Source organism: Pan paniscus, chromosome 9, assembly GCF_029289425.2.
Source record: "Pan paniscus chromosome 9, NHGRI_mPanPan1-v2.0_pri, whole genome shotgun sequence".
NCBI lineage: Eukaryota > Metazoa > Chordata > Mammalia > Primates > Hominidae > Pan > Pan paniscus.
The window spans coordinates 103,363,955-103,436,043 of record NC_073258.2 but is presented as its reverse complement, the minus strand read 5'-3'; the positions used below and the strand labels follow the sequence as shown (position 1 = coordinate 103,436,043).

The window sequence follows — 72,089 nt, the reverse complement described above, 5'->3', positions numbered from 1 at the left end:
ATCGTGCCATTGCACTCTAACCTAGGCAATAAGAGTGAAACTCCATCTCAAAAAATAAATAAATAAATAATAATAAAAAGAAATTTTAAAAAACTGTGAAAAAAAGTTACAGACAAAGACTGTAATATATAGATATGTGACAATCAGATCTGAGGGAAAACAAAGCCAACAGCAATGACAAAATGAAAAATGAAAGCATTAGCTAGGATTAAATTTCCCTTAAATTCAATCTCCAAGAAGAAAGAAAGAAAAAAGAATTCATTGAGTAAATGAACATAACTTTAGCTATAGTCCAAGTTGTCATTGTTATTGCAGTAGCTCTTGAAGAGGCCACTTTTATAATAAATATAATTGTCTATTACAATAAATAAGTGCCTTTGAATAATTGTTTTTCTCACTTTATTTATTTATTTATTTTTGAGACAGAGTTTCACTCTTGTTGCCCAGGCTTGAGTGCAATGGCGCGATCTTGGCTCACTGCAACCTCCGCCTCCAGGTTCAAGCAATTCTTCTGCCTGGGCCTCCCAAGTAGCTGGGATTACAGGCATGCGCCACCATGCCCGGCTAATTTTTTTATTTAGTAGAGATGGGGGTTTCATCATGTTGGTCAGGCTGGTCTCGAACTCCTGACCTCAGGTGATCCACTACCTCAGCCTCCCAAAGCACTGGGATTACAGGTGTGAGCCACCACACCCGGCCTTCTCACTTTACTAATAGAATAATCATATTTAAGAGTCAGAAACTTTCTTTTAAAACAGAAATAAGGAATATGAAACATGAGAATAAAATCTAGAAACTTTCCACTTGAGTAGAGAAAAAGTTGACGATAGATCATTTAAAAAGTGAAAATAAGCTCTGAACCGAAAAGAAACACACATGTCCCCAGGGAAAGCCCAGTATCAAATACACCGATAGCTTCTTTCTGTTCCCTGTGGACTCCAATTTCTCAGGAATACACATTTTCAGGGAGAGCCAAGATTCTATTCTTGACACTGGAGGCAATAGAGGGAAGTCAATACCAACAGGAAAAAGTCAAGAAGTTAAAGTGAAAAATGCAAGAAAGGTCAAAACCGCTCAACGCTTATCTCTCACCTCCACAAGCTCAAGTCCGGACTCTCAGTGTGGCACAGGAGACTCCGTGACCTGGCCCCGCCAGCCTCCTCTGCCTTGTCTCACCTTCCCTTTAGGCTTCAGGAACACTGGTTTGTCATGTTCTCGCACAAACCAGGCCCCCTCATCTGACCCGCTTCCTGCCGTGCCACTTTTCCTTTGCCTGCTTCAGGGCTGCCCATCCTCTCATGCTCAGGAAGTCTTCTCTCACGTCCCAGTAATCCCATAACAATGACCCTTGACCCCTGTTTTGTAATTGCACTTTTGTACGACTCTCTCTCGGATCAGCTAGTGACCTGGACAGGGCTGGGTCAATGTTTACTACAACAGCATTGGATCCAGGCATGTGGCCCTTCGTTAAGTGAATAAATAACTGGGATATTTGTAAACTTTCATTCAGACATTTATTCAACTTCTGCTGGCAAAAACCTCCTAAGCAATGTTCCAGGGACTGTGAGGGTAACGGGGAAAAGAGAAAGGAAAGGAGGAAGGGAGGGAGGGGAGGGGAAGGGAGGGAATCCACAGTGAGCCCTGTGTCCTTAAAGACAATTCCTTTTAATTGTGGGGTGGGTGGTTGGGCAGGGGTAAAGGAGATAAATTTAGGATATGTTTAAAAGTTTGGGAAGGAGAAAAGTATGAAAGAGAAGAAAAACAGAGTACTCTTATAACCACTCATTAAGCTGTAGCCATTTGCTTCACAGTTCTAAGCACGTTTGAAGGAGTTCAAGTCAAAAGGGAATGATGTTGAGAAGTGCTTTGCAGATAAATTATATCTTACTATTATAATAATGACTACATAAGAAATTAAAATATAATTGTTATATATGTATACATAATATATAATGCTGTATAATAATAACAATCATTTATTCAGTACTTTTCACTTTCCAGGCATTGTGCCAAGCATTTACACACACTTTCTCATTTAATTCACACAACTTGATATAGTAGGTATTAATATCCTCACTTCATAAATGAAGAAACTAAAGTTTAGAAAAGTTAAATAACTTACCCGAGATCACACAGCTATAGTGCCTACCTACCTTGCATATATCTAAATAATCAAAAAGATAAATAAATTAGTTATCTAAAATGTCCCATCACCATACATAAACTGACTTATCCAAACAGTAGATGTTCTTGGAAAGAGTTTGCTGATACTATTGTCTTTTACAGAAACATCACCTGTGTCTCCAACACACCAATAATTCTTCCTCAAAATGGAATGCTACCTTTATTTAGATTCTGGTTAATTATAAATGAATCACAACTAGTGAATTGTTTCCTTGAAATTTGTCCCAAAATTTTTAGGGAAAGGTTTATAAAACAAATTGAGGTTTCAACCTCATAATTTAACCATCATGTGGGTCTTGAGACATTTATTGACATAAGTACTTCAGAATTACAAAATAGAGAGATCTAGGGCTCTGACTGTTAAAGATTAAAATAAAATTACTTAAGAAGTTTAATGAATGCAAAATCCCTTTTTATTTGCTGGGAACACTGAGCAGGAAGTTCTGTGGTTGTTTCATTGTGTGTTCATGAATTACTATGATTATGTGGTTTAAGACTATTTTTATTTATATATGCTTCTTTGAAATCACTGCAACTCACATTGCCCTTTATTCATCATTTTTCTTATCTAAAAATATAAATCTTTATGTTTAGTGACTTCTTAATTCAATTAAAATCCTTTGTCTCAAAATTTTGAAATGACTGCTTTTGCAGAATTCAAGATTGAGCAGAAACATTAAATGTAATAATGGGCACTAATGAGCAATAAAACTAAAAGGCTAGAATTAAATTGTTTCAAGTCATTATCAAAATTTATTTTCAATTCAGTTCTCAATGGAAGATTCGTTGAGTTCTCTGTCCTCCCTCACAGAAACTGCGGCTGATGGTTCTGGCATTGTATGACCCAGCTCTCTTCTGTCTTCCTTGCATTGTTCTTTCCCAGATAGAAAATGTTTGAGTTCACCAATAGCTTCCAGTATGCCTCCTTCATAGCGATCTCAATGAAAGAAACACTCTGCCCACCTGACTCCAAATTGAAGGATTTTGTTGTTGTTTTACTGCCCTCGAGCTCAATGGAAAGGTTGGATTTGTGCCCCTGGCTGAAGTCTAGAGCGTTCTTAAGAAACGATGTACTCTCCCTAGTGACTACACTGAGTAATAATGGAGTCCAATCCACCTAGCCCATAGTGTTTGTGGATGCAGTGGATGCTATGGTACAATGTCTAGATGTTCCCCACGCTGGACTAAAGAATTTATTTTGAATTGCCTCAACTGAAGAGAATTTACCTCTCCCCAGGCCGTATCACCTACCCAGAGCAGACCACATCCGACAGTTGGTCCATGTAGGGGTAACAAGGCCCTTCAACCATGCTCCAACCCAGGAAAACTCTGAAGGGCTGATATGGTTTGGCTCTCTGTCCCCACCCAAATTTCATCTTGAATTGTAATCCCCACGTATTGAGGGACGAAGGTGATTGGAACATGGAGGCAGCTTCCTCCATGCTGTTCTCATGATGTTGAGTGAGTTCTCATGAGATCTGATGGTTTTATTTGGTGGTTTCCTGGCTCTTTACCCTCCTGCTGCCTCATGAAGAAGGTGCCTCCTTCCTTTTCTGCCATGATTGTGAGTTTCCTGAGGCCTTCCTAGCCATGCTGAACTGTGAGTCAATTAAACCTCTTTCCTTTATAAATTATCGAGTCTCAGGGAAGTTCTTTACAGCAGTGTGAAAACAGACTAATACAAGGGCTATGTTAGCTCCCAATCCCTGGGACGCTGAGACAATCCTCAGACTCCATTACAGCCCATCTTCTCCCTCTCCGTATCCTGCTTCCCTTCCCTTCCCATCTACATGTGATGCTCCAAGAGCACTGCCCAATAACTTCCTACACTCTCGTGTCCCTCTCAGAGTTGGCTTCCAGGGGAACTCAATCTATGACAACAGACAAATCCTCACTTTGACAAAGGTACCACAAAACTTAATTTGTTAAATATTTCAATTCCAAACAACATTACATTTAACCTTTTTCTGGAATCTAAAGAAACTACTATATGGTGTTATTGTTACATACTGAATCTTCATTCTATTTCCATTTTTTAATCAAGTCATTTCATTAATTCCTTCAACAAATACATTTTGTTCACTTTTTAAATTGTTTATAATTTATTCAACAAACATATTTACTTGATGCCAAATTTCCTTTCTTAAGGCACTCAAAGCATAATAGAAAGAGAGACAATTTTCCCAATAGCATGAAAAGTATTAGGTGACAGATAAAGAAATGATATCTAAGCTGAGTCTCAAGGGACAGGTAGGCTGGCAGGATGTGGAGGAGGGTGTCCCTGGTAGAGAGGGCAACATTGAAAAGGCAGGGCGGGATTAGAGTTCATTGCACAATACAGGGGTGACGAGGAGTTCATTACAGCCGTAGCAGAGGCTGCAAGCAGGGTAAGTGGGAAAAGAGGCTGGAGCCTGCAAGATGAGAACAATGTCACGCCAAGGATGATGGGCATGTTCTTAAAGGCCAAGTACAGAGTGACATGATTATATTTTATTTTTTTAAATGTTACTTTGGTAACAGGATAAAGTTTGGATCAGAACAGTACAAGACTGATGCTGGGAGACTGCAAGGAGGCTATTTTAAGAATCCAAGTAAAAAATAATGAGGGCTTGAACAAAGGCAGTGAAGGAGGAAAGAAGGAAACAGACTCCAAAGACTACAAAACTAGACTCCGCAGGACTTAGTAAACCACTTAGAAATTGAGTTGTTACTCCTTGTCATATATATAAAATATCATATATATTTAAAATCATATTAAAAATATTTTTAAATAACAGTTATTTTTAAATAACGCAGTTATTATTAGGTGGTAATGTGATAGGTGATTTTTAATTTCCTTACTTTTTAAAATCTGTTTTCTTATGAATTATTAACAGAGGCCTTATACAAATTTTGTAATAACAAAAAACAATTATTAAAATAAGTAAAGACAGCACAGTACCATTTGGCACAGCCAGACAGATTTTTATTTCTAGATAGTGTTCTCTAATAAGAGGAAACAGAGCTTCTTGGAGAAATGGCTGATTCCAGGGCTGGGCCAGGGTGAGTACAAGATGAGCCCTAAATATCTCGTGATGCCAGGACACAAGAAAGTGCCTGACAAAATGTTGGAGGCATGTTAAATGGAAACAGGGGCCTCCATCAGCCAAGTTTGAACAATTCATCAGCCAAGTTTGTCTGGCTAGAGTTATCACATTAAGCATATTATAAATTAAAATTGAAAAATAATATTTAATAGTCCATTTTAAAATAGTAATATGTTATTTGTTAATGTAACATATTTTTGTAAAAAATAACTATATTTTCAAAAAAATTGGTTGTGAAGAATTGTTTTACACTTCATAAACAAAATAATCATACCAACAGATTATAATCTAGAGAATAAAATAAGAATCCTTGATTCTATAACTCTTATAATGGAATGGATAAGTAAACAGGTGAGGGAGAAGAAAAAGCACTTCCTTACCACTGAATTCCAACGAAACAATGCAGAAAGAACAAAGATAATAGAAAATCACCTCTGTAAAAATTGTTTCAGGCAAGAATCAACAGCAGTTGCTAAAATCAGTGGACAGGAGTATCATGAATGACGTACAGAATAGCTCTATAAGTCTCATAGTGTCTTCTCACAAGGGTAAAACAGCCGGTGAAAAAATCTGACAGACTTCACGGGGACCAAGTTATAATTTAACATCACCAGTAATGAAAGAAATTGACATCATTTGTCTCCTGATGTGAGGTACCAAGGGGACACAGCACAGGTTCTGTGGTATTCTTACAAAAAATGTATGATCTGAATTTAACCACGAGGAGGCATAAAAAAATTCCAGATCAAGGGCCCTCTTTTAAAATAACTGGCCAATATCTTTTTTTTTTTTTTTTTGAGATGTTGTCTTGCTCTGTCGCCCAGGCTGGAGTGCAATGGTGCGATCTTGGCTCACTGCAAACTCCGCCTCCTGGGTTCAAGAGATTCTCCTGCCTCAGCCTCCCGAGTAGCTGGGATTACAGACACATGCCACCACACCCGGCTAATTTTTGTGTTTTTAGTAGAGACGGGGATTCGCCATGTTGGCCAGGCTGGTCCGACCTCAGGTGATCCACGCGCCTCAGCTTCCCAAAGTGCTGGGATTACAGACGTGAGCCACCACACCTGGCCTGGCCAATACTTTTTAAAAGTATCAAGATATCAAGAGTAGATATCAAGTATCAAGATAGATAAATAAAGAATGATAAAGAAAGAGGAAATGTTTCAAACTAAAGGAAAATAAAGGGGCATGATGACTAAATCCAATGTAAAATCCTGGATTGGATCCCAGATAAGAAAAAAAAAAATTAGAAAGACAATTGGGTCCATGAATTAGATCAGCAGTTCTCAACATTTTGGTCCTATGATCCCTTTACCTGTCTAAAATATATTAAGAACCCCAAAAGCTCTTGTTTATGGCTGGCTATAGTGATCACATTAAGCATATTATAAATTAAAATTGACAATTAATATTTAATATTATTATTTAAAAATATTACTTCTTAATGTAACATATTTTTGTAAAAAATAACTATATTTTCCAAAAAGAACAATTATTGTGAAGAGTGGCATTGTTTTACACTTCTGAAAACCCATTTAATGTCTGGCTTTCTGGAAGGAAATTTGTTTCTCTGCCTGTGCACACAGTCCGTTCACATGTCATAAAGCCTCAGGAAAACGCATGAGAAAATGAAAGCGAAGAAGGAAAATCATATGTAGCATTATTATGAGCAAAGTTTGGACCTGATAGTTTCCCTGAAAGTTTTTTGAGAACCCCTAGGGGTTCCTGGACCACATTTTGTGAACCATTGCTTTAGATAATAGCATTGTTGTCAAAGCTAGTTTCCTGATTTTGACAGTGAGACTGAGATTATGTAAAATGTTAACATTTGAAGAATCTGGATGAAGAGTATAGGTGAATTCTTTGTATTATTTTTGTAACTTTTTTTTTTTTTTGAGACATAGCCTCGCTCTGTCACCAGGCTGGAGTGCAGTGGCGTGATCTTGACTCACTGCAACCTCCGCCTTTCAGGTTCAAGCAATTCTCCTGCCACAGCCTCCTGAGTAGTGGGACTACAGGCGTGCCACAATGCCCAGCTAATTTTTTTATTTTTAGTAGAGATGGGGTTTCACTATGTTGGCCAGGATGGTCTCAATCTCTTGACCTCGTGATCTGCCCACCTCGGCCTCCCAAAGTGCTGGGATTACAGGCGTGAGCCACCATGCCCGGCCAATTTTTGCAACTTTTTTGTAAGCCCGAAAACATTTCAAAATGCAAAATTTAAAAATACAGTAGTAAACATTAAATAAGTAAAGCATTTCAAATTTCAAAAGCTGAGGAAAAATACATAGAGATAGAGGGAAGCTGGAATCAAGAATAAATTCCTGGTTTCTGGATAGACGTTGGCAGGGGTAATATTCAAAGTATTTTTCAACCAGCATGGCGTTGGTACTGACACAGCAAAAGCCCACGAGCAACCATGACAGTTCTACCAGTACACATCAGCTAAGGCTAGTGCTATTGCTAAACTGGAGAATATAAGAGGAGAAATAAGTGGGGGAGGTGGTGGGGGAACGGGCAGAAAAGGCATGTTGCGAAAGATGGTAAGTTTTATTCTGAATTGACCTCAATTTGAAGGTGAAATGCAAGTGACAGGAATCCCACTAGAATTAGTTAAGATCAAGGGGAAATTTACTGGGAGGCTCACATAACTACAGAAAATGAATGCTTACTGAGCCTTGCTGAGGATGAAACACTTTCAGTCTCCCTTTCTCTTTCTTTCTCTCATCTCTGCTTCATTCTCTTCTACTGCCACCTGGCATTTCCACTGAGAAGGGAAAATGACCACAAATGATTCATGAACCTTACTTCTCCATCCCCAGAAAGAGCCCAATCTCTAATCCCAAATTCAGTAATACTGGGAAACCAGTCTAATTAATCCAGTTGGGTCACTGATTGGCCCATTCTTGGACCAATAGAAGGTGGCCAGGAAAATGAGGAACTATGATTGGCCCAGCACAGGTCAGGGGCCTTTCTTACCTGGAGCATTTCCCTCTCTTCCAGAGAGACAGAGCCAATAAGAAATTTCATTCAAATTACATGTTTGAAAGGATAGCTTCCCATTGGACCAGTGTGGCTACTCTAAGCAGACAGTATAGTAGGTGGCCACTTCATAGTCCCTGTGGGGAGAGATTCAAGCGGAGATTGCAGGAAACCCTTGAATATATCTTAAAACAAAATCTGAGCTGGTGATAAAAATTAAGGTTTCATCAGCACATATGTGATCTTTATATTCCCATTAAATGGCAACTCTCTATTCTCCCCCACCCCAACCCAACCCTTGGCAACCACCATTCTGCTCTGTTTCTATGAGTTTAACTATTTTATTTATTTTTTAGTTTTCTTTTCTTTTTTTTTTTTTTTTTTTGAGATGGAGTCTCGCTCTGTCGCTCAGGCTGGAGTGCAGTGGCGCGATCTCGGCTCACTGCAACCTCTGCCTCTCAGCTTCCAGCAATTCTCCTGCCTCAGCCCCCCAAGTAGCTGGAACTATAGGCGCACGCCACCATGCCCTGCTAATTTTTTTGCATTTTATTAGAGACAGGGTTTCATCATGTTGGCCAGGCCAGTCTCAAACTCCTGACCTCAAGTGATCCTCCCGCCTCGGCCTCCCACAGTGCTGGGATTACAGGCTTGAGCCATCATGCCTGGCTGAGTTTAACTATTTTAAGTATTCCATGTATTAATAAGTGGAATCATGCAGTATTTGTTCTGTGACTGCCTTATTTCACTTAGCATAATGTCCTCCAGAGCATATATCTCTGCCTCTGTGAGATTAACTTTTTTTAGCTCCGACTTATGGAGTGAGAACAGGTCATATTTGTCTTTCTGTGCCTGGTTCATTTCACTTAACGTAACGACCTCCATCCAGTTCCATCCACGTTGTGGCAAATGACAGGATTTCATTCTTTTTTACACTTGAATAGTATTCCATTGTGTATATATGCCGCATTTCTTTATCCATTCATCCATTGATGGACACGTTGGTTGATTCCGTATCTTGGCTGTTGTGAATAGTCACAATACACATGGACATGAAGACACCCCTTTAACATATGAATTTCCTTTCTTTTGGATATTTACCCAGCAGTGGGATTGCTGGATCACATGGCAGATCTATTTTTAGTTTTTTGAGAAACATTCATACTGTTTTCCATAGTGGCCATACCAAATTACATTTCCACCAACAGTGTATTAGCGTATCTCTTTCTCTGCATCCTCACAAGCATCTGCTATTTTTTGTCTTTCTGATAACAGCCACTTTTACTGGGGTAAGATGATATCTCGTTGTGGTTTTGGTTTGCACTTCCCTGCTGACCAAATGCATATTTTCTAAAGCCATCATTCTTTCTACATGTATTTATGTTACCTTTTTACCATAAGGAAGCGCTTTCTCTTCTCCCCATTATTGCTTGTTTATATCAGTACAGACTCATGAGTTTTTATTTCATTCAATGGACCACAATCCATTACTATCATTACGGATTTTGATGCTCAAAGTGTCTTAGATTACCCCAGAGGGGGCTCCAACAAGCTGGATCGTGTCCTTTAAACATTCCTTCATCATTCTACCATCTGGCACCACAATATGCTCCAGGTTTGTCTTAGTTTATTTGGGTCGCTATAACAAAATACCATAAACTAGGTGGCCTATAAACAACAAAAATTTATTTCTCACAGTTATGGAGCCTGGAACACTGAAGATCAAGGAAGCTTTCCCTGATACATAGACGGTGCCTTTCTGCTGTGTCCTTACTTGCTGGAGGGGGCAAGGCAGCTCCCCGGAGCATCTTTAATAAGGACACTTACTCCAATCACAAGGGCTGCAACCTCATAGCCTAATCACACCCCAAAGGCCCCACCTACTAGTGCTATCACCTTGGGAGCGAGAATTTCAACATATGAATTTGGGTGGGGGGGGGGCAACACAAACATTCAGACGATAGCACTGGGGATACGGTAGATCTTTCAAAATAGTTAAATTGATTTTACCTGTAGACAACACTCTAGGAAAAAATGGAGATGTTCAAAAGAAGCTGCCAGGCAAACTATCAGCTTCCAGAATTGCTGATTTGTATGCTGAAATAAGTCTATAATTTAGCAAATTGACTCACTAAAATGACTGGGCAAGTGGAATGTGCTCTAATGGGACTTTTGACATCCCGCCCTCTACACAGGCAGCTGTAAACACATTTGCTATCCAATCTCAAAAGCTCACATTGGTGATCATTGCAATACATGCCAGAGATTTTACAAGAATAAACAAAATGCTCTTTATACTGACAGCTCGTCTCTCACAGTTCATGACCTAAGATAAACATAACAGTAAGCCTTCTGACTGGACCTCCTATAACCCTCCCCTTGGTGCCCCCGCCAGCCTCCATCCTCACTCCCCTCCGATCCATCCCGCATGCTCCTTTCAGAGCAATCTTCCTGTAAATGCAAACCTCATCATGTCATTGCTGGGGAAGAAACTCTCCAGTGGTTTCCCATCACAAACCATTAATGTCTAGATGCCTTAGCCTGGCACACAAGATGCCTGTGACGTTGCCCAGCACACTCCTCTCCAGGCCCTTTAAATAAAACCCCACAAGCCCTCCAAGTCTTTGCTGCACTGTGGCTGCTCTGGATTTGTTCCATGCCATTCTGCCCATCTTCTGCCTTCTCTGTTTTGCCAACCATATTCCAGCTCTGCACCCTGGAGCCTCATGTCAGTCCTGCCCTTTGGATCTGCAGCTTGTGCTGGAAATTGCTCTCTGGCTTTCCCTTTGACCAAGGTTCACCCGGCAGATGACTCCTGGCCTCTGCTTTTCTGTGTCAGTACCTGGAACTGTGGGTGAGAGGCATCCTCCAACAGACCGGTCTCTGCCTTTCTTTTCTGCCCACCTCCTGTTGGCTGCCCCCAAACTGCCTTGTACATAGAAATATCTTCAGTTTCTTAGAAGAGATGCTCTTCTTTAACATCTCCTTGCCTCATCGCCTCGTCTGCTTGGAATTTCCCCCTTCCCACTACCTGTCACTCTCCTTCCTTCTCACTGCACCCTTCTTGCAGGTGAGTTCTAATTCCATTAGCAATCAGCCCTCAACTAAAGCCCCATCCCCATGGAAAGTCCGCCCTGGCCCCTACTTTCCTCCATTTTACTCTCTTTCTCAGCTGCCCAGGCAGAGATGGGCTTTCCCTCTTCTGCCCTCATTTGGACCTTTAAATACCTTTCTTTTTTTCTACTAATTACACTGTAAGGTATTTTGAGTGTATATCTGAGTCTCTCCCTGGAGATTCTAAGACTCTGGTTAAGGACAGGTTTTATTTGCCTTTTGTACCTCCAGGACTAAGTCTAGTGCCAGCATGTAGAATAAATACAAGAGTTCTAGACTGAGTAAATAGAAAGAAGAATCACAACTGAACAAAAGAATGAGTTAAATATGCCACCGAGTTTATCATGTATGTCTTCCGTTTACTCAAGTACAAATATAAAGGGTACGTTGATATAGTCTTTCACACTTTCACTTACTGTTTTGAAATGTAATGTATGGTAGCATTAAAGGAAATTTTATAAGAATTGGTAGGTGTAAGGCCCTACCCCCTCACACTACTGTTTTCTTTACCCCAGGTTTCCTTTTTTTTCTTTCTTTTTTTTTTTTTTTTGCCTATATACTTCTCCTTGGCAGATACAGAATCAAATGTTGTGTAATTTTTATTTGCCTTTTTGGTTAAAATTGTCCTTTTAATATTTTACACATTGCTAAATCATTTATACATTTTTAGAAGGATTCTACCAATTTGCAATGTAAAGACACATTTTTTATCACTAAGATTAAGTCGATCTTTATCTGATTTTACTCCAAGTTCAATTTTATAGCAGCAGTAAATTTTGAGCTCCTAGAGTGTTAAAACAGTGTCTCCTATCTCTGTATTCCTGGTGCCTAACAAACAACTGACAATAAATATTTGTTGAAAATATGAAGGTATTTTACTTATTGTATATGTAAAAATTATATCAATAAGTATTTATAAATTATATATATTTGTGTGTGTGTATATATATATATGAGAATAAAATTTGGCAGAGCAATCTAATCTAAGTTCTTTTCACATACCCCAAGCCTGAGCAGATAGGCAAAACCCCACTGAACCAAATCTTTTCTAAAAGCATGATGTTCTATCTTATACTCAAAGACTGCTGAAGGCAACCTCACAACCTTCTTTCATAGCTCATTTTAATGCTAATAATTGCCAAATCAGAAGGCTGTTTGCTTCTTCCTCTCTAACCAAAGTTACCTACAGTACAAACTAAGTGTATTTTTTTTTCTTCCCTTCCCTTCCCTTTTCTCTTTCTTTTTCTGTTCTTGGTGAAAACAAACCAGCTGGCTTCTGGATATAAGCTTGCCAGGTCCTCTCTGAGCTTCTCATTCTCACAAATGAGGTAAGATCATTCACTCATTTTCTATATGAGATTCTGGGGGTAGTCTTTGGTTTTAAATACACTTTTTTCTTTCCTCTATTTTTATTCCATCTGATTCTAGAATATGTGTGCTCTAGAAATTCAGAATATGGTTCATGTTATTCTGTATTCTAATCATAAATTTCTAAACTTAAAAAAACCATTACAAAATAGAATACGATATGATTTACAAGTTATATAAATAAACTTTTTTTAGAGTCGGCCATTCAAAGTGGTATATATTTACTGGAGTCATTTGAAAGAAGGGCCATGGTAAGTCTGGGTATAGAATAAAACGTAGCTGGTGACTGATCACTCAGAATCCTGCCTCAATGGGAAACATCCCTTACTCTGAAAAATTTACCAGGTTGTAACTGAACTCTTTGGAAATCTAGAAATTTAATCATTTATGAAAGTTAAATTCACTGAAGATTGAAAAACAGAAACCAGAGTAACAAAGGAGTCATTTGCAATAAGAAACATCATCACCAGCCAGGGAGCTTGCGCAGTCTGGTCGGCCCAACTTCTGCTCAGGCCAGACACACGGGAGTGCCAGGGAGCTGCAGGGCAGCTGGAATAAGCCTAGGGATCTCCCTGCCAGCCACCTTGAAATACCATGTTCCCAAGTCACTGCTCCACGAAGGCACCAACGTATGCTTCCTGTAACTGTTAAGAACACAGGCTTCAATGTCTAACAGAGCTGTGTGAAAATCCTGGAGCCGTAGCCTTAATATCTATATGAAATTAACAAATCATTTATCCTCCATGAGCCCATTTCTTCACTTGAAAAACAGCGTGTCATAAAGTTGTGTGAAAAATGTACATAAGGTACTTGGCTACATGTCTGGCATATAATGTGGGTTTAATAAAGGTTCTGGTTTCTTAGGGTGATGCTACACACCTTCATTTGATCCATTATATGGGTTGACTTAAAATTTATCCCTCTAAGGACAATCTTGTTTTTCTTCTATCTTTAATCATTAATTAATCACTTATTCATACATTCACTTATTCAACAACTGTTTATTTTGTGCTAGGGACTGTTCCATGCACTAGAGATGCTGCTGTGAAAAGAATATATATAGTCCTTACACTTATGGGACTTACATTCTACTGGTGAAAGACAATAAGCACATAACAACATACAGTATGTCGACGTATACATTTAATGGTGTAATGATTTATTTTTCCCATAACTTATTTAATCAGTGGTATTTTCCCTTTCATATTTCTCTGATAGGATCTCTCATTTCATTTTCTTTTAGTCATTGACTTGCTTTCACGTGATTTTTTAGATTTCAGTGATTTGGGTTTCAATTTAGAGTTGATACAAGAATGATAGAAAGAAAGCAGACCTTTGCTCCCCTGTGAAGAAAGAAAAATCAGGAAAAGGAAATTATAGTGAGGAATTACCAGGCATTTACTCTATTATTTTCTCTCTAGAAAGGTCAAAGGTGTTGCCTAGTGCTGACTCTGAGGTGAAATTTAGTCACACTAATATATAAATGACTTATAAGAACATAAATTGCTATTCCTCTTCAAAATTTTTGCACTTGATAATTAAAATGTTGCACTTAGGAACATTGGGATTGATTGCATTTACGTGTTAGAAAAGTGGATACTGGAACCTTCTAGAAGTATCTGGATCACACCCTATAGGCAATTATTAACTTCCATGTGCTTCCAAAAACGGAACTTAGAATACTCTTTAGAGTCCTAGAGGTGAGAATATTTTCTCTCTATTGGTCCCAGAATTTCTTACCGTCATTCCTTCCACTTCAATGTTCACTTCCATGTCTGTCTTTGCTTTGGGGCCATCATAATGAATTGGAACAGTGTTTAAAGGAGAAAAAAAGGGAAGAGGATGACCAGTTGAAGGGAAGTTTCAAAGATTCTGTTTCTTCTTCAGTTTTGGCAGCTGTTGAAGATAGGGCTCTAGAAGACAGGAGACCATATAAATGCAAATTTTGAAAAATTATTGCAATATCCTATTCCTTTCCTGAAACCAAAAAGCGATGATTAGTATATGTTTGTACATTCATTCATTCTTTTTTTTTAACAAACTTGATTAAGTAACATTTTTTAGAATACAGTCTTCAAAGAGCTTACAATTTAGTTGAATGAATCTAATCTGTGGTTTTCTTTTTTCTTCTTCTGAGACACATGTTTCGTGTATCTCACAGTACATGCCAGAAATTCTGTTTGCATGTGTGTATTAGTCCATTCTCACACTGCTATAAAGGAATACCCAAGACTGGGTAATTTATAAAGGAAAGAGGCTTAGTTGACTCACAGTTTTACATGGCTGGGGAGGCCTCAGGAAACTTAGAATCATGGTGGAAGGCAAAGGGGAAGCAGGCACCTTCTTGATAAGGCAGCAGGAGAGAGAAGATCAACGGAGGAACTTTCAAACACCTATAAAACTATCATATCTTGTGAGAACTCACTCATTGTCATGAGAACAGCATGAGGGAACCACCCACATGATCCAATCACCTCCCTCCCTCCACACATGGGGATTACAATTCGAGATGAGATTTGGTTAGGGACACAGAGCTAAACCATATCAATGTGTGACAAACTCTTGTTCAGTGCCTGGGGTTGTACACTAGATACCACACATTGGCTGTAACTCCACCACCTTCTCTTCCATGCAAGGAAAGCATATCAAAATGCAACAGAGTGAGAAAGACTATAGGAATTCACTGTATTCACTATAGGAATAACCTTGAATCTAGTCTAAAATCAAAATTAGGATTTGAATCCACATCTAATGGATGCCAAGTGGTGCTTGCAGATGTCATGCTATATGTGTTACTCCATAACACTGAAAAGTTTATACATAGTAGTAGTATTGTCAGTCTTTTGTAGACTAAAAAAAAACTTGATATTCAGAGATTAAATGACATACCCAACATCACACAGCTAGGAAATATCTTTTTAAATATTTAGTCTTGCTTTGTCTGACTCTAAGTGCTTTTCCCACCATATGACACCATTTCACCATATCATCTCTGGATCCAAATCCATCTTAATCAGACCCAGGAAAAACAATATGACTCCAATTAACCAGAGTGCACAGAGATTGGGGAGTTCTGGCTAATGTTTTGGTTAACGAAGACGTAACTCTTGCCTTAATTCATCCAAAAGCTTTCTAACAGTTACCAGTTCACTTTCCACCCTAAGTCAGCACAGTATAATGTAATCTTGCCTTGATGATTCAGGATCTTATGTGTCTCAGAGCCGTCATTATGAACAGCAGTTGCTACTGAGAAATTTTGAAGTGAATGCAGGAGATACAGGCGATTGGGTTGAATGCATGGGGAGTTTGGGATTACTTGGAGGACAAATTCAATTATACTGTAATCATCTAACTTTTCTGTAATCAGAATGGAAAAAAAGCCCCCAGATGAAGACTAATCAAATGTTTCAGTTGAGTTGGGTTCAAATCAATCAAGTTTACTTCAATTTTTGTAACTAGCTGACCAACTTCATTAAAAGTGACTGTTTTTCTCCTTTCGCCACTTGGTAAATAACAAAAAAAATATGAAGCTTTCCCTGATTCCTGTGTACAGTTGTGTTACCCCATCATCAGGGAGAGAAATGAGCTGTATAATTACTGTTTGAGACATGAATCATCCTTGCTCAGAGGGTCCAGACCTGTTTGACTCTATAAAAGGAGCTCAAGGTCGAAGTGCAAACGTACACTGTCTGCCATCCCCCAGGCTGATATAATTACCAAGCTACTGTGAGGGGATGAAGGTGCTCCCTGCATCTGGCCTTGCTGTCTTCCTCATCATGGCTTTGAAGTTTTCCACTGCAGCCCCCTCCCTAGTTGCAGCCTCCCCCAGGACCTGGAGGAACAACTACCGCCTCGCACAGGTTTGTGAATTTTTGCCCAATTCCTTCTTGCTCCTCTGCCCTAGAAAACCTAAAAGGGCATAGTAAGAAAATAAGAAAAAAATTCTATTGTTCTTTTAAAATCATTTTATATAAGTCCATTGAAGTCTAACTGATGCTATCTTCTGTCCATCTGATTGGTGTCTGGTGCATATTAGGTGTACCATGTTACATGACTGAATAAATACATGAGTATATATCTACCTAGCTATCTTGCTTCATAAAGAATTCCAGGTGGCTTGTGAAAACCATGCAATATAAAAGGAGCAAACAAGTACTTCCCGGGAATGATGTAGGAGGAAAAATAGAAGCAGAAAAATAAAAACCGAGGCATAATCCACACGCTAGAGGCAGGTTGTGAATTTAGTGCTAAGCTTTAGCAGTCACAACAAGGAGATTTCCTGTGTTTCCACTTTTTAAATGGCTCTTATATTCAAGGTAACCGTGATCAAAATTTAAAGTGGACTAAGTTCTTCCTGGGTGCCAACCCACTTCTCATTTGAAGGCCTTTTCTCCCTAAAGCATATTCCCCAATGAAGTAAAAGTTTATGTACAAAGTACATAACAAAGTTTATGTAGTAAGTACAAAGTACAACGTTTATGTACTTAAACTTTGTGTATTTTCCTCTTTTGAGATCTCTCCTCTATGACTGCTGGAAAGGGTCTGATAGAAATGATCCATATTCAAATATTTCGCAAAGACTGCTTGACTCAAAATGATTTCTACATATATATATATGCTTCCAAGCGTGTTTTGTTTTTAAAAGAAGGGTGGCATCCTTAACCTAAAGAAATGGATGTCTACGGATGGAATTTCCAACATTAGTGAAAGATATGTAGAGGAAATGCTTTTGCACACAGGCCTCTCTTTCAAGAGTCTGCCAACATTACAGCACATCTGTGATCACCAGCTTCGCCTCAGGGCTGCTTTCCTGACTGCCAGGCTGCACCTGTGTACCGCTTGGCTGTCTGCATCGTAGAGCTGATTTGCACCCATGTGCAATGGCATGTCCCTACCGATTGTTTCTGCCACTCATCCTTATTAACTGGTCAGTTCCCCGGCCATACCAGTCATTAAACACTTAAATATCAGCCCCGCAGATGAACAGCACAGCTGATGCCCAGCACAACCATGTTGAACTGAACTTCTTTTGACTTTAGCCCACTTTTAGATGAACTAAATTCAAAATAACTCAGGATACTGGGATCCTTATTCAATTGTATTTTGTCCATGCCACCTAGCTTTAGGTGCCTTCTTCCCAAATGTAATTTTCCCTACTCTGCCCCATGCCACTGTGATTCTGAAACTAAAGAGGTTTTGTGACCTCCAGAAGGAGAGCCATGCTGAGGCCAGAATGGATCTGAGGTGTTGGGAGACCCCCCTTCTAATCCACAGTTCAGGAAAACTACAGTTGGCCCTGCCCCTTAGTTTACAAATTGTCTATGATTGCTTTTGTGCCACAATGGCAGAGGTTAGCCTAGAAACAAGGAATATTAATTATTGGTCCTTTGCAGAAAAAATTAGTCACCCCTGACCAGTCTATTAAGGAATAAGGCTAGACCAGCCAAGCACCAGTTTCATGGAAGACAGTTTTTCATGGACGTGGGAAGTAGGGGGCTGGAGGGGTGATGGTTTTGGGATGAAACTGTTCCACCTCAGATCATCAGGCATAAGATTCTCAAAAGAGCATGCAACCTAGGTCCCTCCCATGTGCAGTTCACAATAGGGTTCTGCTCCTATGCGAATCTGATGACTCTGCTGATCTGACAGGAGGCAGAGCTCAGGAAGTAATGCTGGCCCGCCACTCACCTCCTGCTGTGGGGCCAGGTTCCTAACAGGCCACAGACTTGTTTCCGGGTGCAGCCCAGGAGCAGGGGACCCCTGGGCTAGACACTCTTGGGTGGAGTCATTCTTGCTATTCTAGCTGGTCAGGAGTCAGCTAGGCACATTTAGAAACAGTAGCATGGCCTGGGAATGTTGGGGACATTTAGTGATTCCTTACTTCTTCCTCTCCAAAATAAATCAACCCTTCTCTGTCTCCCTTATGACATACTCTCAGAAAGACCTTAGATCAAGGAGCAGGGAAACTTGTCCACATCTCCTCACCTGACACACAGCACCTTTGCCTGCAATGGCCCTGGTCCTCAGCTCTGGGCAGGGACACTCATCACTCCTTAGGAGCCTGGAATGATCTGGCCGAACCTCTAATGAGGATCACAATGACAAGAAAGAATTATTTAATAACATTCCACCTTATAATTTATAGAAACATTATATAACAACCTCATCAGCCTCATAAAATCACAAACAAAAGCAGTAAAATAGGCAGCATAAGTTCATGTATTGAATGCTTACAGCATGGCATATGCTGGAGAAATATGAGAGAATCAAACAAATCAAGCCCCTGTTCTTATGCTCCTTCCATGAGGATGAGGGAGCTGGTGGGAAGGTGCTGGGAGAAGATAAACAAGTCAACCAATGAGTGCACAAGATTGTTTCAGAAAGTGATCAGTGAGCCTGGAAAGAAGTTAATCAGGTTGACAGAGAGTTGCTGACTGGGACAGTGGTCTGGTGAGGGAGTATTTTTAATGGCGTAGTCCAGGAAGTCCTCTCGGAGGAAGTGAACTTTGAGATGAACCTGAGCTGCATGAAAGAGCCAGTCACGTGAAGACCTGGAGATGGGGCAGTCCAGACGGAGGAAACAGCAGCTGCTTGGAATGCAATCATCAGGCCCATGTGACTAGAGCTCAGAGGTCAGGGAAGAGGGTCCCAGAGGAGTCCCAAGGACAGGTGAGGCCAGCAGGTCCTCTGGTGCCTGGGGCCTGGGTCACGCTAAGCAGAGAGAGTGCTTAGGGATGCTCTCTTCTTGCTAAGTGATCTGTTAGGTCACTCGCTAAGAAAGAACAAATGGCTCCTGGAAACACCAGAGAGGCCACGTTTCCAAACACTATACACCTCTCCCTCCCCTAAAAAATCTACACTTGAAAAGATAAACAGCTTCTTGATTTATTTAATGTCCACTTGTGTCCTTTAAATTCTGATTTGCTAATTTGCCTAAATGCTTTGAAAATGGTAAGATGACTAAATGCTTACCTGTTCTCATAATCCAGGATTTTATTCTGGGTTTGTTTGTTTGTTAAACAAAATTAGTGTCAATATGACATTTAAAACATACTTTTTAAATTATGTTTAAAAATAAAAATTTTAACTACCACATTATTATGAACTCATAACTAAAGAAAATGAAAATACACACTGTTAATTCAGGTGTTTTTACTACCATTTTATTTTCTATGATAAAGACTTTTTAAAATTGTTACTGTCTTCAAAATGTGGTTTTTACTTTTCTAACTATTATGTCATAAGAAAATTTTGATTTTATACTATTTTCATAACATCACTTTAAACAGTCAGAAATATTCCAGAATATGAGTTATAATTTATTTGACCATTTCCTTTAACAAATAGATTACTTCCATATGAATAAGGCTTCTATAAGCATCTTTGTACATCAAGCTAATTTAAACAATTATTTTTTCAGGATAGGTTTCCAGACATGGACTTAATGAGTAAAAGGGCATTTGAAAGTATTTTGTCACATTTAAAAGCATTCATATTGAGGACCTCATTGGATCCTCACACTCACGTAGCCAGTAGGGCAGAAACCACTCTATAGACGAGAAAACTGAAACCACAAGAAATTAAAGGAATTGCCCAAGCGTGTTAGTGACACAGCCTGGACTAGAACCTAGGATTTTTCAGACAGCTTTAAAAGTTCTCACAAATCTATTTGTGTGACTGTAAGGAACATGGCTGTGCTGCAGCCAAGCGGGCATAGGCCAAGGTAAACATCCTGCGTGACTCAGCGAGTTTAGGGTGCAGGCGTACATCTCCGCTTGTTATCACAGCCATGTAGCCATAACATGGGAAGGCCATCACTTAGCTCTAAGCCACTATTGTCTGTAAAAGGTATAATTGCCCTGCTGACATTGTACAGGAGTCCTCTCACCCAGAGAAATAGAGAGCCAAAGGTATCCATCTTGCAGGCGGGTAGGAGGGAGCCAGGAACCGGCTTGTGCCCAGAGAGAGAAAGAGTTAAGCTGCTGACCCTGAAGGGTGGGCCAGCCATGCAGATGTGTGTGGGAGCAGCCGGCTCAAGCAGCCGAAACAGGGCGGACAGTGTGAGAAAGCTGCTGATGAGAGAGCTGCTGAATAAAACCATATTCATCTGCCTATGCCCTCACCCCCTCCCTGAGGATTCTTTCAGCCATCTGCCACCCACCCATTCCCCTCAGACCTCAGCATGGGCTGGAACCTGACACTGAGCATGACATTTAGCGTAGTCGTGGCCCCAAACCTGACCCTGGAACCTGACAGTGACTTTGCCAAAAAAGAAAAATGTTGAGGAAATGTACCTTAAGTTTCACCCTGTCCTGGAGCGTACTTAAACTGAGTTTTAAACTCTTAAGTCTCAGGAAGGACACTAGGAAAATGCACTGAATGAGGGCTTGGAAGGGAGACCTAAGCTGCTAGCCTGCAGGAATGGAACCCCTGGCCTCCTGTACTTTTATCTGTCAGATACCGGAAGAGAAGTGGAGAGAGGACCACCTGATAATTGACCCAAAAATTCTACAATTTTAACAATGAGGAAGTGGGGAAGATTGGAGGGAAATGGGACAACTCTGGTGAATTATGAATTCTTTGTCCCAGTGCCAACATTAAGTGCTGAGCCAACATATGCAAGTGTCAGAGCATCACATGAAAGCAATTCTAAGTACACACCTAAGTGCCTGATAGAATATTGTGACAGTGAAAAGTATGCCAAAACCTTGTCAGTAACTTTAGCAAGAAAGTGCCCAGAGTTCTGAGCTCTCAGTACTTCAGGATATCTGATAATTCTTCAAGGAAACATACTTTCATATTTTGCCTAAAGAAAAAGAGCTCAAACATTAACTGAGCATCTACTCTGAGCCTAGAACTGAGTCAAACACAGGGTTTGCATCTGTGAAGGCAAAACGGTGCCTGACTGGAAGGAGGTTGCAAACAAGCAGGTGAGAGTGATAAGAAATTGGTAGGAAGTGATGGTTTATGGTGCAATGAGACAAGTGTTTTACTAGAACAAGAATTACATCTTATGGAAGCACCAACTAGGGAGAGATTTTGTTTATATCACTGCAGTGATGAATTTTTGTTTTTAAGAAGGAATAGTTTCTAATTTTATTTTTACTTCATTAAAAGGTACTATTTCAATCCTGCCTATATGACCAGCCAGAAACCTTTTGTGCTCTAAGACTAACATCTTGTGCATATTTTAAAGAAACAAACAGCTGGTTATAAAAATTACGCAGGTTCATAGTAAAAAAAAAAAAAAAAAGTAAAAACCCTATCTTTAAAAATATATCATCTTAAATCCATTATTAAGGTTTAACCACTGTTAGTCCCTTAGACTATATCTTTCATAATACTTTTCTATGATTCAGGGCCAGGATTAGTGTGAGACAACCAAAGCAGGAATGCATCCTGTATTTAAAATTTTGAAATTTTGTTTATCATGGATTTTTTTGGCATTTATTTTGTTTTTTTTTAATTCTGCATTAAATTATGATTTATCTTGATTACGGAGTTTTTGGTAACCCACCACTGGCCTCATCTCAGCCCTGGTGATATGACTGGGATGGTGTGACTAGATACCACTTATGTTTATAAACATGGCTCCTGTGGTAATAGCAGTGGTAAACACGGCAAACATGTTTTCCACTTAATTTATCATGAGCATCTTCCCTTATATAACCTATTTTGTGAAACAAAAACTAGAATGTAGAGTGTAATACATAACCTAACAGGAGAAGAAAATATTTGAAATCAATGATCTCAGAGACACAGAGGACCTGGTCTTATACACGGAGCTTAACCCTGAGGAGTATAATTCAGACATTACCACAAGCATTATCACAGCATCAACTTGCACAGACAGGAACAATTCATCCCATCAACCTCATTTGCAAAAAAAAAAGATGAGAAATATCAGTATTTAAGGTGGTCTAACTAGAGACGGAATGGAACCAAATAGTCGCAGCTTTGTTTCAGAACACCTAGGCTAGGTTTCAGAGCCTGGGCACCCCATGTTCCCTCTCCCTTTTCCTCCTCTTGGCTTCTCATCTCACCTAAGGTTTTTACAAGGGACAACAATGGGGAAAGTGATCTTCTCTCACAAGAAGGGCAGGGAGTAAAGGATCAGCTGATCCTGCAGTGAAAAAATAGCGTACCCTCTCCAAACATGAGTGATACTTACTCCTTTTTATTTTTTCCCCAGCAGTAATGGTTCATGCTCATTGTAAAAACTTTTGGAATATAGGAAGGAATAAAGAATAAATTAAGTCATCTGTAATTTCATTACCCAGACATAATCAACATTAATATTCAGGCAGACTTCCTTTTATTATTGTATGTGTGTGCGTGTGTGTATATGCGTGTATATGTATGATTTATTCAGAAAATTATTATTATAACCTTATAAAGATTTCTCCTCTTCTTTTCTCAGTATATTGCCATTACATAAAGAGCATTCTTTCATACCATTAAATATTTATTTTTCAAAACTGATCTTAGTAGAGGCCTAGTACTGTCTCATATAAATATAGGATAATATATATAATAAATCCCCTGACATCAGACATTAAGGTTACTTCCAATTACTTATTATCTTTATATATATGTTAAAAATATGTGTGTATAATATGTAAGTAAACAATTTGCATAGTTTATATGTGGTAATATATGGTTAATATATAGGCTAATAATATGTAATTTATATCTAATAAATAAACATGTCTATACTATATAAATATAAAATTGTATATAATTAAATACAATCAGTGCTCTGTATCCATGGGATCTGTACACATGGAATCAAACAATTGTGGATTGAAAATATTCAGGAAAAAATCGACAGTTGCATCTGTTTCAGGGAAGACATGTTCAAAACAGACATTTTTTTGGTAGCTTTTCCCTAAACAATACAGTATAACAACTATTTACATAGCATTTATATTATAGTACGTATTATAAGTAATTTAGAGATGATTTAAAGCATACAGGAGGCTGTACTTAAGTTGTATGCAAATATTATGCCATTTTATATCAGAGACTTGAGCATCTGTGGATTTAGGTACCTGAGAGAGGTCCTGGGACCAATTCCCCCATGGACATGAAAGGAGGACTGAACCCTTAGCTGCTCTTTGGTTATTTTCCTAAAATCAGCTGAGTAGGTGAAATTCCTGAGCCAAAGGCAGGCCTCAACCCTGTATTTGCATGCCCCTGCATCACTCATTTTACTCTAATCCCAGCCCTGAGTCACAGAAAAGTGTTTTGAACAATATATACTGAGGGGCTTTATGTGTTTTTGTGCAAATGAAAGCCTTATAATTTATGGCTTATTTTATTTGCTTCAAGAGACAAAGAGCCTTGCCTAGGAAAGTTGTCTCATGGAAACAAAATCCAGCCCACATACTAAACATATCTGAACTCATTAAAATCCTCAGCTGAAAAAAAGGTGGACCCTCTGCCTTTGTAAAGTATGAGAGGCTGGAATACAATGCCTTTAAGAGTTAAAAGCATACTGATCTTGCATTATGTACAATGGAAAGATGATACCAATAACTGTTTACCAAAGAAACCAGATAGCCTTTGTTTTGCAAATTGGGTGAAGAACTTCAGTGACAAATAAGTGATCCATGGAAATAATGTTCACATCAGCTTCCTTCCCTGAATTTTTTCCTTTTAAAAAAATTAGAAGCAAAAAGGCATATTTGTTATATTCATTGCATTGTAGAAAAACTATAAAATGCAGGTGGACAAAAGGAAATAATTAAATAATCTATAATCCCCACTACCCAAAACCAATCATCGTTAATAATTTGGAGTATAGCTAAGCTTTATGTATACAAATATGTCTACTTTTTTCATAAATGGGAAAATACTCTACACACTGCTTTTAATACATCAGGAATGCTGTCCCCTGCCTTACCTGAGCATGAGTATTTCCCAGACTACGCTGTAGACGCGTCAGCCTGCCTCTCCATTTCAGGCGTATCTTGACAAATATTACACAAATAAAGAAGGACACCAGATTGGTGAGATGGTTGCAAGAGGAAGCAATTCCATGATAAGGAAGATTAAGGAGCTACAAGCGTTCTTTGGCCTCCAAGTCACTGGGAAGTTAGACCAGACCACAATGAACGTGATCAAGAAGCCTCGCTGTGGAGTTCCTGATGTGGCCAATTATCGCCTCTTCCCTGGTGAACCCAAATGGAAAAAAAATATTTTGACATACAGGTAATGAGATCTAGTCTTTCCAAATTCAGAGAAAAACACCCTCTCTCTCTTTTTCCCTTTTCTTGAAAAAATATTTTCCTTCTCATCCGTATAAAAATCCTGACACCTCACAACCATAAGAATAAGAACTTTTTACATCCATCCATCAGGCAATGACAATGGGCAATTCACCAGAAAATATGGTCTTAGGATTATCATAATGACTGGCTATTTTAGGCATTCCAAACAATTTTACCAGCTAGAAACAACACAATTATCTTTAATCTAGTCTAGGATTAATGACCTGGCAGTACAAACCAGTTTTCTTAAAACAACCTGCTTAATGAGAAAGAAAAAAATAACCTACTAATAAAGTAATTTATTTCATTGATTCCAAAAATCTTTTATTGATGATTCAAGAAATGCATTCCATTTGAGGGTTATAAAGGTGAACAGGTCAACTTTCTTGACCTTAGGGAACTCACAGTCCTTTAAGGAGAGACAGACATGCAAACAGACAGCTGTAGCTCTGTGTGAAAAGTGCAAAAGCATAGCTCTAAGCAGTGAACTGTGGGACCACAGTTCACATGGACAGAGCTACCAAGTGGCCCAGGGACCAGCAGTAACATCTGAGCCTGATTCGAAGGCAAAGCAGAAGCAGTTCCACTCTCAGCCCCAAGCTCCCCTCACTCCCTCCCTGCCCTCTTTCTTCCCTCCCCTAATCCTCTGCCTTCATCCCTTATAAACCAAGGGGACACACCCAACCAGAACCTCTGTCCCTCCCTGCTGTGCTCAGGGTACGGAGTCTGGAATTCCCTCTCCCAGAGCCAGACCTGATTCTGGGAGCCAGCGCAGACTTCCTCCCCAGGTTGGTCCAACCAAGGGCAAACTATGTATGGTACCTGCCCCTCAGCCTGAGGTAGGGTTGGATGGTGCCTGCCTGCGTGGGCCTCATGCATGACAGATGGGTGCAGGTCAGAAAAGAAGAGTGGCCTCCACTCTTTGTGGTCCTGCCCCAGGCCTTGCACATGTAAGGAGTTTTCTAAGAAGAAAACCAGACCAAGCATATAGCAGCAGAGAGTGGACAGACTGGCATGTTGATGGGCAGCATTCCCACCACAAGTGCCTAGTGCATGCGGCTGCAGCAGAGGGTGCAGGAAAGGCAATGGCAGGAAATGAGCTGGAGGGGCAGCCTGAAGGGCAACTAGAGCGTGATGTCAAGGAGTTTGGACTTTATCCCCAGGGCGGTGGAGAGCCAGGCCAGGACCAGGATGAGATTTCGCTTTTAGGATGAGCACATCTAGATGATAACTGGAGATGGGGAAAGGCTGGACTCGTGCAATAGTCTAAGCAGTGGTATGGTAGAGCTGCCTCCTAATAGCTCACAGAAGCCAATCCTTAAAATGTCAGGAATTTTGCAGCCACTTGTTAAGCTCCCAAGAATTTTGTTAGCTGGTTGCTAAGAGAGCCATTGTTAAATTATATAAATTAACAATTAAATAAATCATATTAAATTACATTAAATAAATTAAATTTATTATATTAAATAAATTATATTAAATAAGTATATTATTTCATATTTATATTTATTATTAAAATATATTTTTGTAGTAATAAATAAAATACTATTTATTAATAATATATTATTAAAACATATTATTTTATAATAATAAATAAAATACATTATTTATTATTATATGTTATATTATTTAATATGTATAATTATTTAATAAATTACATTAAATTATATTAAATACATTATATTAAATAATTACATTAATATAATAAATTATATTAAATAAATTATATTAAAAATAAAGGTAATAAAAACATATTGCCTCCTATTTCACTACATTTTATTATTTTCTCTGTTCATGAGGCTATGTACATCTGTATAATCTGGGTGGTTCATTCATGCTCATCTCTTCACAATCTGGCATTCAGTGATGGTAAATTGGTAGCTTGAATTAGCCATAGTGAGAATATTTACAACACAGAAATCAGCAAGTCATACAAATCAAGTGGGTTTTTTTTTCTCCTTGTAGAGCCACCTGTTAACCTGTTCCAGCACACCAGTGAGTCCATTTGATCAAAGGAGGGGCCAGAATCCAGGGAACAGTCATGAATCCCCTAGGCCACTTGTTACCTGCTATCAGCCAATAAATCCATAAGGTGGCAGGCTGAACAAAAAAATCAAAGCAATTGGGGGAGAAAAACCTCATGGGAGTTGAACACAAAAGTGATTCTGAAATAGTAAGAATAAGACAAGAAAAATGTGTACGCGTCGACAGAGTCTTTTCATAGTTTTCTTAAAGTAAACTGTGTTCTGGAATTTTAGTCCATGACTATGTACAACAAAGACAAGAAGCATGGGTCAAGATAATGTGATGCTTAGGGAAGTATAATATTCTTGTGATAAGCTGGGCAGTCTTAAAACCCCCTCAACACACACATTGCCTATCCACTCTTGCTCCCCAATAACTCTACCATCGCCTCCCCATGAAAAAGGACACTAGAGGCTATCACAGTACTCTGCCTGTGTAGCTACTGACTTTCAGAATAACTTCTTACAACATAACCCAGAGGATTACAAAAGGAAAAAAAATACAGCATAGTGCTTATATGCATAAGCTTTGGAGTCAGACAGAACTGGGCTCAAACCTGACTAATCATAACATGTAGATGATGATGATGATCTTCCTCTTAGGGGTCGAAGTGAGGATTAGATAAATGCCACATTAAAAAGTGCATACAGCAACAGCACATAGTGTGACTTCAAAGAATATTGGCTAGTATTACTATTGCTTTATCAAGCTCCAGACCCTGATTCGGGGATCCCTTTTTCCATGTTCTCTTCTTCTCTGGTGCTATCCCTCTCTCCTTCCTTGTCTTCTCCAGGCCAACACACAAAGTCAGCTCAAAGATATGGCTGACTTACCAAAAATGTGAGGGCATGTCAAAGTACTAAGTCCACCTAGTTGTGATAAATTGCAGACTCATATTATGCAGTGGGCTTGGCATATTTTGAAAGCATTAAATAGTCCCTTTAAGGGTCTGTCTGGTATCCCCCTTCAATTCTATAGCTCTCTTCGTTTGGCCCCAAACCTGGGGTTAAAGAGCTCCTTGTTCCTTCCCTCTCAAGTCCTGAATTGAGCTATTTGCTATCCATTCTGTGGGCACAGTCCTTTCATTTGGGACCCTAGGATTACTGCTGTTGGTTTCTCATTGAAATTGCACCATCTGCATTATAATAACCTAAGATACCTTTCAAAACACAGATTTCTGGATCATACCTGTATTTTTAACAAGCTTCCTAGGTAATTATCACAGGTCCTAAACTTCGAGAGCCACCGAGTGGGCCCTAAAACAGCTAGCTTTAATTCTTTAATTCATTCATTTATTTATCAAGCAATTGCTAAGCATCTGCTATGTGCAAGGCACTAAACTAGGAGCTAGAGAGAGAGAGAGAAAGCAGGGCCGGTCCCTGCTCATGGGGTTGGCTCTCACAGACACAGCTTCTCACTTTGCATCATATTCCAGCCCAGCCCAAGGTCTCGGGTAGAAGTTGCCCTCCCTGCCTTTCCTTTGTGTGCTGCCAGAAATCCCCATACCCTGGGCTTCAGAGCAGAAAGTTCTAACAATCACCAACTCTGACTCCACCCACAGTCCAAAAAGCACTACATTTTTCTGCCTTCAGGTGTCATTGTCACACCAGTAATTGCTGAAAGGCTCACCCTTTTTTCAGTTCCAGTGAGCCTCCGTTTTTAAAGCTAGCCCTTGCTCTTTAAGAATGTATTATTTTGGGCTGGGGGCAGTAGCTCACGCCTGTAATCCGAGCACTTTGGGAGGCTGAGGAGGGCGGATCACCTGAGGTCAGCAGTTCAAGACCAGCCTGGCCAACATGGTGAAATCCCGTCTCCACCAAAAATATAAAAATTAGCCCGGCGTGGTGGCAGGCGCCTATAATCCCAGCTACTCAGGAGGCTGAGGCAGGAGAATCAATTGAACCTGGGAGGCAGTGGTTGCAGTGAGCAGAGATCATGCCATTGCACTCCAGCCTGGGCGACAAGAGCAAAACTCCATCTCAAAAAAAAAAAAAGAAAGAAAGAAAAGAAAAAGAAAAAAGAAAAGAATGCATTATTCTGAGGGAAAAAAAAACCTTCCCCAATAGCCCTGGGGAAATTCTGAGGAGCTTTGAATAAGAATTAGCAAAACTTCAAAACTCCACATTTCTATTTTTTATAATTGAAAACATCCACTCCCTTTGGGGAAAAAGAGGTCCTCTCTCAATGAAAACGACTTTAAGAAAAATTGACTACTTACTACCTGTAACATTTCACAAGTTTTATTTATCTTATTTATTTATTTAATTATTTTTGAGTGAAGTCTCACTGTGTCACCCAGGCTGGAGTGCAGTCGCCCGATCTTGGCTCACTGCAACCTCCACTTCCCAGGTTCAAATGATTCTTCTGCCTCAGCCTCCCAAGTAACTGGGACTACAGGTTTGCACCACCACGCCCAGCTAATTTTTGTATTTTTAGTAGAGATGGGGTTTCACCATCTTGGCTAGGCTGATCTCGAACTCTTGACCTCAAATGATCCTCCCACCTCAGCCTTCCAAAGTGCTGGGATTATAGGCGTGAGCCACTGTGCCCAGCCACAAATTTTATTCTTTTAATTCGGTGGTAGTATAATAACAATGAAAGCTAAATGGTTTCAGTACCGGATTATCCCAACTGTCTCTCATCTCTCCCTTTCATTTGTCTTGTTGTTTCATATGCAGAAATTTAACATATAATAAAGCAAAATAAGAATTATTATTTCAGAGAAAAATCTAAATTGTAGATTTACATTTAACATTTTTTTAATACAACATATAATTCTTGCTTTCTTCAGAGCAGTTACTGAAAAGAAAACATGTTCCTTCCGTTTTCACAGAATATCTAAATACACACCTTCCATGAGTTCTGTCGAGGTGGACAAAGCAGTGGAGATGGCCTTGCAGGCCTGGAGTAGCGCCGTCCCTCTGAGCTTTGTCAGAATAAACTCAGGAGAAGCGGATATTATGATATCTTTTGAAAATGGAGGTATTGTGGTACTTGGATTCCATCTACTAATTCAAAGGAGAGTTGTCCCAATACTGTTCCTTCTTCATCTTTAATTCGAGTGATCACACACTCCTCCTTCACACAGTGCTGTGATGGGCCAAGGCCAAGACCATGGCAAAGCCATGACCTTCATCTGGCCGGAAAATAGAACCAAAGGAGTTCTTAGCATATCTTGTCATCATCAGACACAGCTGTAGAGTAGTTTCACTGTAACAAACTTTCATTATGACTTTGCCCCACTAGGGGACAAATTCTTGCAGATTTTGCTTTCCCGTTAGCCACATGACCTCATCCATTCCCATGATAGTGTTTATCACTTATATAACCACTTCTATATTAGCCAAGGATATCCTACCATGAATCCTCACTGAAGCAAATACCTTCCACAGTGACCTTGAAGCAGCTTTCCCCCTGCAGCAATGGTTAGGAAAGTGTCGTTTCTGTCTTGCCCACACTTGCAGACCACCTTCTGGGAGATATGCAAGAGGTCTGCCTCCAACTTTCCCACTTCTTCTCCATTCCATTGCTCACCCTGGTAAGGAGTAGAGGCGTAAGTTTGCGCAGGGAGTGGTGAGAGCTCTGAGCCCTTTTCAGGGAAGCAAGTCTAGGAAATAGATAAAGGGAGGGCCAAATGGCTCATAAAATTTCTTTTCCTTCTCAGCTTCCTAATAGTCAGGGTGAAAGCTACTACCTATTCCCCTCCTCAGATAACATTTCTAGTGTCCTTGTCATTTCAAGCCCAGATCTTAATTTTAATCTGATGTCACTGGGGGGAAAACATGCTTAGGAGCTAGGAAAAAGAAGATCAAGCAAGTCCTGAGAATAAAGCCTTTAGAAATGGCCCTGGGCGTGACCTGGCCCAGGTTATGTCCTATTCCTCCCAGAAGACAAAGGCCACCCCTGGTGAAGTGGCAGGGAAAGCAGTGTGACTCGGGGTAGCTTTGAAGGCCAAGGAATGAATGTCTGGCTCTCTCTTGATCTTTCAAGCTTACAGTCTGTCCCCTAATACACAAGCCAACCAGGGACTGTGCTGCCATTGCATGAAGTCCTCGGTGTGTGCACCTGAGTAGACTGCATTTCACTGAAACCTGAGAAATGGCATACCAGAACTTTGTTCTGTCGGCTTTTAAAAAAAACAAAACTAAAACTGGGTATCCTTACTAAGATTTTTTTATGGTAAACTATATCCCTCATTTTGTTCTTCCTCCTCCTCTTCTATTAAATTTGTAATGAATTGTTAGTTAAAATAGATAATTAAACAAAAACTTAAAAAGCTTTAAAAGTTAGGATTTTATAAACACCTTTATGACTTTCATATGTTTTCCACATGAAAGTATGTCAAAATTACAGAGAGATTTTTGACACTTCCTTAAACTGTACTGTGCTATAGAAACAGAAAGCACACACTTGTTCAAGTCACTATCACTGTCTCAGCTGAATCAAATTTGAAAGGTCGTTCTGCTAACAGGTTCACATTCCAATCAGTGGAGTAGGTTTTGCTATCGAATGCCGCCCCCCCGCCGCCCCGCCCCGCCCCGGTCGTTCTCCTTTTGTAATCTGTGGCACATGTAAAGTCCACAGTATCCTATGTGTCAGTTAACAGACGTCATGATAGCAACAATAACCCAAAACAGGTGTTTTTTTTATTGCTAATGCTTACTATCTTTGCAGTATGAATTAGCCTTTTTTATTTTTCAATGGGCAGTTACTCATTGACAAATGAACTTCCCATTATAACAAATAAATACTGAAAAGTGAATTTAAGTGTCAATGCTACTCAAAATGTCCCTTTTCTGTAATATGATGCGCCCCTCAGAATTGCTAGAAGGACTCAATCCTGTTGGCCTTTCTCCCCACTTGTTTAGATCACGGGGATTCCTATCCATTCGATGGGCCTCGGGGGACTCTAGCCCATGCATTTGCTCCTGGAGAAGGCCTGGGAGGAGATACACATTTCGACAATGCTGAGAAGTGGACTATGGGAACGAATGGTATATATGCACAATTCACCATAACCTGGAAAATATTGTACCTTCTTCTGGGCTCCATCATGAAACCTTGAGGTTCAACGTCCCAAGCCACCCTTTAACTAGGGGGGCTGGCTAGGAAAAACAAGTAAGCCAAAAATCCAAAAGGGATCACATAAGGGAAAAAAATCCACCCCAAATTGTGTCGTAGACTTGTCTGATCTGTTTCATAGCATATCATCTGAAGAACCCTTCTCAACGCACTGCTCTCGTCTCCTTCAACAACCTAGTATTTATGATTTCTTACTTGTTCTTGGAAATGGGCTACATTCAGAAATGACCCAAGAGAATCAGTACTGTCCTGAGAAGTGTGTTGGGGATGGGAATAAAGTTTCCAGAATATCATACAGGTCATCTGGAAATCTTCAGTGTGAAACGTGTGGATCAAAAGGTGTAGGCTGTAATAGCAGGGAACTATTAAGGCATTTGTGGTCTAAATTTATGAATTATTGCCAAATAGCATTGCCACTATTTGCTCCAAGGCTCTCCTTTATCAGTCTACCAAACATCACTGATGATGAATAAAATGGATTGATGTGCATTTCCATCCTCCCCCACCCCCAACCCCCTTCTAGCCAAGGGGGGAAGAATTAAAGTCACCAAAGCTAAGTGCCAGAATAAGCTACCAACCTTTGAATAATCCAGTTAGGAAAAGGAGATGGGTTAACTGTAATGTGGGCATAAATTATACTATAAAGATGCAAGATGGAGAAAACAAAAACCTGTGTTGATACTGGTTTTTTCTCTCTCATATTGTCTAGGTTTTAATTTGTTTACCGTTGCTGCTCATGAATTTGGCCATGCCCTGGGCCTGGCCCATTCCACAGACCCATCAGCACTGATGTACCCAACTTATAAGTACAAGAATCCCTATGGATTCCACCTCCCCAAAGATGATGTGAAAGGGATCCAGGCATTATATGGTAAGATTATTACCTTCTTTGATGACTAACCCTGAAATTGGCAGGCATTCAGTCTCCGAATTGAAGAAAGTGCATTTTATCTGCATTGGTAAAGATCAATCTAGAAACCATAGCCCCAAATATGCCTTCTTGTGAAGAGCTGATTTGCTAGTTATAAATATGTGTGTGATGTGTGATTAAATTTTGCATCTTTCCTTTACAGCATATTAGTCCTGGATAGCCTTAGAAAATATAGTCATTTGTCTGTTTGTTTGTGTTTTTCCTTTGAGTGCAGGTTAGAATTTACACATTGGGAGAGGATGGATATAGTTTATAGTTCATGTATGTGGTGCTTACCCATTTGCAGATAAGTGACCTTATCTCCCTAAAAATAGCAATCATGATTAAAATAACTCTGCGCCCAGTCATGTAGCCGATCTGCAGTTTACAAAACAGGTTCATGTGTGTAGTCTTACACCAGCCTCACAACCAACCTGTGGGGTGTGAAGTGTTTTCCTCATTTGATAGCTGAGAAAGCTGAGGTTTGAAGACAGTAAGTATCCTAAGATATCCTAAGATAAGTTATCTCAAGTATTAATATTCTTCCAAAAGGTAATAAGGGATTATTAGAAACTCTGTATCCAATTTTCCTTAAGGGAAAAACAAACCAATTAATCCATCAGAAGGAATCTTGAAACATCCTTAGACCTTGACAATTTTTCTTTAATGGATAAAAGGCAAAAAGATCTAGGAAATTGCTTTTCCCTTGAGCCCTGGAGACCTGGTTATTAGGCTTCTGATTATCAGAGCCTCTCCCCATCTTCTCAGTGCCTAGAGACCCAGATCCCCCAACAGCTTCCTGGGGTGCTAGGAATCTGGCCCCAGGGGATCTGGAGGGTGGGAAGCCCAGAAATGCGCACACCATTCAAAATCGGTCAGATTTCACCTGAGGCACAAAAGATAAATTTCATCCCAAGAAGCTTTCAGCCAGCTCTATCTATTTCCAGGAGGGGGAAAGCACCAGATCTGCCTGACCCTTGAGGGACAGGAAAAATGCTGTGAATGTCTCCATGTCACAAACTCAGCTCCAGAGCCTTGGTGGCAGTGTTCCAATGGGAAGCGATTCCTGTGGGCCACTGAGAAGGGCTGAGCTCAAACACTTGCCTTTAGAGGTCCTTGTGCCCTGGAAAGTCACTGCCTTCGGATGGCCACTGTCACTCAGCCAGGAGGCAAAGCACATATTTTGGCATAGCTATTATGACACAGGTGAACAAAATGTGAAAACGTGGGTTTACGTTACAAGGGAGCATTCATATCACCCACCCGATCGTTTGCCGCTGCTGACCCTCTCCAATTTCCAGCTTCGATATTCTCCCAAAGCCTCACCCCGCCTCTGATCTTCGCCTTGATGCTAACCCTACTCCATCCCTGATCTCAAACCTCATCTGACCCTTATCAGAGGCCTGAACCTTTCCCTTCCCTGTGCCTCATTCCTTCCCTGACTCTCACCTGTGATTATGACGAGGCTTCATCAAAGAGCAGGAACCTGCCAGAGGTGACAGTCCAAGCTGTGCAGGCTCATTCTTCTGGAGCTGGGACACAGTCCTGAGAGGTGCAGAGCAGGAGAGGAGACTCACTGATAGCTCTCGCAAGATTTGGGTCCATGTTTTCCAAGACGATCCACCAGAAGATACCTTTAAATAGCAAACACCTTCAGTGTACTTCAGTTTCACAAGAATTCGCTCAGTTTTTCCTGGATGCCGAGTAAAAGACAAAAGCACAGGGCAGGATGCCAAGGAGTCTATGAAAATAATAGGAAAACACACAAGAAAGTTTTCTTATTGAGAAAAAAAGAACTTAATTACAAACAAACAATCCATGCCAATTTTTAAATTACATTTCTAATTTGGAACACTTGTAGATATCAAAGAAGTTCTATAATAAAATAATAATCTTTAGAAGACTTACTATGTGCCAAGCACTCTGCTACCTGCTTTACAGGAATTATTTAATTCTCACAACAGCCTTCTGAGGTGAGTACTATTATTATCCCTCCCTTTTAACAAGTGAGGAAGCTGAGGCTTGCAAAGTTGAATAATGTGCCTCAAATCACACAGCTCAGCAACCAGGAGAGCCGGGACTCAAACCCATACCTGCCCTCAACAGCCATGATCATGATCACATGTCCAGCGTGAAAGTGTACAACCTCCCCTGGGGCTCTAGAGCAGAAGTGTGTGAACTCCAAATTCCCGTTACCATTTTGACCAACTCATTTTGAATCCTAGGACCTCGGAAAGCATTCCTCGGGAAGCCCACTCTGCCCCATGCCCCCCATCACAAGCCATCCATCCCTGACCTCTGTGACTCCAGCTCATCCTTTGATGCTGTGACAATGCTGGGGAAGGAGCTCCTGCTCTTCAAGGACCGGTAAGCCTCAGACACGCCACCGACTCTCATTGGGCCTCATCTCCACTCCCAGACAAACGTCATCCCACAGGTCCTTGTTGCTGCCGTGTATGAAGATCATGCAGAAATGCTGTCCTATGCAGCAGAAGGGTGGGAGGCAGGGGTCTTTGGGGGAGATAGAGAACTGCCAAAACTACTGTTTGTGGTGCATCTACTGTGGTCTTGCTACTGTGCTAAGTTATGTCCATATATGGACAATATTTATTGTAACCTTTTTCACCATAGAGATTAGAATCCCTAATGTGCAGATAAAGAAAGCAGCTCAAAGACAGCAAGCAAGTTTCCCAAGGTGACAGTTAAATGGCTGAGCTAGGACACCAGCCTGAATTGATCTGATGTCCATTTTGTTTACCACTTTATCCCTAGTGAGTGTGCATAGCAAATGCTCAATAAATATTTGGTGAATGAGGGTTGGCTAGCTGGACAGATGGACAGATAGGAGATTGGATAAAAGGATGGATGGATGGATGGATGGATGATCAGATGGATAGATAGGTGGGTAGATAATTCCAAGGCCAGCATTCTTCCGAAACTGCTCCTTTTCAGTGCCTCCGGGCCTTTCACAGAGAAGGCAGATCCCTCTTCTCCCCCAACTCTGGTTTCTTGGGGAGTAAGGCTGTTGTCTCCATGATGCTGGTTACTCCAAATACTTCTTTCCATGGAGGCAAAGAGAAACATAGCAACATTCACCCCATTCCTCCCTTTGCTGGGGACAGAATTCAATCACACCAGAATAGGCAGAGGCATCTCAGGAGCATTCATGTGTGGCATTATTTTTTCTTCTTCTTCACTATTGCAAAAGTGTTTATGGAGCCCATTGTGGTTTTCAAGCAGTGTAGTCTCATGTATGAGAAGGTGTATGAGTAGGGGACTCCAAAAGCCCTGCGAGATAGTGAGACATGAGCTCTAAAAGTTAGGCCCATGAAACAAAACAAGAAGCAAGTACCTGGGAAGATCTAGAGAGAGTTCCCTGAGGAGCAGACGTTTGAGAAATGTGATGTTCCTTATCTTGTATGCTTTTGGGGATATATTGTTGAGCTACTATTATAAGAATACTTTTTGCTCCTTCAGCACAGAGAGAAAGTAACAAAGTATTTTTTAAAAAGCACAATTTACCCAGAATCCCACCACCTGGAGTGTATCAGTCTGCAGGAGCTGCTATAACCAAGTACCATAGACCAGGTGGCTTAGACAACAGAAATTTATTCCTCACAGTTTTGGAGGGTAAGAAGTTCAAGATCAAGGTACTGCAAGGTAAGTTTCACCCCAAGGCCTCTTTTCCTGGCTTGTAGGCAGCCGCCATCTTGCTGTGAGCTCTCATGATCCCTTTATGTACAGAGAGAGAGGAGTGAGATTTCCAGTTTCTCTTCTTATAAGTGCACTAGTCCCATCATGGGGCCCCCACCCTCATGACCTCATGAGTCAGGAATGTCCTCTTCCAGCACTAACCCTAATTACTTCTTGAAGGTAATACCATCCCATTGAAGGTTAAGGCTTCAGCATAGGAATTTGGAGGGCACATAACACAGAGCATTCCCATTGTTAAGCATATTGTTGTATGTCCCTCCTGACGTTTTCTCTGGATAGAGAGCTAGATATTGTACATATGGGAGTAGGGCGCAATGATGTCTAAAAAAATAGGATTTTACTAGTGGTGTTGATTTATCAACTTTTTCACTCACAAAATTTTATTTTTTCCTGTCAATGGATTTTAATTCTCATCCTTTATATATTATATGTTATTCCAATGAATAGATATATCATTACTTAATCAATCCCATACTGGATTATTTCTAATTTTTAAAAATTAGAAACAGCTTAAACTAAATCTTTGACAATGGACAGACATTCACTTTTCAAAGGCAAATTAGAGCCGAGCCCAGGAACCCAGGCTTTCACAGCAGAGTCAGTGGGTGGCCCTACTGCTTACTGATGAGGTGATCCCCAGCAAGTAATGTGCCAGACACATAGTGTCAATAAATGGCAGTTACTATTCTTAAGAGTGGGAATCAAAAAATATTTACAATGGCAGGGAGGCTTATAAACAACTTCAGGTATTTAGAGAACCCAATTTATTCTTTTGTGTTATTAATTTTCTGATGATTTTTTATTTTTAAGACACTGACCATTGACATTTTTCTTGAATATTACCAAAAAGTACACCAAATGGAATTGGTAAGCAATGACCCGGGAGTGGAAGACCAGGCAGGGCAGGAGGAGCTTGGAGCACAGACCTGAGTAAACTTGGCTTCACCTAAGGGATATCATTGTCAGGCTCCACACTCCCAGACACTGAAATAGCATGTAGCACTCATTCAGTGATAAAGCAGTGAGGTGCTAGCCATCATGCAGGGTGTAGCTTATTCTTGTGGTAAATATCAGAGGTTGCAGTGGGGGCAAAGGAGGCAGTGAAGTCAAACATATGATACCATTTCATTCAATGATCATTGTTTTCTTAAAAAAAAGCAAAAAAAAAAAACCTCTGTTTATCAAACTGTGAGCATTTAGCAATTACTAATGACTACTTAAAGTCAATACATCTTTTGACATAGTCTTGATTATAAATACTGAGGGTGATAACAGACTAGTAAGTGAGACATTGGTGCAAGAGACATCTAGAAATGAAAAATCAGCAGAGGGACTGCAGGAGAGATGGCCTGCTACCATGTACGTCTCTGCTTAGTCACCACCTTCTCATCTTCTTCCATTTCAGATTCAATGAGCTACTGGGGTAGGGCAGATGATTCCAAAGAACTAGAACTAGCTATAAGCAGGATGGGGAGTCAGGAGTGGTCCCAGCACTGGACTTGCCACTAACTCACCGTGGCACCTGGAGCTTCTCTTCCTTTTCTATAAAGTGAGGGAGTTGTCTGTAATAATAGTGACTTAAAAGTGTTCAGTACTTACTATGCAAAGCACTATATTATCACATCCTTACAATTCCCCTGTGAGGCCTGAAGTATTATTCGTTTTACAAGTCATAGAAAGGATAAGCAACTTGTTCAAGAGTACATAGCTAGTAAGGGGTGGAGCTGGAATTCAAACCCAAACTAGCAAACTTCAGAGTCCGTGCCCCTAACTACCCTGCCTCCTAAGGTGCTGTCCAGAGCTGGAATCCCATGACTCTATAGCTCTGATCCCCTACCAGCTGCCGCTAAAAGTCCCAGAGTGCTTGCTAAGCCTGGACAAAGAACAAAGAATTCTTTCAAGCCACAGTTCTAATGGCAACCAGGGAGCCACTGATTATGAAAGCACTCCCAGTCTCTTCTCTCCCACTCAACAGCCTGGAATTCCCCGTCACCAACAATGATCTGTTGATGGGACATTTCAAGCTGTGGGCATAATAACCACATGGTTTGTTTCCAAAGCAAGATGGAATGCAGTACCTTTTAAAGTCACCATGAGATTGTCAGATATTCTCCATAGTGTATAAATGTACATTCAAATGTTCTGTGTGAAGAGAAATAAGTGTTAGCTATAATAAGTTGAGAGGCATATATATAGCTAGATATACTTAATGAACATACACTTACTTTTTATAATAGATGACAAAATTATTAAGGCTATATCAGATTTCCTCAGTCACTTAGGGAAAATAAGCGAGAAATGACTGGAATTGTAGCCATACCAAAATCATATTTGCATCTATCATATTATATTGGGTTTTGCCCAATATAATTTTAAGGGTAAAATCAAGAATATCACACACAATCATCTATAAATCTTAGAAGTACAATAGATTTTACAAATAGAGTAAGCATAAAGGTTGATCATAACCAAATCCTTCAGTGTAGAGATAAGGAAAATAGGCACAGGTCTTTTAGCCTCAGCAGACCCTCCCATGAGACCCAGATCTTCTGACTCCAGTCCAGAATCTATCCTAGCACTAATATAGAAAGCTTTCTGCCTATGAAATGGAAATACCAAGAAAAGCACTGAAATTTAACCTGAAAGAACATATGCCCATTGACTGTTATGCATTTGAGTTAGTAGGAAGAGCACTTCCGAGCTGTTCCTTTGCTTCCACGCCCTCTGCTTGCAGGTGGGGCAACCAGCCACAAAGAGGAGGATGTTCATAGACTATCTAGGTTTCCCAAGGATGTCTAATATGTTTCTTCACATTTTTTTTTCCAAAATAGGATTCTATATATTTTTTTAATCTGTCACTAATTGTCACATTTTAAAAGATGTTATGTGTCTTAAATTAGAAGGCAAAGAAAAGCATTTTTGGCCGGGCGTGGTGGCTCAAGCCTGTAATCCCAGCACTTTGGGAGGCTGAGGCAGGCGGATCACAAGGTCAGGAGATCGAGACCATCCTGGCTAACATGGTGAAACCCCGTCTCTACTAAAAATACAAAAAAAAAAATTAGCCGGGCGTGGTGGTGGGCGCCTGTAATCCCAGCTACTCGGGAGGCTGAGGCAGGAGAATGGCGTGAACCCGGGAGGCAGAGCTTGTAGTGAGCCGAGATCACGCCACTGCACTCCAGCCTGGGCGACAGAGCAAGACTCCATCTCAAAAAAAAAAAAAAGAAAAAGAAAAGAAAAGAAAAGCATTTTTAAGGGTTATGCAAGTAGGAATTGGAGAGAAGAATGGATGTATTAATAAAAGGCATTCTGAGGACTCACCAGTGGGATTAGGACACTAATTTGGTGAGAAGAACAATGGAAAAGGGAAAGTTTAAAGCAGGTAGAAGCCTCATGGCTGAGAGTATAATATACAGCATTGTTCACTTAGAAAAATTCAGAGGATTTGTTGGGAACACGATGTAAAACAGGGTTAGATGTATCGGATTTAAAGCAATGACAATTTTCACGGAGTTTCATAGAAATAAGCTACTGCTCAGGGAAGAGGTCACAGTTGGAGGCTTCGTGGGTTTTGAATCTCCCACGTAAAGGAGACATTTAAAGATGTGGAGATGAAAAACAGCTCTGTAGAGAGAATGAGGAGAAAGAAAAAAAGTCTAAAGAATGAGCCTAGGAAATGGAAGAAAAGGATTTAATAACAACCAGAGAGATTCAGCACTCCGAAAATAATAACGATAAGAATAGCCAACACCTCGTGGTCATTTGCAACGTGCTATGTGTTGTGCTAAGAATTTTACAGATATTCACTCATTTAATCCATACTGTCATTGTCCTCAGCTGGAATTATAACTTAGTTCTGTTTGACATTAGAGACAAAACCCCTGTGGTGAAATCCCAAATAAATCTGGGAAAAAAGGGTGTATTTTTTTTAAGTGATCAACAGTGGAAAATGTTGCCAAGGTCACCAGACTGAGGACTGAAGAAAAGGGACTGAGTGGCCAGGATAGTTTGGAATATAGTCACAGCAGAGCAGTGAGGAAGAAAGCCAGATCATGGAAAGGGGTTAAAGAGCAAATGGGGCCAGGCGCAGTGGCTCACACCTGTAATCCCAGCACTTTGGGAGGCGAGGCGAGTGGATCACTGGAGGTCAGGAGTTCAAGACCAGCCTGGGCAACATGGTGAAACCCTGTCTCTACTAAAAATACAAAAAAAATTATCCAGATGTGGTGGAAGTGCCTTGTAATCCCAGCTTCTCAGGAGGCTGAGGTGGGAGAATCACTTGAACCCTGGAGGCAGAGGTTGCGGTGAGCTGAGATTGCACCACTGCACTCCAGCCTGGGTGACAGAGCGAGACCCTGTCTTAAAATAAATAAATAAATAATAAAAAGCAAATGGGGGGAAACAAAAGAGTTGAGATAGATCATTCATTTGAGAAGCTTGTTAATAACAAAAGAAGTTAAGATAATAGTTGGCAGTGGCAGCAGGGCCAAGACAGGATTTCAAAGAGGGAACTGTTCATGTTTGAAGACAGTGGAGAAAAAGCAATACAAGATGCTACAGGAAGGAAAACAATAACAGTAACCACTATTTCTGGAGAGTAGATTTGAAATTGGGAATTCCCAGGATGCCATGGGCTTGAGGTAAGCCCACCATGGAACAGGAGGAAGTCTTCTCCTTCGCATTCTCCCTGGGAATGTGTCTTTTCTGGCTGTAAGATTACTTCCCTGAAAGCCAACAAATGGCATTGTGTTTACTTAGAGTGGTTCTCTGTGATCTATTAAGAATTCAGATAAAGAAGCAGAGGTGAAGTAACATCCCTGACTCATTGTCATTTCTTCTGAACCACCTGATTCTGAGAGAGGAGGGGCCCTTTACATGTTCACAGGTTATGGCTTATGAATATGGATTTTCACGGGCTCTTCAGATGGGTACAAACATTCTTAATTTAAGGGCACTATGCACAGCTTTGACTATCATTAATCCACACCACTGGCTACAGATGGGTTTTTAGTTGTATGAACTATATTTTTCTTGGGTTCAGTGAGGTGGATGATTCATGGTTGATTTCTTGGCTTCTGACTCATCCTGAACTAAGCAGCCCTGGTTAATGAGTCCCATAGAATGAATGGCTTCTCAGCCAATGACATGACAGTTTGTACTTCAAAGTTTCCAGTGAAACAAACTAAGAAGGAAACTTGGCTATATTGATAAACTCTAAGTTTATATTCTGCATATCATCTATTAATAAATTTGTGGAGTAAAAACATGTCTTTTTAAAGTGTCTACAAATAAGAATAGTCCTGAATTTATAAAACACTTTCATATGCATTATTTCAATTGATCCTTTTAAGTGTTTGTGCAGATATTATTCTCACTCTTATTTGACAGTAGGAAATTGAGTCTCAGAAAAATTGAATGACTCACACGAGGTCACACAGCCAGTTATAAAACAAGGTTTCAAGCATTCCTTGTTTTGTTCACTGCACCACATCACCTGATCTCAGGGGAGTGAGCAGTAATTAAACAGAGAATCAAAAAGATAGAGGCCGGCGTGGTGGCTCATGCCTGTAATCCCAGCAGTTTGGGAAGCCGAGGCAGGCAGATCACTTGAGGTCAGGAATTCAAGACCAGCCTGGCCAACATGGTCAAACCCCGTCTCTACTGAAAAAAATACAAAAATTAGCTGGGCAGGTGTGGTGACACGTGCTTGTAGTCCCTGCTACTCGGGAGGCTGAGGCAGGAGAATCGTTTGAACCCAGGAGGCAGAGGTTGCAGTGAGCTGAGATTGTGCCGCTGCACTCCAGCCTAGGCACCAAAGCAAGACTCCATCTCAAAAAAAAAAAAAAAAAAAGATAGAAGAAAGACATCCCTTCCCACAAATAGGAAAGAAGATGACAGAGATCAGAATCTAAGAGAGTGTGAGACTAAAGAGGATGAAAATTGGGCCACTCATTCAGCTTGTGCTGAGTTGCCTTGATTGTCCAGCAAATAAAGGGTGAAGGCATCTCCTGAAAATGAAAGTCTGATGGGGTCAGCTTAGGTAGGTGGAGAATGATGACTGGGTATAACAAAAGAAGACCTTTAAGGCTCGACAACATGCATCAAGTCCCTGGATGCACCAGGCAGCATGCTAAGCCCAAGGATAAAAAGATGAATAATACATGATGCTGGAGGAGGAATTCAAGGAACTAGCAAAGAGCTGCAAGAGGCCAGGTGAAAGTTATCAGAGACCGAATCTCAAATTTGATGAATTAGTTACTGTTCTTTGGTAAAAGTGAATGAAAATTTTAAAGAATATGAAACTTGTTGATCAAGTAAGTTCCAATCATCTCTCTGGCACCCGTTCATTTAGCCAACAAATGTGTATTGAACCCTGACTACGTGCCAGCACAGCATTAGATAGTGGGTACACGAAGATAAATAGTGCAGCTAAATATCTAATCAGCAGGTCTAAAATATCAATAAACTCCATTGTTTTGCCTTCCTTATCAAAGATCAAATTATAGACTAGTGATATAATCTGTTTATTTTCATTCCAATACATCCTGCAGCTGTTCTTTTCCAAGAGGCTTATAGATTTTTTTGTTTATATTTTAAATCCATTCACAGATGTATAAGGAAGTTACTTGCTATCATTGTTTTTGTGAGTTTTACTTCACTTATTACTACAATCTATAGCTCTAAGGATGCAAATTGTCTGAGTATGTTACTGTTTTATTGCCACAAGACATCATTTTTTTCATTAGTTTACTGAAATTTTTCATGACTACAGATTCTTTTTGAAATTTGTGATAATTTGGCTAGGCATGGTGGCTCACACCTGTAATCCCAGCACTTTGGGAGGTGGAGGCAGGCGGATCACCTGAAGTCGGGAGTTCGAGACCAGCCTGACCAACATGGAGAAACCCCACCTCTACTAAAAATACAAAATTAGCCGGGAGTGGTGTCACATGCCTGTAATCCCAGCTACTCGGGAGGCTGAGGCAGGAGAATTGCTTGAACCCAGGAGACGGAGGTTGCCGTGAACTTAGATCACGCCATTGCACTCCAGCCTGGGCAACAAGAGTGAAACTCCATCTCAAAAAAAAGAAAAGAAAAGAAATTTATCATAATTTATATAAGTGATGGATAGCATTTATTTCTATCCTATGTGCACACTATATACATTACACTACATCACAGTGGTGTTTAAAGCAGGGTTTCTTAACATTGACACTACTGGTATCTTGAGCCAGATAAGTCTTAGTTGTGTTGAGCTGTCTTTTGCATTAGGATGTTTAGCGGCATCCCTGGCTGTACTCATTAGACTCCAATAGCACTGCTCATCCCCACCTGTGACAACCAAAATTGTCACCAGATATTGCCTAACGTCCCCCAGGGTGCAAAATCACACTTGATTTAGAATGAATACTTCAATTTAGTCCTCACAATATCCTACATCAATGTTTCTTTAGTAAGGAATTTGAGAGTCTACCACTTGTGAAAAGTTTCAAGAGTACAGTTTTCCTTTGCCTGAGCTCGTAACTACTACCCTTTACTACCTCTCATGTTGAGTCATTCAAGATGTCACTGTCCCATAACTTCAAATAAAAAGTAGGACTTAGCTTTGCCTAGAGTTGCTTGTTGATTTTTAAGTGAGAAATGCAAGAAAATGCATCTGGCTTTAGAGTGATCAAAGAGAAAGCAGCTGGAAGTCTACTACACCTCATCAGAGACATCATTCAGACAGAGCCTAGTTTTGGGAAGACATATCTGCTCCTCTACCTCCCCACTTTCCCCACATGGCCTCATCATTATAATATTCTGAAATGCACACTTTGTGTCTTAGCACAGCAACTTATAAGAGACAGCATTTCAGAGCTATGTATTGAATTGCATTAATTGGAACACACTTGCTATTCAGGTTTCATCCCAGGTTCCCAATTAATCCAAGAAGTAGTTGCGGGATTCTGGATACCCAAAACTGTATTCATTACGAGGTGGTGGAGAGAAAAGAGAAAAGGGAAGCAGTCCCTCTGGCCTTCAGAAAAGCCCAGGTCTGATTGGACAAAGGGTCAAAGTACAAACAAAGAAAAAACCAGAGGTCACGAGACTGAGCATGAGCAAGTGGGTGAGATCGGACATGTGACTAACCTCAAGGCAGCTAGAGCCTGAGCTGGGCCGTCTCTGCCCCTCAACACCAGTGACCTTTGGGCCAGCAGCCCTTCTGGATCTCAGTTTTTCATCAGTTAAAACATACGCTTTAGATAAGGCTGTGATGTTTGGGGCTTGTGTATTGTCTATGGTGGGTGCCCAATTACCAGGTAATTAAGGCCTAAGCAAATAATACCTTTTCAAACTAACAGTATCTATCCATATGGCACCTTACAGTTTATAATACACTTTCATATTCATTATCTCATTTTATCCTTATAATGGTCTCATGATATTGGCCAGGAAATTATTTTTCCCATGTAAGCTGATTAAACTGAGGCTTGGAGAGGCTGGTCAGCAGTGGAGTTAAAACTCTAGCCCACATCTTCTCAAACACAATGTGCTTTTCCTTCTGCACCATGATGCCTCTTACGAAACATGAGGAAATATTTATCTTTTCTCAATACATTCCTTTTTTGGATTTTATCATCAGCTTAAGTTGCCTCATTAGGGATACCTTTATTAAGCCCCTAAATGCAATGGGATATACTTCTTGTGTGTTCTCAGAGTATCCTGAACTTAACTCTTCGTAGCACCAATCACTCTGATCGTTACTAATCAGTCTCTACTATTAGATTGTAAACATATTGAGGGCAGGGCCGACATCTTCTTCAGTGTTTCATCCTTGATGTCCACCACAGTGCCTGATGATAGGTGCTCCATAAATATTTGTTAGATTAACTGAATAGGAAAACTCTACATAAAATTTGGAGAATTCCTAAATTAGCCACTAGGAAAGTTCAATGTCAAAATTTTATTACAGTTTCCCAGTCCCCAAATAATCCTGTGAAGTAATTCTGGGCTCCTAAGAAGCCAAGTAAATTATTCGTGTTTTATAAAAAATGATTTTCATCTTCAAACTATAAAATAGAGCACATTACATTGTCAGTTTCAATCCAGTACCCTCATGGGTATACTGCCACAATTTTATGACTATAATATTGGGTAAATGGATAGATGAATTGCTAAGCCTTAAATCAATATGTGTGTACTAGATTTTCTGTTAACTAGCCATCAGACTCAAAGATGTAAATGCTTCCAGCACACAATTATGTAGGCAACACCATAACTTATGATTATTAATGTTTTCGCTATTTTTACAGGGTCTAATCAGCATGACTCAACCATAGACTTCTGGTTCATTTACATACTATTCACAATGTCCACCTTCTGGATCATAGTTACCTTTGTAAGATTTTAACTTTTAAAAGATCAGAAAAGGAAAGAGAAATTTGTATCAAGTGATATTTGGAATGGGGGGGGTGCATAGCTTAAATGTGTAAATAATTGATACTATTACTTTGCTATATTCTTTCATTATTTTGAACATCCTTAAATAAACGAAGGAGAGGGGATCACAGAAATGCTAAGACAATGACAAGGGAGTAGAAACTGTTTACCAAGGTCCAAAAAGTTGTGTTTTTCCTTAAAAACAAGGCAAGGGTGGGATGGACATGGTCATTCATGTCTGTAATCCCAGCACTTTGGGAGGCCGAGGCAGGTGGGTCACTTGAGGTCAGGAGTTCGAGACCAGCCTGGCCAATGTGGTGAAGTGAAACCCTGTCTCTACTAAAAGTACAAAAATTAGCGAGGCATGGTGGCACACAGCTGTAGCCCCAGTTATTCGGGAAGCTGAGGCAGGAGAATTGCTTGAACTGGAGAGGTGGAGGTTGCAGTGAGCCGAGGTTGCAGTGAGCCAAGATCATGCCACTGCACTCCAGCCTGGGCCAAACAGCGAGACTCCATCTCAAAAAAAAAAAAAAAAGAAAAGAGAAAAAAAACAAGGCAAGGCAAGAGCAAAGGGCATTTAGTGAGTGGCCTCTGAGTACATTTCAGTCAAAGTGCAATTTTATATGTAAATCAATCATTGATCTTGATTTTTTTTTTTTTTTTTTGGAATGTCCCATAGGATTTTCTGGAGACGGCAGGTTCACTTGCGGACAGGAATTCGGCCCAGCACTATTACCAGCTCCTTCCCCCAGCTCATGTCCAATGTGGATGCAGCTTACGAAGTGGCTGAGAGGGGCACTGCTTACTTCTTCAAAGGTACCCTACAGATCCCTCAAAGAAAGAAATGGCAGGGCTGCAGTGCCCCATTCATTTGGCATATCTAGCCCTGCCAGCATTTTTCCAGTCATCATGGAGCACATTTCAGTTGCTCTTTGTCCTCAGGTTGGGTATGAAATGCCACCCTACATTTGTTATACCCGACATTGTGTAACAATGGAAATGATGGCAGTGGCCCTCAGAACCAAGCCTGTTAGGCTAGTAAGGCACTGTGTTAGGTGATAGTGCCTAGGGAGCTAGAAACATGGTCCCTGCCACACAGGACCTCTGCTCAGAGTGACAGTGTATACTCTACTGACACCCTTTAATAAATAAAAGCCAGTGTGGAACTCAGTGGGAGGTAAACAATACCCTTACTTCTCTGCTGTGGTCAGAAGCAGCCAGGAGAGGAGGACGCCTTTGACTTCAGGAGGTGGACACATATACCAATCTCTGGCTCTAGCCCTTTACTATTTGAGTGACTTTGGAAAGTTATCTAATGGCTCTGAGCTCCATTTCTTCCTCTGCAAAGTGATTATAGCAATATAAACCTTGAAGGTGCGTTGTGACAATGGCGAGCCAATGGAAGTTATCCAGTAGGTGATAACTATCAGTTTTAGCTTATATGTTCTTGATACTGAGGGATAAGGTTAGAAAGCAAGTGCCAATTTAAGTAAAAATCATGACATTTGCATGTCACTTGCCCATTCTCTCTCGTAGATCTATGAAGGTGAAATGAGATTATAAATGAAGGATATCTCGAAAGACATAATATGTTAAATGTAAAGCACAATTTTATCAATGTTATTGCTTTCTTAAGGCATAACTAGGGACTTTTGCCTCCAGGGAAGTTTGAAGTCTTTTACTGAACTGAATAGTTAGAAGCTTATATCTCTTGTTGGGTTATAGCCATGGCAAGTATCCCATAAACTAACCCCATTTAAGAGGCTTCATAGAAATCTTTATGAGAGAAGTGCATCACCAAGTGGTGCAGAGTTTTCGTAAACTTTAATTTCTGTTTTCAGGTCCCCACTACTGGATAACAAGAGGATTCCAAATGCAAGGTCCTCCTCGGACTATTTATGACTTTGGATTTCCAAGGCACGTGCAGCAAATAGATGCTGCTGTCTACCTCAGGGAGCCACAGAAGACCCTTTTCTTTGTGGGAGATGAATACTACAGGTATGGCTTTTTTCCTTTTTACTATCTATCTTTATTTAATGAGAATGATTTTAAAAAGATAAAAACCCTTCCATGAAAGAATGCAAAGCAAGTTTGCGATAGGCCCGTTGACTCTTCTCGGCCACTGGGGTGCGATTTACAGATGGTTGACTGTCTTCAAGATATGGAACCATCAAAATGATGAGTGAAACCTTCATTCAATAATCCCATTGTTTGGTCTGTAGGACTTGACACATCCTGATCTTTCAATGCACTCATTAACCAGACGCCTAGTGGCCTAAAAGAGTAGATGCAGCATCACCAAATCCCTAACTACCCACTGAGAATGCCTGACTTTGCTGTTATGTGAGCATCAAATGCATCCCACAATACTCCATGATTTGGGGCAAAATGGAGATGGTCCTGACCATGGGTCTCTTTGAAGGATAGTTCTGCTGGAAGGAAAAGGCCTTATTGCTTAGTCCTTTTATCCAGCCTAGAATATGAAAATCCTTCTTATCCAAAGGAAACCATATAATTTCAATTCCTGTCCTCAGGGGCTTCGTATGAGCAAGTCTGAATCAGATGTCATCTGTCATCCAATCACGGCACATACGGTCACACCTTATCTTAGCTACTGAGTTTCTATCCTTAGTTGGCTCATGTTGAGGAATGAGTGGAGCTCCTTCAAAGATCACCTCTGCCTCTGCACAGCTTTCCTCTGTTCCCAGTTTTCTCTTTTTTGCCTGTTTATCTAAACATCCGAAGAGAAAAGCAAAAGCAGATTCTAAGCAGGTGACAATGCTAGACACCTTAGGCTCATGAAAGGGTCTTGAAGAAAACAGGAGAGCACCCAACTTTGTTCCAAGAGCTTTCATTTTATTTTCTATCACGTATTTTAAATAATCATTTTTGTGGTATAAAAGAAATTTCAAAACAAATATTTGTCATCTTATTCTATCTGATTCATATTTTCTTCCCCAATTTGGAGTTGAGAAAATAATATAAGTGAGGCACATAAATATATTTCATAAGAAAGCAAATTTCTTTTATAAAGAAGGAATTGCAAACAAATATGGACTCTGCTGACTCTTCTGGGCCACTGAGAGCCCTGGAAGCATTGCTCAGTGTCATGCGGTGTCATGAGCTGTCACTTCCAGACCAGTGTTTAAACCACTAGGCCAGCTATTTTTCTCTCAGACCTTCCTTTTTAAAACATGATGACAGGAATTCACTTATTAAGGCCCTAATATCTGCAAGACAGAGTATGATTCTCTAAAGTCTTTCTTTAAGATAAGGTGGCTGTAGTCACACAGCAGATATACAGGAAGATAGGTATTGAGAAATCCAATTCCCCTGGTGAATTTTCAGAGAATAAAATCAAGAGATGCATGTGTAAGCACGTGTGTTGGAGTATGAGGGCGTTTATGTTAGGATTATTCAGTTAATGTTTTAAAGGGTATTCACAGTGTGATTCTCAATGGGGAAATTATCCACTCTCCCATTGTCTCTCTTGCCCATTTATCACCTGATCTTTGGTCTAATCTACCACCCACCAGCACCTGCAGTAAAGCATATACCTTCAGCCAGGCTGGATTGAAACTTAACAGCTAAGTTAAGAGATGTGGGCAGAGGTTCAAAATTCTCTGTAAGTTTTAGGATGGGGAGGTCAAGGCTCTCTGATTTTAGTGATGCTCTTTGCCCCCAGAGAAAATCGTACTGTACCTTTCCAACTGGGCCTCTGTGAGTGTCTACTAAGGAGAAATCTTTTGTAATCTAGATAAATAGATTCACCGAAAAGTTGGTCTAGGGCATTAACTAAAATGTTAACAAGCTCATTTTTCTGGTTAAGGAAGGAAACCATGGTAGGCACTTCTAACCTTCTCAGGTTACAGAGGGTATTAAGTGATGTAATGCATGCAGACACAGATACCTAGCAGGGTCTGCACAGAGCAGGTGCTCAAAAAGAGTTATTCTTCAGCAACAGAACTTATATGGTAACTAACAAATAATTTCTTAACAAGTTGTGATGCATAACAAATTGCTTAAACCTCAATATTTCTCTGAGCGGCGATTCAGTCAAAAATCTGGTCAAAGGGAATTTCCTTTTTAAATACTGAAGGCCCCTAACATTGGACTGAAATTGCTGCTTTTGGCAAAACATAGACAATCCCTTCAGCAATGGCAGTCTTCTACTTTACGCACTCCAACACATACACTGGTGTATGCAACAAGGAGTAAGACAACCCTGACCTATAGCTCAAAACTTTAGAGAAAGCTATTGTATTGGCCCTATTCATAAACACCCCTGAATTCTGCACAGTGTGCTTTACAGGGCCTCATATGTGTGACATCTTATTGTCATATGAAGCCCTCTATTGGTTTGAAATTTAATTTAGCCACTAGTATCAGAGACCCCAAAATAATTGTGGCTTAAACACATGAGGGTTTGTTTTTCTCATATGTGTAAAAAGTCTGACAGTTTAGAGCCAGTACGGCAGGCTGGTGATCAACAGGGACCCAAGTTCTCTTAAACATTTTGCTCTGCTATTCTTAACACATACTTCCATTCTCGTGGTTGCCTCATGACTCGAGGTGGACAGGGGAGCTTTAGTCATTATGTCCCTACTGTAGAAGGATGGAACTGAGAAGAAAGGACAAAGGAGATAAATGAAGTTTTGTAGGTAAGCACATGGCCAGACTCAAAAATATGGAAGGTCCCAAGCCTCAAGTTATGGAATAAGAATTTCACTACATTGACATCCACTGAAAGTGTGTTAGGTCTTATTTGTCTTAGACATTTCTCAAGTTCTTCCTTGCTCCTCATGCTAGCTCAGTCTGTGACGTAAGTAATGTGCCAAGGGAAGAAAAGTCTCTGGAAATTCTCCAAGAACTCCCAGAGTTTGGACCCAGTTTTAGTGAATGAAATGCCATGAGGAAATGACTGAGGAACTTCCTCCACAGAGGATTGAAGGTTGGCTTGGGGCCAGGTTGGATTAGGCTCTAAAAGGGAGGACCCATGTCTCTGTGTGGTAGTTACTTATAGGGGAGCAGCGCACAGAGGACCACAATGTCAAATCCAAATAGGAGGCTCTACTATGTTGATGCCGTTACATGCTACATCAGCAAATGACATATTGGTTAAACTTTGCCAACTAAAACCACTTCCCTTTACTTTTATTCCTTCCTATTCTCTTTCTAGCAGGCCCTAATGGTTCCATCAGTTTTTCATTTTTTACATTATTTCCACTACCTATGGCTGATTTCTCCTTTTACATATTCTTCCTTGCCTACCAGTAGCAGAGCAGTGGCTACATCAAGGGATTTCTGGCAGCAGGGGGTGTCACCACCTCCATAATTCTTCAAGATAGTCAATGATTTCTGAATTTTATGCAAAGTGACTTGCAAATCTGCAGATCCTACCCCTTTTCAATCATATTGCCCCTCTACCCTGAATCACTCTTTCTGTACAGTCAGACTCGGGGCATTATTGCTGCAAAGTAGAATACGTCTTCCACATTCTCTTCTTCCTGAATGCCTCAGAAATACTAGAAATAGATGTTTTTATTTGAGGATTTTATAGTCACCATAAATAAATAAATAATAAGTAATAAAAACAAGATGAAATAGGGTTCAAAAATCTTGTTTTTTCATGTTTTAAATTTTAAAAAACTTATGACTAAACTACCACATTCAACCTACATTTATTAGACATATTATGTGTCAGCCTGTGTACTAGTGACATTCAAGAGAAGGTGTAGAGTTTGCTGGTTAAGAATGGGCAGAAGTAAAAGAGTCCTAGTGTTAATCTTAACTCTACCAACAATTATCTGGCAATTTGGATCACCTTTCTGTCTGTTTCATCATCTGCAAAATGGGGGTAGAAATAGTATACACTTCCTAGAATTATGGCATTGAAAGGGAAAAATGTGAAATGCCTGTCACATAATAAGCATTCAGCTCATGTTGGGTGTTATTAATGCCCTCAACAGATCTTACAGTTGAGGGTAAATATATAGATAAATAACTAACAGAAATCCAAGTGCCAAAAGTGCTCTGATACAAGACTTCATGAAGATCAGTGGGTCAAAACAAAGAGGAAATGGCCAACTTAGCAAAATTATCAGGAAATAATTCTTAGAGGAAGTGATGGCTGAGCTCCACTTTGAGAGTTGTGTAGGAGTTTCCCAGACAGAGGGTGAGGTGCGGGTGGGTGGCTTCCAGGCAGAGAAAGCAGTTGAAGCAAAGTTACTGATGCACAAAATAGCATGTGAGCATGGGGAAAACCTCAAGCAGTTCAGTATGACTAGAATATAGACTAAAATCAGAACAGTGGCCCAAGGAAACCAGGTTACAGATCATGTAGTGTCAATGCCTTTCTAGGGAGATCAGTGTTTATTCTGCAGAGAAGAGGGACATGTTAAATACCTTCCATAAGGGAGAAACTCAATAAGATTAATGTTATAAAAATAACACTCCCCTAGCAATGTGACTGAATTAGAGGGAAACGAGACTTGAAGCCAGATAAACTAGTTAGGCCAAAAGGCAGTGGAAAGCATACTCAAAGTTCTCAAAGAAAAGACTCAACCAAGAATCTTATATCCACTAGAGTTATCTTTCAAAAATGAAGGAGAAATAAAGACATTCCCAGAGAAACAAAAACTGAGAGAATTTGTTACTTGCAGATTGCCTGACCAGAGATACTAAAGAAAGTTCTTTAGGCTGAAAGCAAGTGAGCTTAGATAGCAATTCAAGCCCCCATAAAAATCCAGAGAGCATCAGTAGTAAGTGTAATTATGTAAAAGACAGTATAAATGCATATTTCCTCTTCTTTATTCTCTTAATTTAAAAATGGAAAATCAATTATATTAAACAATGTGCATATAATTGTATAATTGTATTGTTAAGGCTATGACATGTAGAAATATACTTGTCAATAATAATATGAAGGAAGTAGGTGGGAGCAAAACTGTATTTGGCTAAAGAAAAGACACTAGATGGTAACTAAAATTCACAGGAACAAAAGAACAGAACCAGAAATGGCAACTAAGAAACTTAATATAACAAAAGCTGCAAATATATACATCTTCTCTTTTCTCTTCTCAGCTTCTTTAGAAGACATTAAATTATATAAAATAATAATTATAACAATTAATTTGGGGCTTCAGATGTAGATAGATACAATATGTATAACAATAATAACACAGAAGGAAGGGGAGAGAAATAGAGTTATATAGGAGTAATGTTTCTATATCTCACTGGAATTAATTTAGTATAAGTCTTAAGCAGATTTTTGTAAGTTAAGATGTATATGGCAAGCCCTACATCAACCACTAAGGAAATCACTTAGGAAAATACAGTTAAACAATTATAAAAGAAATTAAAATGTTACATTGGAAAATTTTTACTAATGCAAAAGAAAACAGTGAGGATGAATAGAGGAACCAAAAAGACATGAGTTATACAGAAAACAAAAAGTAAAATGGCAAGCATAAATTCAACTTTATCCATAACATTAAATGTGAATAGATTAAACCGTCTAATCAAATGGCAAAGACTGCCAGATTGGATTGTAAAAAACAAGACCCAACTATATGCTGTCTACAGCAGATACATTTTAGGTTCAAAGATACAAATAGATTGAAAGTAAAAGAATGGAAAAAATATATCATGCAAATAGCAACCATAAGAAAGCTTGAATGGCTATACTATTATCAGGCAAAACAGACTTTGAAATAAAAAATGCTACTAGCAATAAAGAAGGACATTTTATAATGACAAAAAGTCAATATACCATGAAGATGTAATTATAAACATATGGGAATCTAACACAGGGCCCCAAAAATGTATGAAGCAGTAATTGACAGAAATGAAGGGATAAGTCAATAATGAAACAATAATAGTTAAAGATTTCAATACCCCACTTTCAGTAATGGATAGAACAACCAGAGAGATCAACGAAGAATAAAAGACTTGAACAATACTGTAAACCAACTAGACCTAACATATATCTATAGAATGCTATACCCAAAAAGAGCAGAATACACATTCTTTTCAAGTGAACATGGAACATTCCCCAGAATAGACTATATGTTAGGCCACCACACAAGTCTCAACAAATTTAAAACAACTGAAGTCGTACAAGTATCTCTTCTGATCACAATAGAATAAAGCCAGAAATCAATACCAGAAAGACAACTAGAAAACTTACAAATATGTGGAAATTAAACAACATACTATTAAACAACCAATGGGTCAAAGAAGAAATCACAAGGGAAATTAGAAAGTACTTAGAAATAAATGAAAATTAAAATACAACATACCAGAACTTATGAGATGCAGTGAAAGCAGCACTCAGAGAAAAAAATTATAGCTATAAAAGCCTATATTTAAAAAGGAGAAAAATCTCAAATCAATAACTTCACCTTCCACTTTGAGATAATGGAAAATCAAGAACATATTAAACCTAAAGCAAGAAGAAAGAAGGAAATATAAACATTATAATGGAAATAAATAAAATAGATGATAAATAAACAATTTGAGAAAACCAACAAAACTGAAGGTTGGTTCTTTGAGAAAATAAACAAAGGTGACAAACTTTCTACTAGATTGATCAAATAAAAAAGAAACAATTTTTTTTTTTTTTGAGGCGGAGTCTTGCTCTGTCCCCCAGGCTGGAGTACAGTGGCATGATCCCGGCTCACTGCAAGCTCCGCCTCCCGGGTTCACACCATTCTCCTGCCTCCGCCTCCTGAGTAGCTGAGACTACAGGCACCCGCCACCATGCCCAGCTAATTTTTTTTTTGTATTTTTTAGTAGAGATGGGGTTTCACCGTGTTAACCAGGATGGTCTCGATCTCCTGACCTCGTGATCCGCCCACCTCAGCCTCGCAAAATGCTGGGATTACAGGTGTGAGCCACTGCGCCCAGCCAAAAGAAAAAATTTAAATTACTAAAATCAGAAATAAAAGAGGAGACATTGCTACTCACCTTACAGAAATAAAAAAGGTCATAAAGGAATACTATGAACAATTGTATACCAATAAATTAGATAAATGAAATGGACAAATTCCTAAGAAGACACAATCTAGTAAAACCGAGTCAAGAAGAAATACACAGTCTGAATATACCTACAATAAGAAAAGAGATTAAAGCAGTAATCAAAAACTATCCACAAAGAAAAGCCCAGACCCAGAAGGGTTCACTGGTAAATTCTACCAATACATTGAAAGAAGAATCAATGTCCATTTTTTTACAAACTCCTCCAAACCTTAGAAAAGAACAGAATTAATACCAGTTTTTCACAGACTTTTCCAAAACATAGAAGAGTGGAAAACACTACCTAACTCACTGAAGTCAGCATTATCCTTATACCAAAACCACACAGAAACATGACAAGAAAATAAAGCTTCAGACCAATATCTATTGTGAATATGGCTACAAAGATCCTCCAAAAACACTAACAACCTAAATCCAGCAACGTATGAAAAGAATTATACACCAAGACCAAGTAGGATTTGTCCCAGGAATTCATCCAAAAATCAATTAATGTAATGTCCCATATCAATAGAATAAAAACAAAAATCATATGATCATCTCAGTAGATACAGTAAAAGCGTTTGGCAAAAATTCAACATTATTTCATAATAAAAAAACATTCAGCAACCTAGGAATAAAACCTAGGAATAAAAATAACCATTTTCAAATCAATAAAGAGCGTCTATGAAAACCCACAGCTGATGGCATAGTCAGTGGTGAAAGACTGGATGCATTCCTCCTAACATCAAAAACAAAACAAAAGTTTCTGCTCTCATCTCTCCATTCACATTGTACTGGAGGTCCTAACCAAGAGAATTAAGCAAGAACAAATGAAATAAAAATTATCCAGATAGGAGAGAAAGTAAAACTATTTCTTTTTGCATATGGTATTATCTTTTATATAGAAAAACCCTAGAGAATACTCTAAAAAAACTTTTAGAACTAATAAATGAGTTCAGAAAGGTTGCAAGGAATGAATTCAATGTGTTAATCAATTGTGTTTTTATACACCTCAACAAACAATTTGAAAATGAAATTAAGAAAGCAATTCCAACTGGAATAGCATCAAAAAGAGTCAAATACTTAAAAATAAATTTAACAAAAGAAATGGAAAATGTTGTTTTGTAGTCTGAAAACTACAAAACATTGTTGAAAGAAATTAAGCAAGATCTAAATGGAGTGATATCTCATGTTCATGGATGAGGATATTTTTAAGATGATAGTAGTCCCCAAATTGATCTGTAGATTCAACACAATCTCTATCAGAATACCACTGGTTTCTTTGTAGAAATTGACAAGTTTTTCTTGAAACTCGAAACTCACGGGCCTAGAATAGCCAAGATATCTTTAAAAAGAACAAAGTTGGAGGATTCATACTTCCCAATTTCAAAAGTTACTACAAAGAAACAGTAACTAAGACTGTGATATTTGCATAAGGATAGCCATACATGTTAATAGAATAAAATTTAGAGTAAGGAAATAAAGCCATGTATCTATGGGCAACTGATTTTTGACAACAATATAAAGTCATTCAAAGGAGAAAAATGGTATCTTCAACAAATGATGCTGGAAGGAGTGGATAGCCACATGCAAAAGAATGGACTTAGACCCCAACCTCTCAACATATACAAAAATTAACTCAAAATTGATCAAATTCCTTAAATATAAGAGCTAATCTGACAAAACTCTTAAAAGAAAATATAAGATAAATCTTCGTGATCTTGGATTTAGCAATGAATACTCAGATACAACACGAAAAGCATAAGCCAAAAAGAAAAAAAGGACAAGTTGGACTTACTCAAAATTAAAAACTTTTCTGCTTCACAGTACACTATCAACAAAGTAAAAAGACAACCCAGGGAATGGGAAGAAATGTTTGTAAGTCATATATCTGATAAAGAACTTGTGTCTAGAATATATAAACGACTATTCAATTAATAACAAGAAAAATAACTCAGTTAAAATATGGGCAAAGGATCTGAATAGCCATTTCTCCAACAAAGATATACAAATGGCCAATAAGCACATGAAAAGATGCTCAACATTAATAGTCATGAGGAAAATGCAAACGAAACCCGCAGTGAAATACTTCTTCACACCTACTAGAATGCCATAATCAAAAAGTCAGATAATAATAAGTGTTGGTGAGAATATGGAGAAATCAGAACCCTCAGACATTGGTAGTAGAAATGCAAATTAGTATAGCCACTTTGGAAAGCAGTCTCCTGCTCCTCAAAAAATTGAACATAGAATTATCATTTGACCCAGAATTCCACTTTCTTGAGGATATACCCAAGAGAAGTAAAAACATAAGTCCACATAATAGCTGTATACAAATATTCATAGCAGCATTATTAATAATAGACGAATGCTGGAAACAACCCAAATCTCCATCAAGTGTTGAATGGATATATAAAATGTGATAAATTCATACAATGGAATATTATTTGGCCACAAAAATGAATGAAATGCTGGTACATGGTACAACATGGATGAATCTTGAGAGCATGACACTAAATGAAAGATGTCAGTCATGAAAATCTGCATACTGTATAAAATGTCCATAATAGGCAAGTTAAAACAGACAGAAAGTAGATAGTGATTGTTTAGGTCTGGTTGAGATGGAGGGATGAGGATGTGGGATATGGGGACTTACAGTGAAAAGGCATAAGGTTTTTGTGGGGGCGGGTGATGGCAACATTCTAAAATTGATTGTGTTGATGGTAGCACAATTCTGTGACTATAGTCATGCATCGCTTGCTTAACAATGGGGCTGTGTTCTGAGGAATGTGTCATTAGGTGATTTGGTCAATCAGTGAACATCCTAGAGTGTACTTACACAAACCTAGATGGTACTGCTTACTACCCACTTAGGCTATATGGTATACCCTGTTGCTCCTATAGCTCCTACAGACCTATACAACATGATACTGTACTGAATACTGTAGGCAATTGTGATACAATGGTAAGTATTTGTGTATCTAAACTTAGAAATGGTACAGTAAAAATACAGTGTTATAATCTTATGGGACCACTATCATGTACATGGTCTGTCATTTCCTGAAATGTCAACATATGGCAAATGACTGTGCACTAAAAAACCACTGAATTATTTAAATAAGAGAGAGAACTATTGCAAGAATTCTGCCAGAGATGATGGGTTTGGGAGTTGGGGTAGATTTGATTGTTCTTCAAACAGTAGAAAACATAGGTCTGGATGACTGACTAGTTGGGGGTCATTTCCTTAATAAATGGGTTTTCAATTTTGGCATTTATCAAGACAGTAAACTTAAGAAATGAAGCAGATTTAGGGGAACAAGAAGCAGCTTCAATTTGTACATATGGAGTTTGACATGCTGGTGAGAACTGAGAAGAAAAATATCAGAAGAGATTTGGACATACAGGTCTTGAACTCAAGAGCAGTCAGGCTGGAAAGATAAGTTTGGAATTCATCATGTAATCAGATGGTGATTGAGACCATGTGAGGATATAAGACTGCCCAGGAAGATGGGGTCCAAGGACAGCATGTGATGTTTGTTATAGAAAACACAGAATGTATGAAAGGGAAAGAAATTCTTCAATGGCCAACACTTGCAACATCTTTTGATACTCATTTAATATTTTTCTTCTATTTTTTTCCTGCAGTTTTCCCCATTTTTAAATAATTATGTATGAAATTTTGTGTCCTGACATTCTTCTACTTAATACTATAGGATACATATTTTTCTATGTTGTTACAAATTATTTGTCCCAGAATCTCCTCACTATCATTTTCCTCATGGGGTCCTGTTTCCTGACCCTCATCTGGGATTGTACATGGCAGCTTCCTCCTCTCCTGCCTTCTCTTCATTCCCGATCACTGTCCTACCTGCCCTTCTCTAGTATAGATCACAAAGGCTACTTCATTCATGAAAGTCATGTGATTTCTGGCTGAAATCATTAACTTCAAAGTGGAATTTCAGATTTCTATTTCATTGTCCCTCCTGACCCACACTGGAAAGGTCACCTTGAGAAAACTTCCTGAAACCATCTTAGAAACCTTATCAGTAAATTCCCCTTTTTGCCGCCCTTTCTTGCATTCTCTTTAAGCATCCTTCAGCAGACTCAGTTCCCCATTTAGTGCTTCTAAGAGGGTAGAATGGAGTCAGTTATGCCCTTGACATGTGACTGAAATGAGCACAATCAAAACACCAAAAATACCTAACAAATCTAAGTTCTAAGCATGCAGATTAGGTTAAACAAAAATGCAGGCACTTTATCAAAACAGTCCCTGAGTCCTTAGAATACAAATGTGGAGAGTAAGATAACATATCTGAAAAACTACATCAGATATCTGTTGCAGGCAATGATTTATTTAATATATATTAAATGTAAATACCTTGAATCAATATTAAATGATGTAACAAATGCCCACAAAGGAAATAAACATAATTCAGATCACTATTTCTAGTTTGGTATTTAGGTTTCACAAACAAGACCTCAGTGATGAGAGGATATATGCAATGATTTTAGCAGATACTCAAGATATAGTAGATTCTCAATAAAAATTGTATTTATTTCCTTAATATTGAAATTCAGTTACTATTTCTTGATGGCTGGCTTACTATGTGCCAGGAATCATGCTGAGCGTTTTCTCATATTCTCTCATTGTCCCATCCACCTTTTCAACAATCTTGAGAAGTAGGTATTTCTTTTATTTTCATTGAACATTGTGTCTCTGAGAGGTTACATGATTCACTCAAGATCACACAGCTACAGTGGTCCATCTGACGCTGTATTTCATGTCCTCTGAATTCAAATTCAGTGGGCCTTCCCAACCACCACATATTTTCATTCTTCAATTCTCTTCATCATTTATTTATTATTGGTAAAAATCCCCGTGATCTTCATCCTATCATATAATCTCCTTTTCTGTTACTCTCTCAGTAAAATCCTCACCACACCAGCAGACCTACTTCATCTTAATCCCTTCTCTGACTTGGTTCTCTGGACTGCCTCCAACACTTTTTAGCCCTCCTTTTTCACCCCTTCTCAACCTTGCCTACCACCGCAAATATTATCTTGTAAAGTAAGTTTAAAGATTAAACTCCTTAGTGACTTAGAATCCCAGATCAAACCATGAAGTTCACTCAACCTTATACTGACAAGTCAGAGTTAATTGTTCTTGGGGCCAGAATAAATGACAAAGACTGCTGGCTTGGGCCTACTCTTGGTGCTACATGTGCCAGGTGTGTGTGTGTGTGTGTGTGTGGTGTTTGCGTGTGCATGTGTGTGTGTGTGTAAATTGTCTCTTACCCTCATGACCAATGTTTTCCAGATGAGAAAAACCAGGGCTCAGAGCTCAAAGTACGTTTTCCTGATCACGGAGTCAGCAGGTAACAGAGTCAGAAATTCAAACCCAGTACCATCAGACTGTATCTGTTGAGCTCTTTGGACTATAACAGAAATCCTTAAATATCTGTCCACAAACAAAGGGCTAGATCATCACAAAGTTCTCACCAGTTCACAGCTAAATAAGGACAGCACAATATTATAAATCAGGGAGCTGCAGTCTGTGTCAGCATAAAAACAGATTATTGGCGAGAACCATCTTTTATTCTCAGTTTATGTCCTTCCTGCCTTTTTGGTGTTAACGTTTCTTTGTCTTTGTGAAATGACTGTGAAAACAGGTGGTAGTAGTTCTTTTGATGGTTAAATGGTAATGTCCTTACTTAGTAAAATGAAAAGTAGGTAACCTTGTGTTTGTTATGCAGGCCCCTGCATAATGTCTACACATAAGGTCCACATGAAATATCAATGGTTATAGTTAATATGGATAATATGCTGGGACAGTTAGCTTCCACCCCTAGCTCCAAACATTCTGTAAAGCAGCTCAGACTTGCACTTAGTTTCAGCCTGAGTACATCTTTTTCAATGTTTGCCTTTGGCTCAACATCACTAGAGAGTTATCCCTGGCCTGTGTAGTCATAGCCACACAAGAGGGACATTTCAAGAGATGGTGGGTGGGATCTGCTGCCACAGGAAATTTTTCAGTAGCCCAGGCACTGGGAGAAATTGTCTGACCTTTTGGTGGGAAAGGAGTGGGGTGTCCACCTGGGAGTGTCCCCATTTGGAACTCTGTGCTAATGAAGAAGGGACTTTCTCAAACTTTAAATGAAGTCTGATTCTCATACAAGTCGTGCTGACTCACACAGTCACAGTCTTTTTTAACAATGAGTAGTTTAGATCACAAAGAGATATATTAATCAATCTTCAGAGTTATCATTGAATGCTGGTTGCTGATCCAGAAAAAGAAATCAGGTCTACTATTCAGTCAGTCATATAAGCTTTCCAGGAAACAAAAGCAATGGAATTCAAGTAAATTGGTTTAAAAGGCAGAAGTTCAATTATTACATATTTACTTGCTTCTTATTTACTTGTTGTTCACACATTTCTTTATTCATTCAGTGTGCATTATTTGTTCAACCCTTTCTCCATGGATACATAGCACTAAGTTCATGAATAAAAGCACCTATGAAAGGCTTTCAATGATTTGATGAACCAAGGAATTGATAGAGAAATAATTACAACAATAAATAAGGCAATAAAAAATATAGAGTTCCTTTCAAATGGCAAGTTTTTTTTTGAGTTAACAGAACATGTTGCTATAATATATAGAATGAATATTTCTAAACAATGTATGTGGAAATTTTTTGGAGACTGCTTTAAGCAAGTGACTTCCAAGCTTGTGGTACCAGAATCTCAGGAACATGGGAGCATAGTGATAAAGGTCTATAATCTCTTTTAGGTATTTTAGGAGCCCGATTTAAACAACAAGGGCCAGGCCCAGTGGCTTATTCCTGTAATCCCAGCACTTTGGGAGGCTGAGGTGTGGGAGGATTGCTTGAGACCAGGAGTTTGAGACCAGCCTGGGCAACATGGCAAGACCCTGTCTTTATAAAAAATAAAAATTAGCCAGGGTGTGGTGGTACATGCCTGTAGTCCCAGCTACTCAGGAGGCTGAGACAGGAGGATCGCTTGAGCCTGGAAGGTCAAGGCAGTGGTGAGCCATGATGGCACCACTACACTTCAGCCTGGGCAACAGTGAGACCCCATCTCAAAAAAAAAACAAAAACACAACAAAGAAAAAATAAATAACAACATAAATGCATGTGTATGTGTATGTGAAACAGAGAGAGAGAGGAACACCTAAATAAGTTATGTGTCCATATGCCTGACCAGTATAGTGTCATCTACAACCAGTAAAAACCTCTTAGTAATATTATTTATGAAATAATACTCTTTCTAGCTACGATGAAAGGAAAAGGAAAATGGAAAAAGACTATCCAAAGAATACTGAAGAAGAATTTTCAGGAGTAAATGGCCAAATCGATGCTGCTGTAGAATTAAATGGTAAGTGTTTCCACTGAAAACTTTCTTCATGAAAACTATCATAAGAAATCTGGGCTTTGCTTTAACACAACAGAAAGTGGATTTCCAAGTGGGAGTCCTTGGTTTTTATATTTGGTCTTAGGTCCTTTCATAAGTTTATCTAAACAGATTGTCCACTAGAAAGAGTAACTATAAAAGTTCTGGTGTTGTAGTTCTCTCTTTCCTAATGGAAAGTTTTTGTTTGTTTGTTTGTTTGTTTGTTTTTGTTTTTGTGTGTGTGTTTTTTTGTTTTTTGTTTTTGTTTTTTGGTTTTTGTTTTTTTTGAGACGGAGTCTCGCTCTGTGGCCAGGCTGGACTGCAGTGGTGCGATCTCTGCTCACTGCAACTTCCGCCTCCCAGGTTCGAGCGATTCTCCTACCTCAGCCTCCCAAGTAGCTGGGACTACAGGCGCTGGCCACCAGGCCCAGCTAATTTTTGTATTTTTGGTGGAGATGGAGTTTCACCATGTTGGCCACCTAATGGAAAGTTTTTAAAGTATAGCTTCAATCGATTAGTCAGCTAGATCATAAAGTCTACCGGGGTCAAGGTTACCTTTTCTATCCTTAAAATACACATAGTCTTGGTTGGGCACAGTGACACACACCTGTAATTCCAGCACTTTGGGAGGATGAGGTGGTAGGATCACTTCAGCCCAGGAATTCAATACCAGCTTGGGCAATATGGCAAAACTCTGTCTCTACAAAAAAGTTAGCTGAGAATGATGGCACACACCTGTAGTCCCAGCTACTCAGGATGCTGAGATGGGAGGATTACTTGCGTTCAGGAGGTCGAGGCTGCGGTGAACCGTGATTGCACCACTGCACTCTAGCCTGGGCAACAGAGTGATACCCTGTCTCAAAAAAAAAAAAAAAATCTGTCTCAAGCTTCTCAGTGCTTTTTCCCACTCCATAATCCAACTCCTGCAATTTAACACATAGCTAGGAAAGTTGAATAGAACTTTGTTGAATACATTTAATTAAATCTTCTGAAGTAGTCAGTTAGCACACTCTTCTTGAAAAAATAGCACAGGGCTGGACACTGTTCAGAAGTGCAAAGACCATTCCAGATGTGGCCACTGCTCTCACAGAATGGTTCACCCAACACAGATGAAATGACTGGAAAACAGACAATCTATAATTTAGTGTTGAGTCATGTGGTAGACTGCACAATAATTGCAAGAGCTGATCTGAGAATTAAAATATCAGAATCGGCAGCAGTCATTGGAAATTTTATAGTGGGACTTCACATGGGTTTTGAAGATTGGCCAGAGACTTAACTAGGGAAAGAAAAGGGGAGGGGCTTCCTGGAGGAGAGCAGCCTGAGCAGAAGCACAGCACATAACTGAGCATGGCACATTGGATGACCCCAACGAGAAGGCCTTACCCCGGCTGGAACAAGGAGAAAGCTCAGAAATGACTGAGAAGTTCAGGAGTCAGGTTCTAGGGCATGAAGACAGAAGACAAGCTAACTGCCACCTGACAAATTCACAATTCCTCTTTGGTGACACTTTAAGAAAGTGACAGTGACAAATCCTTCCATTTATATATGTGCTGGACATCTTCAGTAACCCAATTTCAACTTTGTCTCTTTTAGGCTACATTTACTTCTTTTCAGGACCAAAAACATACAAGTATGACACAGAGAAGGAAGATGTGGTTAGTGTGGTGAAATCTAGTTCCTGGATTGGTTGCTAAATAGAAAAGCCTAGTCTTCTCAAGCAATGAGGATGACTACAAGCAGCCTCTAACTGGATCTTAAGGACTAAAGCAGAATGTAGGAGAGGGATTCTTCCAAAGGCCTTCATATCAAATTAGAATTCACTGAGAATAATAATACTTCCAATTATTTTCATAGTTGTATAATCAGAATTTCAATCCACATTAGAAAAGTTTTTATATGGGCAACTTTATACGAAATCCAAATCAACACAATGCACTCTGCAGTTAGACACCATTATTTTTTTCTTACCTAATATACTGAAGCAAATTGATCAGTTTGATTTCTATTTCCAGGAGGAAGACTAGTGGTGGATTCCATGACATATATTGTAATTCTTTTCATAGGAAATGTCATTACTGTATGAATTATAATTATTTACAAGCAATGGCTTTTGTGGTCATCATTTGGCCATCATTTGTTATAATAAATATAAATTTCCCAATTTTTACTTAAAAGACATCACAACAAAATACTGCATAAGAGTTGTTTCTTGTGTGTTTAACTTTGTGTCTACTCACTGGTCTCTGATGTAGGCTTAGGTGGATAAACCTATTCAAACAAATTTTCATAGTAGGCAAGAGATGGACACTTTGCAACAGAAAAATTTGTTAACAATAGCTAATAAAATGTTTTAATAGAACAGTTCCTCATTTCTTTTTTCTGTTAATATTTACTAGCTTCTATAATACTTTAATTGGCTACCCACACATCCTGTGTACCTATAGAAAAATTAAACCGTAAGATAGCATCATAAGTACACAGACCCGGCAAGAAATAACAGTAACTCATTCTACTTCCTGCTTCCTGAAAACAGCCTCAGTGAAACTATCTTTTACCCAGCTAAGCGAGTGTCTTTTGAATAGTCTTCCATTCAGGGGAGTTCATCTTTTTGTTTTAGTTTTTCTTACATCAAGCTAAACCTTTTTTCCCTACCTAGTCATCAGAATAGATAAAACTATGGCTCTGTCATTCTTATAATTTTGCTTTAATCTTACTCTCTAGAATGTAAAGATTCTAAAATATTTTAGTGGTTCTAAAATTGAATGATAAAATACTTGTAATACTTCATAGACCTCCTGATACATCTACAGTGTTTAACAGATGCTACTATTGTTACCATCATTTATTAAATTTGTTTCATATAGTCACTTAAAAGACCTAATATTAAGAAAGGATGGGGTAGTTACTCAAGATTATTCTACACTTTCCATTTGGTTTCTGTTACTGAAAGTGGCCACTTATAGTCCACCAGATATTGAATATTTGTTGAAGACAAGGTCTGGCATCCTTGCCTTCTAATGTCAAGGTGCTTCTATAGAGGAGAAAAGTCACTTTTGCAAAAACTGCTAAGAAGGACTTCTTACTATCAATAAGCAAGGAGAAAAACAGGCTGGCAATTTCTTAAAATATTTAACGTAGACTTACCCTATGACACAGCAATTTCACTCCTAAGCATATAAGTATGAGAAATTAAAACATGTCTACACAAAAAACTTGCACATAAATGTTCATAACATCGTTATTTATAATAGCCAAAGAGTGGGAAAATGTCCACTGAGTAATGAATGAATACGTAAAATGTGACAAATTCAGACAACAGAATGTTATTTGACAATAAGCAGAAATGAAGTCCTAACACATGCTGTAACATGGATGAAGCTTGAAAACATCATGCTGAATGAAAGAAGCCAGACAGAAAAGGTCACATATTGTATGATTCTATTTATATGAAACGTTCATGATAAAAAAATCTATAGAGACATAAAGCGGACCAGTGCTTGTCAGTAGTTGGGGGAGGGGGTTATAAGGAGTGACTACTAATGGGTATGAGGTTCTTTTTTTTGGGATAATGAAAATGTTCTAAACTGATGATGGTGATGGTTGCACAACTCTGTGAATATATTAAAAGCCATTAAATTGTACACTTTACATGAGTGAATTATATGTTATGTTAACTATATCTCAATAAAGCTGTTACATTAAAAAAAAAAGGAGATCAAAGTAGTGTGATGATCCATGGAGGTCATGCATTCTGGCAACTGTGTCAGGGACCACATGACAATGAAGCACCAGCCTGAGGACATCCAGTGCTGCACGCAACCAGCCAGATGTCCTCCTCATGTCCAGCACTAGCCCAGAATTGTGCATACAGAAGACACTTCGCTAGTCAATGAATTCACTGAAAGCAATAAAGCATATGCTCTCAAGTCTGACTGATGGATTCAAACTCCAGATCTTCTATTTTCAACTGTGTAATGTTGACCAAATTCCCTCATCCTCATTCTCTGTCTTAGTGTCTTCCTTTATAAAATTGGAATAATGGCAGTTTTTATCTCCTAAGGATATTTAGAGCCTTAAATATATGAGTCAAAATATGCAAAGTAGTCCCTGGCACTCTACAGGGGCTCTATAACTGTTGTTTTTGAAGCCATTAGAGTTCATTTTGTTTGGTGATATTTTGGAGAATTTGTATATGTCCCTTGAGATAGCTAAACATCTGATGAGCTATAATATCACAAGAATTGATAATCAATGACCTGAAATTTTTCTCTTCCAAATGTCAAATTATATCAAATAATTAAAAAATACTATGTTTATCCCCCATCTCCAAAAAATAATTCTTATAAATCATTATTTTTTGTTGAGTTAAAGAATTCTTGGCTTTTAGGCCAGGCATAGTGGCTCACACCTGTAGTCCTAACACTTTGGGAGGCCAAGGTGAATGGATCACTTGAGCTCAGGAGTTTGAGACCAGCCTGGGCAAGATGGTGAGACCCCGTCTCTACTAAAAATACAAAAAATTAGCTAGGCATGATGGCGCATGCCTGTAGTCCCAGCTACTTGGAAGGCTGAGGTGGGAGGACCACTTGAGCCCAGGGGTCAGAGGTTGCAGTGAGCTGAGATTGTGCCACTGCACCAGCCTGGGTGACAGAGCAAGACCCTGTCTTAAGAAGAAAGCTCTTTGCTCTCAGATATAAAATTAGTATGTATTTTGGAAAGATACAGTCTCTCTAAAGCACAAGAAGGGGTGATTGTGTCATAACACAGAGCACTTATCCTCATATGATACAAGAACGTTGTGCAGAAATAACTTATAACATAAACTACTCATTTGACTTCAGAGTAACTGAGTGCAAACATGACTCATTAAATAACAGTTTTGGACAAAGTGTGGTTGAAGTACTCCCTTGAGGATCACGAGGTAGCAAAACAGAGTTCACTTCCTGATGAATTCTATGCATTATCCTATTCATCTCAGTGATGACTCTTTGTGGGCAGAATCTTTGAAAGCACTACACAGGCTACTAAGGATGAATGGATTCACCTCCGTGAGGAGATTTCCTAACAGCTCCATATTAAATTTTCTCTGGTATAAACCAAGCCCTCTTCCATTTAGCCTAGTCCTAAATGAAAGACCTAAGTTTGTCTTTTGGGTCTTCTGTTTCTTTTCAAATGTTTATTGCAAAACACCTTAGATGTCCATTTCACAAAGCAAATGGCAAAAAAACTATGCAGTTTTTCATTCAGAATTCTGTGTGTAATATTTTTAAATGCAGCTTCAGAGGCTGTTCCCTGCAAAGCCACAGGGGCAGAGCTATCGAAGGCCTTGGGAGCCCAGCCTTTGCACCAGCATGCCCTGGATATGAGACACAGAGTCAAAGGAGATCACTTTGGAGCTTTAATATTTAATGGTTACCCTGCTGGATTTTGGACTTGCATGTGGCCTGTAGCCCCTTTGTTTTGGCTAATTTCTCCCATTTGGAATGGGAGCATGCTATCTGATACTGTATCTTGGAAGTAAATAACTTGCTTTTGACTTTACAGGCTCATAGATAGAAAGGACTTGCCTTGTCTCAGATGAGACTTTAGACTTGGACTTTTGAGTTAATGCTGGAATGAATTAAGACTTTGGGGGACTGTCAGGAAGGCTTGATTAGTTTTGAAATGTGAAAAGACATGAGATTTTGGAGGGTCCAGGGGCAGAATGATATGGTTAAGCCTTGTGACCCCACGTAAATCTCATCTTGAATTATGTTCCCCAGGTGGGAGAAGCATGGTGGGAGGTGATTGAATCATGGGGGTGACTTCCTCCATGCTGTTCTCATGATAATGAGTGAGTTATCAGGAGATCTGATGGTTTTATAAGTGTTTGGCACTTCCTCCTTCTTTTGCTGTTTCTCATTTTTTCCTGCCGTCTTGTGAAGAGTTGCCTGAATCCCCTTGACCTTCTGCCATGATTGTAAGTTTCCTGAGGCCTCCCCAACCATGAGGAACTGTGAGTCAATTAAACCTCTTTCCTTATGAATTACCCAGTCTCAGGTATTTCTTTATAGCAGTGTGAAAATGGACTAATGCATATATTTTACCCAATATTGATAAATCAAATAAAAGCTTCAGCTATTAAAAAAAATTACTAAATCAGTCAGATCTGCCAAAGATTTCACGTTACTATGTAAACTTAAAGTCCTATCATTGTTTTGAGCTAACAGTCTTTGTAAAAAGAATTTTTTAAAAAATCAAGTACATTTAACATATTAAAAATTCAATTTTCTTATTTTCTGTTAATTGGGGAAATATTAGAATTATATAAGGGCTTACTTATCTCTATAAAAATAAGATGAGAGCTTCTTTAAGAGACATTATAATCTAATTTATAAATACTTTCTAGTATTAATACTTTCCGAAAGCTGAAAAACTTTTCCAACTCTTACAATTAAAGGGCAGTATCTTTCCCAATGACAAATACTAATACATATAGACACATTGATATGTAGAGAGCTTGTGGCTTCAGTCTTTCAATTCTGCCATGAGTCAAGAATAAACACAGAAATACAAACACTAACTAGGCTCGATATAAAAAAATCTAGTCTTCTTCCCAGTGGGCACAACATTCTGAATTGATTTGAGTTCACAAATAGATGAACATACAGAAAAACAAATAAAAACTTACCAGATTCTCTGTTGTTTTTTACCCAATAAAAGAATCTTCTCCATCATGTACAGCAATCACCAAATGGTTACATCATAAAAACCAAATTCCCAATCATTGCAACAACCAATTGAGAATAAGTTGTTGACTATAGGCAAACTAGAAACAAGAACTAAACACAAAATTACTAGAGAGAGAGGGATAAAACTAGATAAACAGAGAGTGAGTTAGCAAAGCCAAAGTTCTACTATTACTTGGAATTTACTCTGGCAATCAAGAAAAGATGTGCCAACGTTAAGCAACCATTGGTAAACTTCTCCAGCAACACAGTGTAAGGTGAGAAAACCATCTTTTCTGTAACCATCCTAGGTTCACAGTTGAGACCCCTTAACAAAAGACAGATTCTCAAGACAAAAATATACAATTTATTTAATATAAGTTTCACATGACACAGAAGCTTTCATTAAAAAAATTTAGACCAGAAAAAAAATGGTAAAATCTGCATATTTTTATGTTAGGTTTGATGACAAGTGAACTGTCATGGAGAAATATGTTTGGACAAAATGTATGATCTAATAGTAATAAAATGGGGAAAACAGCAAATCTTTGCAATCTCCTGATGAGTTCTTCCTGCCTGCTGCACAGACAAAACTGATTCATGGAGACCATGGCACTGCAGTAAAGAAAGAGTTTAATTGACACGAGGCTGGCCCTGCCATGCAGGAAACAGAATTATAATATTACTCAAATCAATAGCCCCAAAGGCTCAGAGTTTAGGGTTTCTATGGAGTTTGGTGGGCAGAGGGCTAAGGAATGGGTGCTGTTGATTGGCGGGGGATGAAATCATAAGGGTGTGGAAAACAGTCCTCAAGCCCTGAGTCCACATCTGAGTGGGGCCACAGGTTCAGTTGAGTCATGAGTCCATGTTGGGTCTGTCAGAAAGCATCTCAAAAAAAAATAATCTTAGGTATTACAATCGTGATGTTATCTACAGGAGCAATTAAGGAAGTCACAAATCTTGTGACCTCTGGCCACATGACTCCTGAGCAGTAAAGGATTATAGAAAGATGCCTACATCTTAGCAGAGTTCAGCCCACCACCCCACATAATCCTATTCTTGGGGCCTTTCATTAGTCTTACAAGGATGGTCTTTGGTCCCTAAACAAGGAGAGGATTTGTTTACTGAGGGATTATTCTCATCCTTGCTTGCAAGTTACATTATAAACAGGTTGGGTGCGGTGGCTCACGCCTGTAATCCCATCACTTTGGGAGGCCAAGGCAGGCAGATTACCTGAGGTCAGGAGTTCAAGATCAGCCTGGCCAACAAGATGAAACCCCATCTTTACTAAAAATACAAAAATTAGCCAGGTGAGGTGGCGGGCGCCTATAGTCCCAGCTACTTGGGAGGCTGAGGCAGGAGAATGGTGTGAACCCGGGAGGCAGAGCTTGCAGTGAGCCGAGATTGCACCACTGCACTCCAGCCTGGGCGACAGAGCGAGACTCCATCTCGAAAAAAAAAAAAAAAAATTAGGCTGGCGTGGTGGCAGGCACCTGTAATCCCAGCTACTCAGGAGGCTGAGGCAGGAGAATTGCTTGAACATGGGAGGCAGAGGTTGCAGTGAACCAAGACCGCCATTGCACTCCAGCCTGGGTGACAAGAGTGAAACTCCATCACAAAAAAAAATAAAAATAAAAAATAAACTTCTCCCAAAGTTAAGTTGGCCTATGCCCAGGAATGACCAAGGACACCTTGGAAGTCAGAAACAAGATGGAGTCAACTATGTCAGATTTCTCTTATTGTCATAATTTTGCAAAGGCAGTTTCATCTTGTTTGTACAGATTATTCTCAGTGTCATTTTATCTTCAAAGATAAGGACATTCCTTTCCTCCAGGTATTGGGAGGGCACCCGGCCTCTTTCTTCAGGGAAAGATCAGAAAATCCTTCCTAGGTTTCATGGTCTGCTTCAGGAGAGAAAGAGTGGGAGGAAAGTGGAGTGAACTTCCTGCTTTTCAAATGTCTTCAGCTTAAAATATTTAATATGCCAAGGTGCTATATTTTGGAGTAATGTGTCCTGAACCCCATCAGAAGTTTACTTTGTCAGGAAAGCCCACTTGGGCTTTTCAGTGGAACCTTCAAAATTGCTAAACTATAATTTTTTACAAAGTAAAATCATGACTCTCAAACGAATGTAAAATGAACCTGTGTCAAATAATTTGTTGATTTAATTAATTAATGAGGAAACAGAATTTGGAGAATGTATACATGCAATTAGGAATGCTAAAATGGTTTTGCTAATAAATGCAAAACTGATTGATATCCCATAGGTCAGTAAACATTTTCAAGTTTTATCTCTATAATGTTTTATAAAACATAATAAAGTTTTATCTCTAAATGCAATATGCCTTTGCATTTCTGTGAACAAGAATCATTTGCGGCCGGGCACGGTGGCTCACACCTGTAATCCCAGAACTTTGGGAGGCCGAGGCGGGTGGATCACAAGATCAGGAGATCAAGACTATCCTGGCTAACACGGTGAAACCCCGTCTCTACTAAAAGTACAAAAAAAATAGCCTGGCATGGTGGCGGGCGCCTGTAGTCCCAGCTACTCCGGAGGCTGTGGCAGGAGAATGGCGTGAACCCAGGAGGTGGAGCTTGCAGTGAGCCGAGATCGCGCCACTGCACTCCAGCCTGGGCGACAGAGTGAGACTCCGTCTCAAAAAATAATAATAATAATAAATATAAGAATAAAAAAAGAATGATTTGCATTACTGTGGACAGGAAAAACCTGCATTGTTATCAGTTTTCTACAACTTAGTTTCTATTTCTAGGGAGCTATAAAATAGCCTAGTCATCACAGAAA

At 39.3% G+C, this 72,089-nt stretch overlaps 1 protein-coding gene across 1 annotated transcript; it reads left to right on the top strand.

The window, feature by feature from the left end:
• Positions 1 to 16,452: 16,452 nt before the first annotated feature.
• Positions 16,453 to 66,226, top strand: MMP20 (matrix metallopeptidase 20). The gene is made up of 10 exons (XM_003828382.6): positions 16,453 to 16,591; positions 24,697 to 24,944; positions 29,862 to 30,010; positions 31,897 to 32,022; positions 32,820 to 32,981; positions 35,246 to 35,387; positions 46,834 to 46,970; positions 47,996 to 48,152; positions 62,458 to 62,561; positions 64,173 to 66,226. The coding sequence occupies exons 1-10, from the start codon at positions 16,466 to 16,468 to the stop codon at positions 64,271 to 64,273; spliced, it is 1,452 nt and encodes a 483-aa protein (XP_003828430.1). The 5' UTR covers positions 16,453 to 16,465; the 3' UTR covers positions 64,274 to 66,226.
• Positions 66,227 to 72,089: the final 5,863 nt, after the last annotated feature.

Bases quoted from the DNA above. Each gene is read 5' to 3' on its own strand.
- MMP20 (XM_003828382.6), top strand. From the start codon at position 16,466: ATGAAGGTGCTCCCTGCATCTGGCCTTGCTGTCTTCCTCATCATGGCT. The intron at 35,388-46,833 runs GTAAGCCTCAGA...AATGTCCCATAG, and splicing joins CTCCTGCTCTTCAAGGACCG to GATTTTCTGGAGACGGCAGG. The intron at 62,562-64,172 runs GTAAGTGTTTCC...TGTCTCTTTTAG, and splicing joins TGCTGCTGTAGAATTAAATG to GCTACATTTACTTCTTTTCA.